Source organism: Onychostruthus taczanowskii, unplaced genomic scaffold, assembly GCF_017590055.1.
Source record: "Onychostruthus taczanowskii isolate IOZ18803 unplaced genomic scaffold, ASM1759005v1 scaffold35, whole genome shotgun sequence".
Classification (NCBI taxonomy): Eukaryota; Metazoa; Chordata; class Aves; order Passeriformes; family Passeridae; genus Onychostruthus; species Onychostruthus taczanowskii.
The window spans coordinates 6518020-6590108 of record NW_024500905.1 but is presented as its reverse complement, the minus strand read 5'-3'; the positions used below and the strand labels follow the sequence as shown (position 1 = coordinate 6590108).

Sequence of the window (72089 nt, the reverse complement as noted above, 5' to 3'; positions counted from 1 at the left end):
GTGTGATGAAACTTTAATTTCCAGTAGGATATCATTGTGTAAGTTGTTACAATTGGGACCTTTCCCATGAGAATTCATCAGTGAAGTATCAGCTGGTGTTGCTATTGCCTGAAAATACTAAATGCTAGTGATTTATGAAGTACATATCTTTCCTTATTTTCTGGTTTGGGATAAACTGAGAAGTGTCCTGAGTTTTTAACAACAATTTCAAAGGCTTAGACCCTTATTAACACATAGAACAGCAAGTTAACAGCAAAGAAAACTTTTTTTTCTTCTCAAATTATCTCCTGTGTTAAAGGCAAGTGGACATTTCTATTTCTAGTTACCAACTGGCCAATTCTGAATGAATGTGGAATCACTGGAAAGGTAATTGTGCTTGATTCAGGCATGGTGATTTTTGAAATATGAGCATCTAGTGCCATCAAGATGTAAACTATCTGACATGTTCATGTACAGCTGATGGTTATGACACAGGAGACACAAGTCCATATAATATAGCATCAAATGCTAGGCAGGAGAGCCCAGGACATTTCATATGATGCTAGGTGTCTGTATTGGCACCTGAATCAGGCCCAGAGGCTGGGATTTACATATATGTGGTGTCTGCATGTACATGTGACTAAGCTTCATACGGTTCTCCCTAGGCAACAGAAACATTTTCAGTATGTGGCTACAGGTGTCCTGTGACTCCTGTACTGGACTGTGTCACCCTTAAAGCAATGCCTAGGTTTAGTTTCCTGCTGCCCAGTGTAATTTTTCTAAGAGTATTTAGCCTGACCTCTAACTAGCTCTAGAGAAGAGAGGGTGTGCCTTTCTTCTCTAGAGATAGTTAGAGGTCAGGCTAAGTATTCTTAGACATAAGATTACTCCTATGAGATGTTTTGGACAGCTGACATGATTAGGATTGAACTCTGCATAAAATTAAGCATCTATATTAAAATTTTTTTCATTAGCAATGACCAGAAAATATATAAAACATAATCTAGCTATAAATGTTAAAATGGCTTTTGTTCTTAATCCCACACCCTTAATTAAATAAATAAAATTAAGAAAATTCCATTCAGGCTGTAGTTTTATTATTGTCACATATATTATGGAGGTTTCTCATCCTTTCCTGTGCTTAGATATTTAAAACAGTCATAACAACAGCTGTTCCCAGCTACAAAATGTGCCTGCAGTATTTAAAACCAAGCATATGTTTCTAATTGTATTGTCTCACCTGAGTCCAGTTTTCTTACAATTTATGATAATTTGAGTTTATATGCACATGTATTGCTGAAACAGCCTCTGAATTCTCTGCTGAATGTACTCCAACATGGTCATAAAGTCTCTGGAGCTCAAAGATTCTGCCTCCCTCCTTAATATCTGAGAGGCGCTCCCAGAAATGAGGAAGAAATTTACCTCCTTCCCTTCTGCCACTCTCATCCGTGCCAAATCACTCAAATCTGGGCAAGAATCATTTTGCACCATCCGGTTCTTTGCTATTATAAAGCATAATGGTTGAAGATTCTCCCTGACAACAGACTTGCAGACATTTTTGTATCTGACTATTCAATAGAGCCAATTTGTCTGATGCAATGAAGATGCCAATTATTTCTAGTGTTGCCAGTATAAAAAGGCTGCTGTACAGTGAAGCTAGCATCTGGCTAGCTTGTTTTTTGTTACATTCAGAAGAGATTTTTTAAAAAGAGAATAGCTCTTTTCAGAACTTTAAACACAAAATTATATTCAACAGTAAGCTCTTTATCTCTGCTTTATCCTCTTTTGTCTCTGTCTTTTCAGAGGTCTGCTGAAATGTTCTTGTTCCCCCACACTCTTAATACTGGGATGAGTGGACAGCTATTTCTTGAGTTTCTGTATGTTTCTGCAGCTTATAATTTCTCTAATCTAAAAGCAATAGAAGATGCTATATATTTTCAGTGGATCAATGCATTTTATGTATTCACATTTGTTACATTAACCACCACAGAGAGCAAACACAGAACACTTACCAACCTCACTGGCCTTCTGCCCCTCTGTGCACTCAGGTAACAATTAGGTGGGACAAGCCTCTACTTCAAATATTGTGATTACTTACACACATGTGATAGAAGCAAAGTATTTCCAGAAATATTTCATTTCAAAAGGAAAGAGCATTTTAGCTCCATAAACTTAATCAAAGTAGTCTTCTGTCTATAACGACCTTAAACTTCTAACCTAATGAAGGCATGAAGGTTGGGAAATCCAGGGAGCAACTGTTGAATGAAGAAGAGGTCTAGAGGACTTGCTCTTCTAGGTTAAGTATCTCATGTTTCAGAATTGAGATAGTGATGGTTTCAGGAGCTCTGTGCAGCCCTTGCCCTCATCAGAGAATGATAACAACAGCAGAGGCATCAGGTTATCTTCTGTAATGAGGGGCTAGGCTCCTTTTGGTCGGTAATTACTGAATTCTGTAGTAGGTCAGCAAAAGTGTTTTACCTAATAGGTAGGAAAACTTATTTAATGAAATCCCCTTTTGCTTTAATGTGAGAAGCAGCCTGTTTATTATCCCCTTTAATCTCAAATGTGCACAGAGAACTCAAACCAGAGAAGAAATATTTTACAGAAAATTAGCTTCCATTTATGGTATTTCCAGACATTTTTGTTCCAGACTGCAACAGTCATCCCTTAAGGGCCATAGTCCTGTGGGCGTTCCTCAGCTAAGCTGAAAGGGTTATCCTGGCACAGGCTCAGATCTTTCTGAGCTAGATAGTGTGTGGCTGGGAATGTTCCCCATTCTGTATCATAGTGTTACAGCCCTTGTGACAGGTCATGGCAGTCTTTTGAATAATTTCTTAAGTACAGTTATGCATAAACAAACACAGGACATTCATCTGTACTTCAAATGGAAAAATCCCTATTATTCCATCCAGCAAAAAATACGTAATTTTCTGTTTGTTGAAGGAACTGTTATAGAAAACATGTTGTCCCCCAATTGCCCTTTATTTTTCTCTTCTGGAGTCAAGGTCAGGTGAGATTGGTGACTTCTAGTAGGGAAAGAATATGGCAAAGTAGTCATTTCTCTTCTTTTTAAAGATCATTTAAGTAGCACTTGTTCTTTTTTTTTTTTTTTTTTTTTTTTTTTTTTTTAATAGTCTTTTATACATGTGAACTATATTTACACTCACATATATTTGTCTTGTCTGGAAGTGCCAGCAATTACAACTGTTGTAGAAGCTGCTCTCAAAAACAATGACTGATCTTTGTCAAGATAATTCTGAGAATATTTTATACCTTTTCTGATGGTAAAGTAGGATGTTTAATAACTTTTTTTCTCCTTTATTTATTTTTCTTTACTTTTTATCCATTATTTTTGTTCTATTTCTTTATTGAAAACTATTTTCAATAGTTTACGGCTCTGTAGAATTCACATTTTAAAAAAACACAGCCTGGGATTAATTCATCTAACATCAGTATGCAACTGGAGTATCTAAATTACCAGCACAAGTCTTTGAGGTTCTGCATATTAGTTTCAGCTAGGGAAAGACAGGTATTTCTGAGATTTCTGGGCCAACCCTTACATGGAGTGAATCATATGCGTACTTTCACTGCATTGATTCCACAATGAACCAAAGACAACTTTGTTCTTATTACAGACACCTCAGGTAGGTCCCTGAAGTTAAATGAGATAAATCTAGATTCAAGTCACTGCAAGAAATACCAGTGAAAATATAATTCTACATTCTTAAGAGAAAGTATCATTTTTGAAAGTCAGAACTGATGGCAGATGCACAGGGAAGATCCAAATCTTTCATCATATAGTACAGAAAAGCAGATGGCATTTATTAAAATGCTGTAATAAGTTTGAGAAGCCCCAGGCAAATTGACAAAGCAGCAAACAAGATGCAAAACTACAAGCAATAAACCAGTTCAGCTCAGAGGGAGAAAGGTGCTGCAGTGGAAAGACACTGATTAAAAAAAAAAAAAAAAAAAAAAAAAAAGAGGGTTAAGCTCTGTCAGTGGTGGGGAACAAATGAAAAAACCCAGTAGATTTAGGAATGAATGTAATGAGGAAAGTAAATTTATCACATCATGTTAGGACAGAATTGCAATCAAAGTCAGTGGATCTGCTGGTCAGGCATGCAAGGGAAATAAACGTGGGAGGTATGCAATGAATAAAGTAATGATTATACAAAAGGGCTTACCATCCTACCATTTAATTTCTCTGATGGAAATGTGATGAAATGCAAAACACTTAAGTAGGAAAACTATCCTGCCAGCTCATATACCTGAGGGACACCTGTTTCTGTTGTTTAGGGAAGAGATTTTGGAATCACTGTGGATTGTTCATCTTCTAATTGTTCAACAGAGTTTACAAGCACGTATCTGGTGCTGAAATGGTGATGAGAGATCTAGAAAATTAGACAAAAAATTACAATCAAATTTTGAGAAAGTCCACATCTTGAATGCTATGTGGATTATTTTGATCATGCCTGTGTCAAGGAAAGGTAGCAGAACCAAGAACAACACAGAGAAGGAAGAAAAAGATGACTGGAGGTATGAAACTGCTTCTGTACAATAACTGAATAGATTAGGACTTATGGGCTGGAGAACTGATAAAACAGGAGTGTTGTGAAAAAGATATAAAAGATCATTAATGTCTTTCCAACAGAGGAATAACTGAGAAATTCTCAGTATTAAATTCAGTATTATTAAATTCACAGGATATGGTGATGCCCAATTGTAAAAGGCTCTTTAAAAGTGAAATCCATTAAAAATTATTAGACTGCAATACTTACAGTAGTCCTGAAGATGACTGTAGCCCTTATCACCACTTAACATTCAAATTATCACTGAATGTGCAGGGACAAGTGCATTTTTCCTACTGTTGTTCTCATCCCAAGCACCCACTGCTGGATGCTCTCGTGTGATATCCAGGAGTGGAGAGAGCTGCTGTCTGACTAAAAAGGAGTGTGGAGAGAGAAAAAGAAGATTTACAGTCAGAAAGATACACATAGTATGTGATGTCATAATTCAAAGCCAGTAAGGAATGCAAGAGTTATGGGAACTCAACTTTGTAATTTCTGTGTACATCCAAATCATAGAAACAAAATTTAATCTTGTCCTTATTCTTGAGAAAGGCTTTCTAAAAGTCACTCAACAAATCTCTGTGATGTTAAAACTGGTGGCCTTTCCAAAGCATCCTCTTATGAGCAAAGTACTGCAAGGCAGAATCTAAAAAAAATAAGGCAAATATAAACTTGAATATAGATGCCAGTGAGCATGTAAGAGCAACCAACAGTACCCAAAGAGAAAAAACAGAAAACCTAATGAGATTTTTGTCTAATAGTAACACTGCACTGGTGTATGTCTACTTGGGAGCAAGGTAGTTGGCTGTAAAAAACTGGTCATGGTCCTGTCATTGTTTCCCTGAGAAATTTTATTTGTATTAGAAAAATATAAAGAGGGGGTTGTGGTAAGGCAGAGGTCAGTCTCTTCTGTGGTAAAGTGGAAGGATGAGAGGAAATGGCCTTAAGTTGCACCAGTGGATGTTCAGATTAGATAATTTTTTTTTTTTTTTTTTTTTTTTTTTTTCTGAGAGTTTAGGCAATGGAATAAATTACCCAGAGAGGTGGTGGAGTCACCATCTCTGGCAATGTTCAGGAGGCATCTGGGGGTGGATATGGTTTAGGGGTGATTGTGATTATGGTGGTGCTGGGTTGGTGATTGGACTAAGTGATTGAAGGTCACTTCCTGATGATTCTGTGATATGATGATGCTGTGAGTACAAAAACAAGAAAGGCAGGCAAATGCTATGAAGAGAAGATACATAAAATCTCATCAGAAGACACAAAAAAGTAAGATCCAGTCTTACAGCAGGTCACACACAGTCTGACCCATCCCTGTGCAGCCAAACTACCTTGATTTATTTACAAAATCTAGGCTTAACATATTATCATCTCTATCACACACCACACCTAGTTGCAGAAAACCTTGTTTGTCTTAAAGACAGCAATGAAATATGACTATTGTATTCTCAGTTCTGCTCTCTTTAATGATAAAACCGCTAAATATGGCAGTTTGTTTTTGCTCCCATAACAATAGAAACCTATTGGCATTTAAAGCACTATGATAAACACTGATTTATTTCAGACCTATGGTCTGGAGTTTCTTTCCAGCAAAATAATACCAAGCAAGTCAGGACACAATTTCTTGAAACTGTTTAAAGAATATGTTTCCTGTTTCTCTGTGCATATAGTACATTCTTATCTAGCAAACTATCTAAATTAAGAACAAAACAAAATGATGGCATCCTTCATTTAAAAATGCTAACAACAAAACCATTTAATAACAGAATATATTTCTTCCTTTAGGTAGTGACCTTTGGGCAAAGACTCAGACAAAGCTTTCAAAGGCATTGTTCTCTGAAACGAATCAAGTTAGTTGTGAAATATGATCCAATTGAAATTTACTTTTGCCCAAAGAAATACAACTAATAGATTATTTTTTTAAACCCTACATTTGATGGAGAGCATTATTTCAAATAGGGAGATAGGATCAAATCACTTCAGTAAAGGATGCACAGAACTATGAAGCATTTTAGCACACTCCTACCTCTGAGCAGTTTTTATTATCTTTCTCTTAAAACCTATGTTAAAATATATGATTCATCTTCTTTGTACAATTTACACAGGAAAACTAAATACAAATTTAAAAATACAAGTATTATATACAAATTCTAACAGTTCTGAATTAGAATTGTTCTGTCAAATCTAAAATTCTAAGCATCTTTTCCGTAAAAGAATTAAAACAATTCAACAATTCCAAATATTTCAGAGAGGAATCGTCATAATAAAAAGTAATTTTATGAAATGCTGCCATTCCAGTTAAAAAAATCAGCTTTCTGGATTTAGTCAAAGACCTCTTTTTTTACTTTTAGAGTAGCCACTTTTGCAATTCATCTCACTGCAGAGTCAACATCATTGCTGAAGCACAAATTTTTTCGGTTCTTATGTGATCAGTAAATTGTTTCTTAAGATACTGGTATTTCCATAAAGCAAGAGCAGATAGAGATGTTTAGTTATCCATATAGCAGCATAATGTGTTCTGAATTCATATCCACTCACAGAATCAAAGTTGCAGAGTGAACAACTAGAGCTAGGACACTTTAATTTATTTTAGCTTGCATATGCTGCGGGGGGAGTGGGGGAGCTTTGCCTGCAAATAAGTGAGGCTATTAAGTCAAAAGGTCTCCACATTTTGGACCTTTGTGGATTCCCATTCCCCTCTTTCAGGACACCCCAGAGAAGCTGATGCTAAGCAGAATACTAATTTTGTGTCATTCCTGCAGAAGACAAATTGTGGCAGGACTGTAATGCCAGCAGCTCTTCTGTTTGAAGGAAGGAGATAAGGGACACCTGGGTAGGTACAAGTGCTTTGTTTCTGTCTTGCCTTCAGGATTCAAATCACACATGGAGGAATAATCCTTGCTCCTCTAACAATTACTTCTCTGCAATCATACCAGTTTTAAAGCCCCAGAAATTGTCTGTCATGTGGACCATTTGAAATGCAGCTGTAAATTCTGCCTGTATGGTCTTCTCTGTGCAATATATGCAATCAGAAGAAAACTTCATTTTTGAATCCCAAATTAACTGTGAAGACAGGGAGTTCCAAAGAAACCTGCCCTATATTTACCATGTCTCCTGCATTCCCTGAAGGGCAATAAAAAAAAATCTTATTGATGATTCATTTATAGGTGCTTTTTAAAATTAAAAGTATGTTTTTAAAAGGGATTTTTAAAATTTATGCATTAAGAGTTTTTATTATTTTGAAAACACTCTTTCTCTACTGTTGGTTGGTCAAACTCATGTGGAGATATGGTTGCAAATAATTTGGTGTTACTTGAAATAATTTGTAAATATGAAATAAGGTTACCAAAGTAGTAATCAAGCAAGATTCCATTTCATGTAGAGACCTTGAAATAATCCATTTGATAGAAAAAAGTCCAAAAGTAGTGACGTAAATTATTCACTGCAAGTAATTCAGCCAGACCTAAAAAATACAGTAAAGAGGAGTTTGCATATTGCACAAAGGGATCATTTAAAATCCTTTATCACTTTGTTCACCTCTCCTGCCCTTCTTCATCTTCTTTGCAATTCCAATAAGGCTGCAACATCACTGCCACACAAAAAGCATTAGTGGTTCTATTTAAAAGGTGCCAACCCTGTTGATTGTCTGCTTACCCCATTGTCAGTATAGGAACATGCTTTGTTTATATTCTGAAAGGGATATGGGAATTATTTTGGCAATTGAGTGCTTTTCCCCAAGTCTCTGTACTTCTAAACAAGATCAAATTATTACTGAGGTCATACGGGTATCATAATAATTTTCATTTTTTGAATAAGCAGATTATTAATTTGAACTTCTATGAAGGTTTCCAATTTTGAATCATCATCACAACTTACTATGGAGCAGTAAAAAAAAATCAACCAACCAACCAACCAAATGACCAAAGCTAAATAACCCCTAAACTTGCTTGGTTTGAAGCATAGTATTTCATTCCTCCCTCTTAGGATGACACTGAGACACACGCATGTCTTTTACCTCCACTGCATTTCTTTGGTTCCATTTATACACAGACAACACCTCTGTGCCATGGCCATGCCTTACATCTGGTTCCAGTGCTAGAGCCCAATGCTTCCCTGCTCACATCCATTCTGTCAAGACAGGACTGGATGTCCTCAAGATTCCTGGGTAAAATTTGTCTTCTGAGAAGAGGGAGTACTTGGAATCGCAGCTGAGTCCCTGTTGCTAATCCTGCTCCAGCCTGTTCTGCTCACTTACAGTATGATCTCCATCACCAAATACCTTAATATTTTATGTATTATCTTGGGGGGAAGTGCCTTAATTTTTCAGAAAGTAAACAAAAATCCTTTTGGCTGATTATAATTTGTGAAAATAAGCAGGTGATAGATTAGCTGCATTCTCTTGTTTCTGTTTTACCACCTTGAGAAAAGCAGTTAAGTCTCTGTTTTGTCAACAGAAACACAATTTGTCAAGGGTTATATAACCCAGATCTCATAATTTCCAGTGCTGGGTGAATATCTGTTTCTTACCTTTCCAGATGATTAATGTCTTCAGTTTGCTGTACTTGGTCTCTTTAGCACATGAGAAGAAGAAACATTGTGCAAGAGTGGTTATTTGTGTGCTTTTTCACAGTCCAATAGATCCTGGAAGGTATTAAAAATCAGGTAGAATTACACAGAAGGATATCTGAACATTTTCTGAGATGTTCAAGTGGTTGAACCATATCATCAAGTTACAAAATGCTCTCACAAAGCATAGGTAGGTCACCTTCTCATGAAGAACTTGGTATAATCTTTATAAAAAAATGAAAGAAGAGAACACCAAAAGATTTCCAGCATGGACTGAATATGTGAAAATGTCTTGGAATATCTGTATCTGTGCTCATAACTCAACAAAGACCTTCTTGGGTCTGTCTTCCACTTATAGTGCATACTAAATGAGGATTTCAAAATCTAAATGAAAATTCCCCATGGTGACACATTCTTGCTCTTTTAGGAAACTTGGTTGTTATCTGAAAATGTAATGAGTCTTCTGTTACAGAGCAGGGCTGCTCGTGCCTGATGAGTCACCTCCTCACTTCTCTGCTGCAGAACACAGCAATCCAGTCAGACTTAGGGCATCATTGCACCTCTAACATTAACAGCTGCATGTTTGCACATTTGCTAATAGTACCTTTTTCTGTTGCCAGCATCCCCTTGATGACACTCTATTTTCTTTCCTTGACACTTGCTGTTGACTCTTGTGAGAGGGAAAGAGCTGAAAACCTTGGCATTTCAGTGTGTGCAACAAGGCAATAGCTGATGAAGTACAATTACTCATACTGTGAGAAATTGCCAGTTATTTTGGTGTGAGGAACACTTTCAGGAAATCTCACTCACAGTACTGTCTTAATGCTTCCTGAACTGAAGCTGGATCCTGAGAAAATATCCATGTATAACCATGCCATGAGTGCTTACGGGGCCTTACTGAAGAGCAAGCCTAAAAAAGCTACAGACTCACTAGCAAGTGATACAGACAACTATCACTGGTAATTAAAATAAATGACATTGTGCCTCAGATCAGAAGCTTTTGCTTTCAGTGCTACATGGAATTCTTGCCAGACATAAGGAAACAAAGTTGTTATACACTGCAATAATAAAAAAAAAATTCAGCAATGCAATAAAGACAGTTTATTTATTTTTAAAATTATAATTAAATCTGTTATACACACTATTTTGGAAGAAAAAGTTTTCATAATTATTTTCAAGCCAATCTCATATAAAGTCCACTTTCTCTCATTTTTTTTCTGCTAATTAAAAATATATTACTACAACTCTATGTTAGACTTCATACACTAGATGAAAGAGGATGAAGATAACATTCAAGAAGAAGCTGGACATCTAGGGATAAAATCCTGGCAAGGATTTTCCCATTTTCTTGGTCTTCTTGTGTCACAGCATACAGCTAGATACCATGCAGCTGCTCACTCATTGGGCTGGGGGAAAGAATCAGTAAAAAGATAAAACTTGGAGGTTGAGTCAGTCACAAAGCAGTGAGATGCCCATTTCACACCCCTCCACAACCACCACTCAACTCCACCCAGTTTTAATTTTCAGCATGATGTTTTATGGATATCCCTGTGGGCATTAGGGGTCAGCAGTGCCCCCTCCCTGGTTCTTGTGCTCCCTGGTCTACTCGCTGCCAGGGCAGCATGAGATGCTGAAAAGTCCCTCAATTTAGTGTAAAAACTGCTCAGTAGCAACTAAAGCATTGGAGTGTTATCAATAGTATTCCCACCCTAAATCCAAAACATGGCATCATAGCAGCTGCTGGGAAGAAACCTAACTATATCCCAGCTGAAACCAGGCCATCACGAACACAGAACATTTAATTTATCTTTGTCTTCACACCTATTGTAAAAACACATAGATTAAATGTCCAGCCTCGGCAAAGCCATAGCTTTTAAGTGAATCTGCAACATTATAGCCAAAGAAGGCTTCCATCAAACTCAAGGTCCACATGGCATCTTTTTGCCTAGGTGTCAGTCCCTCTACGACTATGTAATTCTGAGTTTGCTTCTTAACCAACATTTCTCTCTGGTTTTCTCTGGTGCACAAATGAAGGTAGGTAAAATTCAGGTAGGTAAAAAGTAAACGGCCAACAATACAAGTCTGCTGCACCAAATGTATATTTTAAAATCAGAATGCACAGAGTATTTTGATTTTTTTTGAGAAATAATGTTTCTTGTAATATTTTCTCACAAATAGTGGGAGTTTCTATTTTCTCTGTAGTCAAGCATACATTTATATCCCTGTACTCGCATTGAATGACATGTAATTTATTCAATGTCAACATGGAAATAACTATGTATATGTTAACTGCCACCTTGTTTAGCACCATTTTTCAGTTCTGTGCTAACAAGTAATCTGTATTTCCTATAACTGCAGAATATAGAACTCACAGCAAGACCTTGAGGTCAATCTAGTTCAACTTCTTGCCAACAGAAGGAGCAACTGTGTCCAAGCTACTCTTGAAAGAACCTTGCATAACTTTTAGAAAACAAGATGAGAAAACCTTCCACAGATATGTGCTACCCATGGATATTTACTATGCTCCTCCGCAAGCACCCCATTCCTTTTTGATTATTGTCATAGCATAGGCTGTTCTTTTTCCTAATATCCAACACAAATCTAACCCACAATGGCTTCTGATTATTAATTTTCTTCTTGAAACAACCTTTTGCATTCTGAAGATTTATTTCACCTCTTAGTGTTCTATGCCTTGAAGAAACATTGTGTATTTTGTTTTGCAAGAGACATGTGGTCACACACAATATGCAGAAGGCTGAATCTTGCAGAACTTCCAGAATCACCATTTTTTATTTTCTTTTCCTTGCAAGCATTTTGGAAATAGACTTATGTCTATTACTCAGTAGTAAAAGCATGGTAAAAAAAAAAAAATCTGTCACATTGCACTGTTGTTTAATGATGAAATGTTACTTTCATCTATTTCTGACTTTCAGATACTTTACTGAAAGGAACAGTATTACTGTATCTCAATATTCATCATTCCATGTGGAAATTCAGACACTAAAAAGAATATAAATTAGGTTAGATGTCTGATGCAGCATTTTTTATATTCTAAACTAGATTTTGATTTTATTTTTCATTGATTTTTCCTACTTCATGTACATCAATGCAAAATATATCAGTCACTACAAAAATCCTACTTCTTTGCACTTTTAAGTGAGCACCTGCTGGCTGATGAATCTTTACAATCAAAGAATAAATGGAAATAAATGCATAAGGGAACACTAGGTATTATGTTATAAGTGTCTCGTGGGAAAAAATATATCATGTTTTAAAAGTAACTCAGGAATCTTTTAAAATTAATTTATATTTTTAAAAATAATTTCCTTTTTCTCTATGTGTAGTCTTTCATCCCAGTTCTTTCATCTTACTTTCCTGCTGCTAGTAGATATCCTCCAGCCAGGCATGAGGAGTCTGGTTGCATTTAACCTACCAAGCAATGCATGATCTTATCCTAATGAAAAACTGCAACTACCCATCTTCAAAAAAGCAACTGCCTACATATGCAGAGGGTGTAGTGCATAGCTCCTTCTTCAGGGTTTGGGGTTTTTTTACTATTTGACATTTTACCATCTAAAAATTATGTATTTTTTCAACTCCTTCATCTAGGGTCTTTGGTCCACAGTGATGGTCAGATGCAACAGTGACTAAATCCCTCATACAAGCATTTAAGGTGAGTGGATTGAATCACTCTTTAGAAGAGTACTTCTGTCTTTATCAGATATAAAGATACCACCATATTTCTGCTCTTCAACATCTTTGTTCCTCTATTGCCTTTTTTTCCCAGCTCTGAGATTTGCTCTACTATATTCAAAAGATTGAATCCACTAATGATTGAAGCAGACTGGTATACTACTTAAATGTGTTTCAGTGGATAATTTTATTGTAATATAACTTCTATTATGATTTCTATTACTTCTTGATGTTTCACTTCTGTTCTTGTAACTTAGTATGTGACTCCAGAATCAGAAATTTCCACATCTTTTCCTAATGACCTTTGACTGATAGTTTCCTCTTACCTTTGCATTCTTTAGAGAGGTCTTGATTCTTACTGTCAGATTTCCAAGGAAATATTCTCCCTCTGTCCCTGCTATTTTTTGTGATTTGGGTCTGAAACTTTTGATTCAACAGACACATCTCACACCATGGTATTGTTGCCTTATTTCGATAATACAAAAATGAAAACTCCAGTTTCAAATTAATTACTTGTGCAATGAAAATTAATTATTCTGCTTAATGACGAAACACTGTAGATCCCCTTTATACTCTTGAAAGTCCTTAAATTCCTTAGACTGCACTCTGTAAAATGAAATACTCAATAAGGTAAATGAAAATTTTTTTGATGCTGGTTGATAATTTCTATGTCACTCATAATTCAATAATGTTCCTGTTCAGATTATAACACAAAATGAAAACATGTTGCAGAACATTCAGCTGCCAAGAAGGCAGAGGACATAAATAAGAAAGAAAACTAAGTACACAAGTAAACAAAAGACTTCTTTCTAGTGCACAAAAAACTTAAATAATTGTGCTGTTACTGTGAGATAAACCTTTGACTGAATCTGAATGTGAAGGTTAGTGTCTAAGGAAGCTTTAAGACCTACCACAGACCAAACCCTCAGTATTTTCCATTATGCACTTCTGAAGAAAAATGGTTGTTTCTGTCTGCAGGGACACAGCCTATGGATTTCCCTTGAGCAGCTCAAGGACTGTTTTTTAAATTTGCTGTTTGCCTTATTTGCTCCCGCCCCTTTTCCATCCTGAAAAAGTTGCAACTCCACCAAGAAATTTGAAGCAGACTATGTTCCTTAACTGTGTCTCAGATTCTTTACTACAATTTAAAGAACATAATTATAAATTCTATCAAACTGAGTGTGTTTTCTAAGTGTGCAGAAAAGATACTGGGTATGGACACAGCAGCTGAAGGTGAGTAGCTGGGGTTGATTGACTGAAGGATTTCAAATGCAGTGACTTTGCTATGTTGCAAGGGAAAGATCCAGACTTTCTGAGCTAGGACCTGCAAAGCTAAACCTGCTGCTTGACTTATCTCCCTCAGTCTTATCCAGCACTTGAAAAAGAGTAGACAGAAGTTCTTGCAGGCTAAGTGAGAAAATTAACTTCTTGCACTCACAAGTGAATTCAGTTGCACTACTGAAAATTAATATGTTCATGTTAAAATGTGCAGTTTTGAAACTTCTGGAGAGAAGCATCTCTTCTGAATTCTAACTGAACATAGGTAGGACTAGAAAGGGAGCCACCAAGCACTGAGAAATCCTGGACATGGCACAATCATTGCTCAGATATCAAGAAACTTTCAAACAGCGAGACATATTAGGTGGGATCTTTGACTTTAGCTCAGGTAGTTCTTGTCATTTTATCCCCCATAAAGCACCTCAGGTGTCAGCCAGCTGCTGCTCCAGAAGTCTTAAGGTGGATTATCTTTATTATATCTCTTTCTTTTGTGCACACACATCTTGGATATCACAAGTTATATAAGATGACATAATAAATGTCTTCTGACTCATGCCTAGCAAATATAGCTCGTCTTGCACTAAGGACAGCAGTTGATTTGGATAATAGTTTTGGTCATGGATGTTCACTGACAGACATGATATTCCATTAAGGCTTTACAAGGTGTAGCCTTGTTTCAAGGTGGCTTGTTTCTATCATGGTGTCAGCCTCAGTGATTCTACTCCTGAAATGAAAACACAAATTCTATAAAAATGAAACATTCACATACAACACAGCTCCCAGGACTAATCGCTTCCACTCTTTTCTAGGAGTTAGTTCTCCTCACAAAAGCATCACCTGTGGTAGTGACTTTCCATGATCTTTCTGAATGTCCCAGTAAGCCAGCTTGATGCTTTCTCAGCATTAAGCCGAAATTTTTGTTGGCTGCAGCTGAACATTTTCCAATTCTTTCCATAACTAAATAAAATTAACATTGCACTTAGGAAGAGCTCTGAAGTACCACAGTCATGGCAGCTGCCTAATAAAGCTAACTGGTAAGGTTTCAAGCAAGGGAATGATTATTCTGTTTTCAGAAGTTATGGCTGTTAATATGACTCTTGCTGACACTATTCTTTACTTTAAGTAAGGTACTTGATGACTGCTGACAAGCTGTATGGACCAGACTAAGAATGATTACTATTTTAAATAAACAAACTTGCAGAAGTAAACCTACAGAGACCATCTAAACAATATCTGTTGACTGGCAGAGAGACTCAGTCCTAAACTCACTTTTGTTTGCCAGCAATCACTTTGGCTTCTTTGGCAGTTTTCTCTGTGCAAGTGCAAACTGAACTTTGAAAAAATCAAAATGCTAGATAAAGCTAGGAAGATTGTCCAGGATTCCTTGAGTTTTGTGAAACAATTTTCATGCAGTAGTCTGAAACTTGGCTTCTGTCTGACAAGAGTTTTTAGTAATATCAAGAGGGACAACACAAATTTCTGCTCCTCATCCCAGCAAGCCCAGGGTGACTTTGTGACCGTAATTAAAATTTTAATCTCCAGATCTAGTGCTCAAAACCTACAGAAAAACTGTAACATATATATGTATGTAACCTAGAATAAAAGATTAGGAAATTAAAATGTAGTCAGGTGGAGTTGAAGGAATTGAAAAGGAGTCTTTGCTGTTGCACTCTTTCTTGGCAAATAATTGCATAAAATAATGATGAAAAATGCATGAGGTGCGTCAAGGAGTTTCTCACCACCCACTGCACTAGTTCATTTAAAATGCTTCCCCTCACTTGGGAAGAGCTGAAATTGCAGCCATGGTTATTAATAGCTCCAAAAGGGATCTGAAGTAATTTGTCACTGGCAGGTGTTTGAAGTCCATAGCAACTTTTTTCCTCCTTCTATGCTTTGAGTAAATGAGATGAAATGCACGTGACATCCTCCATTTCAAGAACTGAAGAACTGCCACTCATCTACCTCTAAGGGCAGAAGACATAGAAGATAATTAAGCACAATAAAGCAGTATGAAATGTAAAGATCACAGTTAAAACCTTCTAAAAGCACAGCAAAAGAAAAGGATAATGCCACTTTTGAAATTATCTGCTCAGTGAATCACAGAGCACCTGGGCTCTCAGTGGTGCAATATATTTTTGGTTTTATTTATTTTTAGTACAACCCTTCATATTATAGCATTGCCATAATATCCATATTAAGTAGCTTTGTGTCAAAAAAAGGCTAATTGGTAAATCATGAATACAGCAGAGACCATATTTAGCAGTTGGGTGTAAATCAGAACATATGAGGATAGATGGACAAGAATTATAATGGTAATTGATATGAAGAGACAAACCAAACATCAGAACTATGAAGTCTGTCATCTTCTGCTAGATTTTATGACCAGATTCCATGTATTTTCCTGCTGTGTTATCCATAAGCACTAACACTCATAGCCTTTATGTGCTATCAAAGCCACTCTTAGTATTAGAGTGAATGATTTTTTTCCTGTAACATTTTCCTATTAAAAATTAGCCATAAACTGCTACAAACCAAATGCAACACATTTCTGCAAAACATATGCCACCTTCCAAGTCGTGCAAAGATTTAGTCATGTAAGGCTGATTGCTGTGGACTGAATAGAATTAAATTTCCCAGGAATTTAGTTCATGAATATAAGAGAGATGACCCTCTATTTATTGCTTTAATACATTTTTTGTCTTGTGATGAGTGGCTTTTCACTATTCAGAATAATTTTACGAAATAGTGATGCTTTGTTTCATTGAAACATTTTTATTGCTCATTCAGAGCTATCAAATCAGCATCAACATAGTACATATTAATTGATACCCATGAAACAACTTGTATTGTATTTTATGTCTGCAATTTTATAAGGAAACATCCCAGATTCACTTCAATAAAATTAAATATAATTCTGGCTCAAGAATTCAGAATTTATGAAAGCTCTGCTTCAATCTACAGACATTTCATCTGTCTTTAAATCTTCCTGGGTCACAATATTGTTATTTATTTCTATTAATAAGCTTCTTACCCAACAGACACTACTTTAGAGGTATAATAGAACTCTGGTAGTGGGTTTGAGCCACTATAACAATTCTATACCCTAAAAGATTATGATTGCATGAATGTTATCTCTATTTTTTCTTGCTATTAGTGATGTTTTATTGCTTTACTTTGTATTGCTCTTGCAGACTAATCTTGTTTAAAATTTGCATTTCTTACTCTAAAGTACCAATTTACTTAATGAGTGCAAGAAATTGCAAAAAATAATAAGGAAGAAATTAGAAACGTACATTAGTTGCTAACACATCTTAGCAGTAACAAATCGCTTTTTTTTCAGTGAAGGCTTAGGTCAGTGAACTTGAGACGAAGAAACCCTGTGACCATACAATGCACGATTGACATGGCTGGAAATTTATAAAAAGGAAATCAGTTGAAAGCACTGGGTCTGTATATAAGCATGGATCCCTACCACAGAGATGCATCTATACACTTTCAAGATGAGAAGTCTAAGTTAATTAATTTAGTTAAGTTAAATGCAGTTGCATTTCTCTATTTTTCATTTGGTATTGGCAGACAAACCAAACCAAATAAATCTTCATACTGCATCATGACTTCTTGTCAAACATTCAGATAGTAAATGGTAATGTCAATGTTTCTATTTCCCTGATACATTCTTTCCTAAAAAGAAACAAGAAGGCAAAAAGTTCTGATACTTTCAAAACCTTCTATTTTCACATTTTAATTATAATTTTTTATTATTTTATTTTAAATTGATTTAAATATTTTATTTGTAAAATATTTATTTTTATTTTAAAATTATAAAAAATGCCTTTGTTTCACTGTTTCATTGGATCCAAAATATTTTAAAATATTTTTTACAATAATGTTTTAGATTTTAGATTTTCTGCACATACCACACACACACATACACATACACCCCATTAGATCTCATATAAAATGAGAGTGACTTGAAGCCCCAAAGTCTTTCGGAAATGCAACTTTTTATTCCTGGTATTGCCTATATACCAAATGACAGACGTGCCTAATATTTAATATATACCAGAATGGTTCTGTCACAAGATGGAATATTAGAGGCTCAAGCCTGCTCTGCTTGCAGCTAATAGGATTAGACTGTGCTCTAGTATAGTCATGACAAGGTTACGGTAAAAAAAGGCATATATTAATTTAAATTATTTTTCCTGATGTTATGTGATTGTGATGTGTAACTACTGTACTTTCAGTGAGGTTTTATTTGTAAGGGATCTCAGACAGGCTTCTCTGTCGAGAGCCTCTGCTTGAGCACACTTGAGTTTTACTAAGCAGGTGTTCATAATTCAGAATATATGTGCTGCTAGACAGGCCAGAGTGTCCCTTGCAATGAAAAGAAAGCCACAGCCCAAGCCCAGTCATGGGCTTTCCCACTTGCTGACAGGAAAGGAAACTCAACACTCCATGAATTTAATTCCTACTAAGATTTAAGGGAATTGTCACATTTTCCTTTGTGAGCATACTCAGTTCCCATTAGCCAAGTCATTGGAAATTGGCATTACTCATTTTTAAGGAGCTATTCATCATCTGCAGCCAGGATTATTTGGTTGGTTTCAAACCTTACAGTGTGTCTCTCCTTTCAGACTTCCCTTTGCTTGAGATCACTATGGTATGCACACTTCAGCTGTGCTGTTTCTAATGACTACCCAGTGACAAGGAAAGTTAAACCTCCTGGTGAAACTGAAGTGCTTTTAAGAACTTTACATTTTGGATTAAACAGTCCTAATTCTGCTATCAGAAGCTTTAATTCTGCTCTCTTCCCAGGTTCTTGCTGAATTGTGAGGTGATTTACATTTTTATTTCTCATGTTCATCCCTGTAAATGCATGAATATCTCTTTGTTTAATCTAGTCCTCTTTGCTTTACCATCACATCCATAATGATTGTGTCACGTGGAAAGGGAAGGCTCCCTCAGCCCTTTGTGTGGGGAGCTTTACTGGGCTCCTAGTGTTTAATATTTCTGTAAGCGTCCCAGGAAAGTCAAGACCCTTGTGCCCAACTAGACTGTCAGCATCCTGTTAGGGGGGTTCTCCACTAAGAAGTCCTGCTGGATAGGAGAGTGGTTCCACTGACTCAGGGAAACACACCACCAGTGTAAGGGAAACCCCTCAGCAGGTCTTCCTCTTCATTAGAGTGCTGCCTGCTGCTAGTGACTGCCAGTGTCTGCAAAGGACTCACACGAACAAGTTAAGGAATAAAACTCTTACTAATATAAAATTGTGACAGGTTAAGGTTCAAAGGTTGTCAGTGATAGTGTCTGACTGCAAAAATATACTTGAAAGAATACACAAACAAACAGTAATCCTCAGAAGAATATTCAGAGTGCATAGAGTAAGATTGTTACCCAATAGCTGGCCCTATGGAGAAGACAGGCTCAGCTCATCGACTGATCCCAGCGGTTACAATGGAGTCCTCCCTGACCTTTCACCATTCTTGGTTTATTTCATACTATATCTTTGTGCTTAGGTGGAGCTTGAGTGACTCTAGTCATGCATACCTTTGTTACTGATTGTGTGAAATTCTCTCACTTCACTTTTAAAGTCAAAATGAATGCAGAGCGCATGTCCAGTGAGGGGTGGTTGAACCTTGGAGGTGGGTAACTTTGGGATGGAGGTATGTGTTCATATTATTATTATTATTAGGTTTAATGAAGCAAGCTCATCTAAGAGGGATTTTGTTACAGTTGCTGGCTCAGCAGTCTGACATATTCCTTTTTCTTCCTGGTATGTGTACCAGGCAGAAAGTACCAAGTTCCCTTCCCTGCAAGGATTTCCACAGATCCTGGCTGCAGTGTCTCCCCACTGCTCCACCCTCCATTCCATCCCCCTTGGCAGGTGTGTGTGTGTGTATGTTTGTGGAGCACCCACTGGATTTACCCAATAATTTCTGTACTATCATAACTCCTGTTAAAATGTTAATAGAACTCTTCAGTCTTTTCTAATTGTATCCCAAATTACCTGTCCATTGGGTCCCCAGACATTTTGCCACAGACTGAGATAAGGACTCTGACTCTCCTCTAGTTCCATGGGCAGGTACACCTTCCACTAGTCCAGGTTGCTCAAAATTCCACCCAATGTGGCCTTCAACCCTTCCAGGGAGGGGGCATCCACAACATTTCTGGGCAAACTGTATCACCTGTCAGCCCCCTTTAGGCATTGGAATGTGTTGCAAGGTCTCCTTGAGATGTCCTCTTCTCCAGGCTGAACTCCAGCTCTCTCATCCTGTCTTCATTGAGAGGTTCTCCAGCCCTCTGGTCATCTTTGTGGCTCTACTCTGGACTCATTCCCATTAGTCCATGTCCTTCCTATGATGGGGAATGTGTCTTCTCTCTCTTTTAAGTCAGGTATGTAGCAGCCAATCTGGATTTCCTGCAGCATGACCATCACTGTCTTATCTTCTGAAATTAAGCAGATAAGAAAAAAAAAAAGGAGGCTTTACAGACTTTTTACCTCAGATCCGTCTGCTAAGTACACAGAGAAAAAAAAAAAAAAAGGAGGCTTTACAGACTTTTTACCTCAGATCCGTCTGCTAAGTACACAGAGATAAATAAAAAATAGAAAAGAATTTTCATTTCTAAACCAGTTATTTTATGAAAATATAATGCATAAAGGGAAGAGGGGACTCAAGATGAATACAAATAAGATATCTGGGAGAAAAAGTCTCTAAAAAGAGTGTTTGCCCACTGTTCTTGCCCACTGACCTACCCTTCATAGTGTCTTTGTTCCTCCCTGAGTAGGTAGTTAAGTGCCTTCAGAATCAGGATGAATGTGAGAAGTTATTCTATAAGAGTTTATAGGCTCCCAGTTCAAAACATCTTAAGTATATTTAGCAGTCTGAAAATATTTATTTTATATCTGTGAATATCTTAAGAAAACATGAAGCTTTACACATAATTTCTTAAATTGAAATTTACCACTTAAGCAGTACTCTATTATGTTTATCAATAGAAAGTATTATTTGAAAAATTCTACAAATTAGTAGTAAATTAATTTAATTCATTATTCTTAGTTCAAACCCTTCCTTCAGTGAGATATTTAGGCTGCAAATCAAGCTAAAAATTCAGACAGTAGAAACAATAGTACAGCAACTATAGAAAGAGTTAATCTAATCTAATCTAATCTAATCTAATTCAATCCAAATTCTAGGAAAATTACCCAATGAATATGGATTTTAAATGGATTTTTTTATTTTTAAATGTGACGCTTATAAACTCAGAAAAATTCTTATTTTTTTAGTTCATATCATATGTTTCCAGCAGTGCAGTTACTACATAACTTGTTGTTGCTCAGCATCTTTTTACTTTAGGAGAACATATGCTTTTTTTAAAGCTTAGATCAAATGAAAAGATTGAAAATGTGACCAGATTATAATGACTCAAATATTTTATTATTGGACAGAGGATATACAGGTGTTCTTGGAGTCCTTTGAGATGTTCTAAAAGATGCAAAAGAGTATTAATATGCCAGGAGGAGATTTCAGAAGTTTGGATTAGTGTATTGATGCTTGCAACACCTTTTGGCACCTTCCTTTTAATAAAGAAATTCTTGCACCATATGGCGGAATTTTTGAAAAGTGCCTAAGGAACTATTTCTGCTTCCCAGATTGATCTTGCTGATTATGATGGGACATCGTTGTCCATTTAGATGTAACAAGGGAGAAAAAAAAAAAAAAGCCTGTGGAGGAGGTTTTTCCATTTCTGTCCACAAATACGTTTGCCTATTAACCAAAATTTCAATAAAAATGAAATGTGATAAATAAATGCATGAAGACTAACCTCTTTTATCTGCTTTCCCTCTACCTCTTTTAACAACTGTGTTGTCACTATTATTTTGGTTAACACTGTGAAATTGCAGTTCCCCCAATATAGGAAATTAGAAGATTTTAGAAGGCTGTTCCTGGATTGAAACATTTGCTGCTTCATCTGCTTACTCATCCTCTTCCATTGTAAATTATCTCCTTCCACACACACACACACACTCTCACCACCCCCTGTCTAAGTTTGATAATGTTATCATTAGCAGGGAGGGGAACAAGATGGGGAAAACTGAGTAATTACCATCCTTTATTAAATTATGCTGCATTAATTAGTTGACTGGGTAGTTCAGGGATTGCGTCTTCTCATATCAGAATGGTGATTTTCAGTTCAAAATAACATCTGTTCCACAGCTTTGGAGCAGCAACAAAAATTAATAGTGTATGGATTATGTCACAAAAAGAGAGGTGCTGCATTCATCTGTCTCCCTGCCACTTGCATGTCAGACATAAGGAGCAGACATCACCTGCCACAATTTCTGCAGGACCACAGATGCTAAAATAAATTTTTCAATTGAGTTTGGTAGCAACTGTAATATTACTCATACATTTTAAGGGCAGGGGAGATTAATTTGGTTTCTAAAGATGGTTTGTTTCACTTTTTTGTGATGTCCAAGCTTATTTTGCTTGTTCTAATAGAGAAAAAGATGGCTTTGACTGACCCTAGTATCAATTTGCAATCCATCAAAACACAGACCACTTTTATTTCTGCTGGAAATAAATTGAAGTATAGGCCTTCTTGTTCTAAAAACATAGAATTCTTGTATATAAAAAATACCACCATGGATTTCCTCTTGGTCTTGTAGTTTCTAAGTCTGAATCTACAATTGGACATAATTGGTTCAAACGTGGCAAAGACCTGGAAGTGAATCAGTTTGCTTTGGTTTCACAATTTCAATAATTACCCAATAAAGCAGTAGGTGTTTAAAGTAGGTGAGAAAGCTCCTGATGCATTGAAAACAGAAGGATTTTTTTCTTCTAAAATACCAACATGGGAAAATGCCTTTCAGTCTCAAAGGGATTCTTAAAAACAGATTTTATTTTATTTAAATAAAAAAGGAAGTACTTTCAGCAATATTGTATCACTGTTTTAGGTAAAAAGCCAGAATCTCATTGACTATTACGACATGATTTTCTGTTCCCAAAAAACTGTAATGTATTCAGTATAACTATGCATATATATGGTGCATATATATATATATATATATATATATATATGCATTTAAAAGACAGGCTAAATAGTAGAAGATACTAATCTATGTTTATTGCAGAATAATATAATGGAAATTAATAAGAAAGAGGGACAAGAAACAGGAAGCAGAATGTACATCTTCCCCACAGATGACCTAAAGAACATGGTACCTCCCTCTCAGCCACCAGATTTTCCAGGAATGGCTCCTGCCCTCCAGGCACCAGAGGTGAACAAGACTATCTGGTTACTTAAGGAAAACATATGTAGGTTTTCCTGATTCATTCTGACTCCTTTAAAACTTTTAAACTCATTTAAGTTTTCCTGATTTATTCTGACTCCTACCTATAAAGGTAGTCTATGACCTTGTAGCTGCTCAAAATCAGTTTCTAAGAGGATTTTATTAAAAAAAAATGCAAATGACTCTCACTTCAGGTCCTGGTTTTCTAATGTTGGCAGCAGGATGCACAGTGGACAAAATGCTGAATGCAGTTTCCCCTCTAAACAGCTGGGCAAGGAAATGGCTTTAGCAACTTTGAAAGTAAAACATGTTTTGCTGTGCTTTGAAAGGTTTGTTCTTGTAAACAATTGAAAATTAACTCATAACTTCCTTTCTTACTATAGATTTTGAATATTTTAGATCAACAAGCTGCTTTGATGTTTTCTCAGCCTCCTCCTTGCCCATTCTCTGCCTCTAAAGAGAAATTTTAAATATTGGATACAGCTTATACGTCGTGTTAGTCCGGCTTGAGCTTGTTTCTTTCAGTTTATTTCACAGAAACAAAACCTCTGAGGAAACCTTCCAGCACTGCAGCTTCAAGGCACACACAAGTCCTCATTATTGTTGGAGGTCCCATCACCCCTCACACAACCCCTGTTAAGGAATATGAATGCTGCCTCTGGCTCTTCCTTTTACATGCTAGTCAGCTTTCCATTTAGCCAGGAAAAATAAAAAGAGTGAGAAATATGCAGAAATTCTGTAAGTTGTTTGCATTCCCCTGGAATATTTCTTTAGCTGAAGGGGATCAAATCAATGAAATATAATGAAACCATATGCTCATTATTTCAAAATAGAGCAGCTGCTTCAGGGAGTATTGAGAAGATTTATTAATTCTACTGGCACTGCTCATTAAATCTAGGTATCTACATACCTGTCTTCCTCAACAAAACTCCTCAATAGAAAAATCACCCCTGTGGAGTTCAAACTGATGTTCACCTTGGCATTCTTCCCTGTATCCTTCCAGGGCAGAGAAGACAATATGCTGAGCTGATGCTGCTGGAGAAGTGGAAAAATCATCTGTGTGGAAAAAGCTATCTAGCATGGATACAGCTTGGAAGTCCTGTAAGAGGAATGTGTGTTGGCAAAGACTGATTTTACCTGCTATGGACCATATGTGCATTTAATTGAGTTTGCAAGTTTCCGGGCAGAGTGCCAAACAGACAGTCTACCATCTGATTACTGTGATGAAGTTTTCCCCCTCTTGTTCTGTCACTGGCTTTGGGTTCATACAGACTTCAAAAAGTAAAAAAAATCTGCCCTTCTCTGAGACTGATACTGAGTTATGTGTAAGTCATTAAAAAAACAATACAGAAATACAAAATATTGGATTAATTTAGAGGTCTAAACTTTAACTGTAATACTGAATCTTGATTTTAAAAAATGAATTTACATGTGTGCCCCTCCAGAAGTATTATCTTAGTCAAAACTGCCCCCATGGTTTTCTCTTCTAAGGACAGGGAAGTAATTGAAGTGACTCATTCCCAGTTATAACATCCAGGAGCTGGAATGGGCTCAAGGAAAGAGAATTTACTGAGAGCCACTACAAAACCAAAGCAGTCTGAAGGGCTGTATTTGAACAGATGCTGCCAGCTGATTCCCAAACCTTAATATGGCCTGGGAAAACCTCTTTCCAGGCACTACATCAGTCTGCACTGTTGAACACCGAGGTCAGCAGCCCATGGCAGAGCTGGATTTTCTCTGTTAGCAGTTTCTCTGTTAGCCAAGCCTCGATGCTTGGCTCCTCATGGAGGTCTCCAGAGCCTGTCAGTTTGAATTATTCTTGTGGCATTTCCCCTTCTGGTCAGTGCAGACCTGCTGAACCTCATGGCAAGATCTGGACAAACTAATCAATCTTGTGAAGGCTACTCAAAATCCTTCATGACTAAAACAATAAGTTCCCCATAAGTGAAGTGGCATGGTATCTTCCAGGGGACAACCATACAATTCTGCAACAAACTTGACTTGAGGGTTTAATTATTCATAATAAAGCTAATATAAGGACTGATATTCTTTGTACAGTGATAGTCACATTCTCAAAATTTAGGTGGGTGTTCATAAAAGTTTTCCAGGAGGTCCTTAGAGTAGGGTAACTCAAGAATTCTCAAATGAAGTGCAAGGTGATCACCATGCTAGTCATTTTCAGTGTTGCATTCAGTCTCCAAGGAGTGCTCTCTTTTATTCAAAAGGTGTAAATTTGGCTATTTGGATGGCTACAAAGTCTGAAGTTTGCTGAAAATATGATTCCTCATTGATGGATAGAATTTCAACCATAATCAAAATTTCCTGACAATGCTAGAAATGAAATAGTAGTAAGAGATGTTAGGCTCAGACTATGAAGTAGTCTGAAGAAACTAGTGAGCAGCAAACCATGAACAATGACCAGAGCTCAGATTTTACAAAAGACATATTTTGCATCTCAGAAAACAGAGAAAATAGAGAGCCAGTGCACCATACCAAGTGTCAAAGGTAACCACAAAGCTGCATTATCCTGTAGTTAAGTTGCTACGGTCCTGAAGTTAAGTTGTGCATCCCTGCAAACCTCTTCCCAGCAAAAGAATTGTACAAGAGAATTTTGAAGCTGAGAATTTCTCCTTGACTGCTTTCATACTACCCCCAGTGCTATGTGAAACAGTCACTCAAAGCATCTTTGCTGTCTGTTATAACAATAATAAGAACCATTGCAATAAATAGCCTTGCTACTTGCAGCTACAAGGACAATTTCAGGAACACAAAAAATCTAAAATAGTCTAAAATTTTTTGCCTTCTTGTTTTTTTTAATTAGGTTATCATTAGGTATTTTTTTCTGCGATCACAAGGGAGTCATGACTTTAAAAAATGGGACAGCCCTGTGTTTGTAGTGAACATGAGTAAATTTAATGTGGTTATGAAAAGAAAAATGCAGTTTTGAAGAGAAACGGTAGTGTGGCTACATTTCATTAAGCTCTCTCACCAGGCATTAATTATTCTCTGGCAGCTATATGGGGAGGGCACAAATGCAGTCACACTTTCTTGCTTCTTAAATAAAATAAGTATATTCACAACAAATTGGATTTTTTTTTCACAGACATTTCTACTAGGTGTGGTTTCTATAGCACTATTTGAGATGGTTGAAAAGCTTATGAACCTTTATACAGCCATGATTAAATGTAATTTTAACTATAAGTGATGTTCAAATAGATTTCTGCTCTAAAAGAAAAAAAAATATAATTTTTTTTCTCCTCTAATTTTTATGACAGAAATAATCTGCAGTACAATTGCAATTCAGGTTAGTCTTTGACATAGACTTGTCATAGTTTTTCCTATTAATTAGCACAGTAACTGAGGAATTTTTCCAGTTTGCTGTAATTTATGTTGGAAGTATTGAATAATTCTTAAAACACCTTCCCCCACCCCTCCCTCCTTCCCAGGCTGTATCTCTTCCTCCCAGAGGCACAGAGAGAAGGGGATGGGGGTTGTCTCAGCCAGCTTAGTATGAAAGGCTTTTCCTTCGAACACCATATCTCATATAACATGGGTTACTTTGAGAAAAATATACATAGAAAATAAACAGAATCTCAGAAAATACAGATGATGTAAGCTGGAATGTGTTCTGAACAACTCTTTCACTATATATATATATATATATATATATATATATATATATATATATATATAAAACCATATTATCTTTCAATGCTTTAGGTGCTTTGGACATTGAATTTATGAAATAAACATGTCAGTGGCATGGAACAATGTACCAGGGAATGGATCAATAAAGAAGAAAAATAAGAAAACTTCAGTTTTTATCAAACCTCTTTTAGGTTTTAGTAGTTGTTGCCTTTGAAGAACTGATTAAGTTTTAAGCTATTTATTTTATGAAATATTATATAATCCTAGTGCATAATAGTGTCAAAATGGAGAAAATAAGTGGTGCATATGTGAAGGAAAGTAGATTTCTCTTTTCTTCACTTCTGCTCTTTCACTGCTCTTTCTCTATTGCAATGAAAATGTTAGACAGTTTTAACAGTGTTTTCATGGTCTATTCATAACTTAGCAACGACATTTGTTTAGGAGTCTATAGATATTTTTAATATGCATACTTTGAATTTTATACTAGGAGTTGAATAACAAGGCAACATATGGTCAGGAGTTTTATGAGTCTTTAGGCTGCTAACTCTTAAAATTGCATACAGAATTAAATTGTACACAGAAAATCTTACTAAACAGTTGAAATGTGCAGGCAATGAGTATCTGTAATGTCCTTTGATATAGAACAGAATGGCAAAAGAGAAACTATAAACTAGCCTTTAAGTTGTTTATAGATTTTTAGAGGCAGATTTATTTGTAATCTTCATTCAAACGGAATTGAAAAATCAATTAGCTACTAGCGGTCCTACCCCACTGCATAATCTTTAGGATTTTTTGGTATTGTTTCAATTTTTTTTTTTCTTTTTTCTTTTTTGACTTGGAAATACTCAGAGCAGTGTATTACATCAGGATCCAAGAATTCTGGGTACTGCTGCAGACTGTGTGGTCTGGGCCGAATAGTTTAAATTTTTTTCCCTATAAAACAAGACAACAGTACTTTTTTACTGGAGTGATGCTGTGAGCTGATTTTACTCTACAGTAATGAGGGATAACATTGATTCTTTAGTGGTGAAAAATGTTTCCTTGGAGTATCTTAATTCTGTAAGACACACGTTTCTTCATAAGCAGATATTAAATACTTCAAGAATGTTAAGTATAAAATATTTATAGATTTTTTTTCTTGTAGAGGCTGCATTTGCCACAATGTTATTGCCATTTTTATTCTGATTATTAATTCTGTCAACTCAGTTTCTACTATGAACATTTATCAATTTTAAGAGAAAATCATCCCATTAATTGACTGCACAATTTGTACCCAATACTTCTGTTTAAAAGGTGTTTTGACCTTTCATCTGTCTGCAGTAAATGCATTGTTTGTTTCTGTGCTGTGGTTTGTTGCTGAAGAAAATTGTTAATAGCAACTATAATTTAAAATGCTTAGTTGAATGAAAACCAAACTAATTTTCATCCTAAAGGCTAGACTAGTTATAGTCTTTGGTTTCTTTTCAAGCCTTTTTAGATCAAGAAGGAAAATGGAGAGGGCTGAGTTTTGCTAATGAATATTTACACAGCTAGGAAAATGGTCTCCATTGAAGGGAGCCAGAAGCTGTAAAACAACAATACTGTTGCTCTGTAGTAACAAGTGCTGCTAACTTAGAACAGCTGCAGCCACTTTGAAACAGTAAAACTACTTATAAACAGGGCATCTTGGCCTTCAAATCCACATTTCATTTCAGCTCATAACTGTTTCTTAGACCACTTATTTCCTTTTGTGCAGCTGACACAAGCAGTGCCATAATCTAATTCCTTCCCTTGATTGTTTTTATTTTTTTCCATGATCTGTTCTTCCTTCCATGTCTTTGTATCATCATCACTCACATCAGCTAGCTGCTTCCCTGGCACAACTCCTGGAACACATCCTTTAGATGTCAGCATCTCTCATCAGCTTTATGAAAAAATAAACTGGCTGGGTACTTTTTCACTTTTTTTGTAATTTCACTATAGTATGCAGTAGAGCAAAAAGATAAAAAAACCACTTATATACACACTTTTCAGATACAGAATTTTAAGGATCATCTTTTGCATTGAGAAAAATCTTATTAAGGCAAAAAAAATGGTGTGTATTTTATTAGAAAACAGTTTCCAAACAAGTTTTCGAGGCAGATCACAGCAGAGGACTTATTAAGGATTACCTTTTACTGTTTAATTGAATGTTACAGTTTGCATAAAACAACTGTGACACAACACACAATCATTACCCTCTTATAGAAGGGAATCATGTGAGATATGAAGTTGTACTAACCAAAATTTTTTAAGTGCAATAGTAGATTTTCCCAATATATTAACTTTTAAAGTATCACTAAATATAGCTGACTAAGAACTATTCCACTTAATTCATTGAACTGACAAACTTTTCTTGCATGGATTGAGAGTGAGTGAATCAAACACTGCATGAATTGAACAATCGGGCAGTATACCACAGGATGATCACAGAATAAAAGACAAAATAATTCCTTGCTTTAAAAAATACTAACTTGAGAGAAAAGTTCAAGAACATTTCTATTTCCATATTGTTCAAACTCAAGAATTATCTGAGTACAATAACTTGATCAGCGAAATTTTTATTAGGCCACAAAAGGCACGGATGTCGTAACTATTTTCATGCCTATTTTCACATGGGTTCTACACCACAGGAAAGCCACAGTGTGTGTACAGTATGGAGAGCAGGCAGCGAGCAGGAGCAATGCTGTATTGAATGCATCAGGTCAATGAAAGATGGTGGCAACTCTTGCACAGACAGTGGTGCCTCACAGTGTGTTGCCTTGTCCTGGTCTTCTGATCACTTCAGTCAGGGAATATTTCGGCAGGCACAGAAACTGTCTTCCAGCCCATCTATCTGGAATTCCTTCCCAAGCAGAGAGTGAGGAAGAAAGGCAAGAGTGCGGAGCATGTGAATGTCACGTTCACTCCTGGAGTCACAGTTTAGGTACATTCCTGTATCTGACTGTAAGATATTGCTAGATCTAAAATTAAGGTGGAAGATTCTAAAGAATTTTATGGAAAGAGGAAAAAAAAAAAACATTCTGAGAAAGGAAAGTCAAACTACTTAGTTTCACTTTCTGTCATGAATCATTTGTATGAATTCATGCAGAAAATATACTTTTGATTTTATAAACCCAGCACCATTTCCTGTGATTCAGTTAGCTTTGTATCATGATAGAGCAGAGGGAAAAAGGACTAACCCTTGTTGCATTTTATCTGTTATGCATATAGGAAGAACTACACAAATGCCAGAGCTATCTGCAATTGCAAAAGTCACATGGGAGCTGGAGCTGTTGAGGGAGAGCCAAAGGATGGTACAGTGAAAAACCAAAAGAATTGAAGAGGAGAATGAAATAGGATACTTAGCACAGTCCTTTCTTCTGTCTTTTTCAGGAAGAAAATTGTCAACATAAATCACACTATTGGGCTTCTTATTTATTTCCTTGAGTTGTTTACATTATTCAAATATATTATGCAAGAAAAAAAGGAAAAACAGAAAATTACAATGTGAGAATATATTCTAGCTTAATTTTCTCCAGGAAAAAAAAAAAAAAAAAAAAAAAAAAAAAGTCGAGGTTTTTCTAACTAAAACCAGCTTGGAAATTGTCCTGGTTTAGGACCCCACGACAGAAATTAAAGCAACACATGGTAAATAGATAAATACAGAATTTGGAGATTAATTTGAAAGGTGCACTGGTATTCTGAAACAAAATTTTACTGGAGATCCAACAATGGACTCCTACAATCACCTTTCCAAAAACAAGTGCCACATGCTCTATGTTGTGCTAACAATTAAAGCTTAGTCATAAAAAAAAAAATTAAAATTATCATTTTTTAGGGTAAGGCAACAAGATGAGCTCTAAACTGATTAGGAATATTACATTTCAAAATTCTGAAGACTGGAAAAGGCCTAGAAAAAGGAAATTAGGATTTTAAAACAATGATCATGACTAATAAATAAAATGGATCTTTGTGTCCTCTTTGAAACCCTTCAAAAACTGTGGCAATTTTTAAAAATTATTTCCTGTGCAGTAAATTATGAACTCTAGTATAAATTTTCTGCATTAAGGAGAATTCATCAAAGTGTTTACACTGACTATTTATATGGCTTACCCTAAAACTTCTAAAGGTCTTCTGTGAGCTTTAGCCCTGAACCCGTGGAATAGATTCATTCACAGAACTAGATATACAGACTGTATTTCATCTATTCTGCAACTGATAAGGAGGTGAAACACACTTGGTACTTTCTGGGCTGGCAACGGGAAGCAGGAACGGGACAGAGTCTGATCATAATCAGCCACTGTGCCAGCAAAGTATGAGCATTGCAGAAGTAGCATCTGCTTCTGTTTTATTATGCTGAACCTTATTGTCTCACCATTAGGCTTGATAAATTCTTGTTGGTTACCTTAGCTATGAGGTGGATTTATCCAGAAATCAGGGGAAAACAAATGGCCAATAGTTCAAATAAGGTATCCAGAAAAACAAATTATAATTGCATCAAGGGAACATATTTCCATGTATCTGGAGTGGAGCCCAGTTGAAAGCAAACAGAAGCAGAGTAATTCTGCAGTGAATGACTCATTGGCACAGAAGGGACCTACCAAACATTTGTCAAACTGATGCTGAGAAGAGGAAATTAAAAGAGAAAGGCAAGCAGAAGAGATACACTGGTAGAGACACTGAAATAATTTGTGGGACTATTCTACCTTAATACAAGAGACAGTGAAAGCTATATCTGATGAGTTAAATGACCTGTACTTTTCTTTCTGGGTTGCTGCTTTTAGGCACCAGTTTGTTAGGGCCTTATGCATGGATGGGCTTCTCTGGTGGATAGGGCCCACAGTAGCACAAAGTGTGACTTGTTTTCAAGGGCAAGAATTTGTGCCATATTTCCAGGTGGGAGCCAAGAGCCAAGTCAGGTGATGAAAAACACAGCAGGTGTGCCTTTCTGTATTCATTGTTGCACAGCTGCTAAAGCTTGATGGAAAACCTGCTCAGTAGTATTTGCCATTTTAAAACTGACCAGATGAAGACAGCAGGAAAGCCTACAACGTTTGCTTCACCACCCATACAGTGCCAGCCACATTTACCACTTTCTTTCTCTATGAGAAAGGCTGTTAAAAACTCATTTGAAGGATGATGATGCCTTTGTAAAAGTAAAATTTATATTTCTCAGATTCTATTAAATAGAATTAGTTGGTTTCATTGTATTAATTTTGTAAGGAGAATTTGAAAACATGTGGATTACATTTTTACATTGATTGGGATTACATCAAAGATCATACAAGGCGATTAAGAAAAGCTGCAGTCAAAGGAAGGGTCTCTGTCAGTATGGAGAATATTCCTGTCAGACCCTAGCTATCAAAAATTAATAAAGGAACACAGGCTTTGATGGATGTAAAAAGTGTGAGTGGATATAATTCTGTAACTATGCTGTGAAATAGCTCTCTGTGGACACAATGATACAATTAAAAAATTCTGTTCCCTTTTCAGACTAAATAAGATGGTTTTCTCTCTTTGTTTTCTCTATTTTGCCAACTGGTTACAATTGTCTTCACCATCCTCTCTTTGTGTGCTTGTTTGAAAGCCAATTAAGGCTTTTATTCTGAAGTATTTACATAACCAATATCCTTGAATATGATTATACAGTCATCTTTCATAGTTTATTTTTTTTTAGTGCATGAAATACTTAGAATAACTTAACTATTGTTTAGGATGCCTATAATGGTGACAAATGAGCTAACCAAATTATCCTTCCTACTACACCTTGCAAATTAAGTATAATATGTAGAATTACACTGTAATAGAAACAAGATCTGTATTCACATGCAAAAGCAAAAATGGCTTTATGCTCCTGTGAATGTACTCACTATAGACATTCTAATAATAAAGAACTTAATTTGAATAGTTGGAATAATTGAGAGTATGAACATCCCACACTGGAATGTGAAAAATATATTTGTAACAAAGTATTAATTTCCAGTGAAATAAACTATATGAAATTCACCTGAGTTAAGATCCAAGTCTGAGCAGTTTCAATTGTTGGAGCTCGCTTCAAATTATAAAGTCTTACACAGAAGACACTCAGCTAGCAAGTCAATACAGTTTTCAAGTGGAGAGAAATAAAAAGTAGAATGTCAGAAATCAACATTCTGCGACTTGACATATGTATACATATGTCAATTACGTATATTACACAGAGAACCACATTTACAAGGCTAAAATTGTCATTATCCAAAATTAGAAAACAAGACCCATATTCTAAGTCTGAATTTTTAATGCTTTTTAAAGACTCAAAATTAAGTATGATAAGTAAATAATCTTTTATTTGGACACTAATCAATTTTATATATATTTTTAGCTGTCTTAAAGATTCAGGATTAAGTACAATATTTGTAATTTTTTTCCCTTTGGACATGAAATTATTTTATATTATTCTTTAGCTGTCTGAAAGAAGTCATACACTGAAAAACAACACCCAAAAATATTTTTGTGTAGACAAACAGATAAAACCTAGACCACGTTTATTATTTTGCTTTATTGTAATTTTAACAAGCCACACACATTGTTTCTATTAGTTAAAAAAAAAAAAAAGAGAAAAGGAAAATCAGGGCATTGTGTCAGTTTCTAAACATTCCTTATGAGAAAAATACGCAAAGGAAAAATGCCAGGTTGAAGATGTGATTTGGAGTCCCACATTAGGCATTTATTCTCCCCAGCAGACCCCAAAGGGACTCCTGGTGCCTGAGGAAAAAGTTTAAAACAGACATACAGTGCAGGGGACCCAGCAGCATGCAATATTCAGCAGCTGCCACTGAGCACTGCTCTACAAGAAAGTCAAAGACAAGTCATTGACCCTCATTGTCTTCCTCAAATACATGGAAAATTTCTTGTTATCCAGGGGGTAAAAGCACAGCCTTTCATCAAGGGCAGTGGGCGTCTCACATTTTCAGCCTGGTTTTTAGAGAGTTAGACTTCTGCCTGCTGTGGCTTTTACACCAACGCTCGTTGTCTGGTGGTTGTTTTGTGGTGTTCATTCCCTCCTCCACCTGCTGCCAGGGTGTGCTGCCTTGGAAAAACAGACACATAGGGAAAAGAGCAGAAGGAGGAAGATCATGATTTTTAGCCTCATGCTTCCTCTTCTGGGGTAGGGTGATATTTTTCAGTATTTTGCTTTCAATTAAAAAAAAAAAAAACAAAAAAAAAAAAAAAAAAAGTAGTTTCCTGTGAAACAGGGCAATTCACAATGAGGACAAAAAAGGAATGTGAATTCAGATAGTCTGGCCAAATGCATATCCCTCCATCTGTGCAGTGTCCTCTCATGCCATTTTAAAAAGGCAGATTGCGATAGGAAAAAAAGAAATAATTTTAAGCTAAAAGAGGAGAGATTTGGATTAAATATTAGGAAAAAAATCTTTACTATAAGGGTGGTGAGGAAATGGAAGAGATTAAACACAGAAGCTGAGGATGATATTTAAGGTCCTTTCCAACTCAGTTGATTCTATTATTCTATTTTGAAGTGCATAAGACATGTCCTGGGAAGAGCTACTAGATTAAAGCCCACTAGGTAAGACTGTGGAAAACCCTAAATGGTTGGATAACTTGCTGATAATTCCCTAATACTTCAAAGTCCTGCATGTGAAAAGAAAATCTTTCATGGACCTGTGACACCTCCAAGGTTAAGCAGAAGTTGACCACAATTTTTCATTTCTGTGGTTTTTATTTTAGGGACCTGGTCTTAGTTAAATCTGCTTTAGCTACTAAATCCTATCAAAAAGTTTATTACAAGCTACAAGGACTGTCAGAAAACAAGGACAAAATCGAGAGTATTGGTCCAATGACAGACATATTTACAGTTTGGACTGACCTCATATGTATGTAGGTTTAAAAATATTCAAGTTATTATAGCAGAGTATAAAGCTGTACTAAAACAGGCTGACCTCACTGTAGTTCTCAAGGTGAAACAAAAAATGAAATTGCCAACAAACATATTAGAGTTAGTGATTAAGTGGCTCTTTATACACACTTGGGAACACTGGGAGAGACAGTTCTGATGGAAAAGACATGATTACTTCCTATTACTCTGCACTGTCCCATTACAGAAGTCTGATACCAGATTTCCGTGGAAAAATAATCACCATAAATATGTGAAGTGTATATTATGCAACCGTCATAAGTATCAAAGTTGCAATGAAACTGAATTACATATAAAAAAATTATACATGGAATGTCCCTTTGAAACTTCCTTCATTTATGTTGTAGATGTAAGAGTCTTCAGAGCTCAGGAATTCAAAAGGAAGATCTACTGAAAGGGGGAAAGATATCCTTGTGTGAGGCTTTTAAAAATTAAATTAATTGCATTTTATCATGTTTTAGGATAACAAAACAGGCTGCACACTCTTTATCACAGGGGGTTAAAAATTTTGACATCAGGACAGGTATGGAGAAGGTCTCTTTTCTTACTATCTTTACTGTTGGGATTGTGAAAAGATGGGCTTCAAATTATACGTGAAACAGGGGAACCCTACAGGGGAACCTGTTACATTTCTGTACTCACTGCCTGCATGAGTTGAAAATACATGGGTATGTAGATGCAGTCAGTTCATAGAGTCAGGGAGTAATATTTTGTAAATCACTATGATATGTTGGGACATTAAAGGGATCATTAGGAGAAATAAATATTTGAGGACTGAAAAGTATGTCCAGAGTTCTGGCACTCATAAGACAAATAAGGAAAGGAAAGAATGTGCGACCATGAATTTTACAACTACAGTCTGTGCGACTATCATTTAGCAAACATTCATTACCATTATTAATAACGTGACATAAATGGGAAGCAGCAGACTTAATCCGTATCTTTGACAGATATCTGAAACAGCAGATGGCACTTTAAGTGGGTTGGGGGGAATACCCAGCAGACACCAACACTGCCTGGCCATAGATCTGGCATTTATATAAATAAGTGAGACAAAATCTGGACCTAGTAAAGGCCTCACATGTATACACTTGTGTACAATTATTTTTGTGTCTGCTAGGCAGATCGTAATTCTGGCTATGACATTCTTTTCCTCTCATCTGGGAAATGTTCCAGCCATGTTCAAACTGGGTCTGTGGCAACATAGCCACATAAAATCCTGCTTGGGAACAGATTACTGTAGGAGATTGTCATGAGTCCTGCCTAAATGCGTGCTCCCTGGGACACCAAGGGACGATGTAGTCCTTGCTTGTGTCTTGAAGTAAACAATATATACCTGCAATATATCACATTAAACCAATATGACTTCTTGTGTGGTATGTGTTGTATTGTCCTTAAACAAGCATTTTTTCACAGCACTTGGATGGATGCAGGTGTACTCTCCAGTTGTCTGTAAGCTGTCATCCATACAATGCAAACCATATAACTCTAAATTTTTTCTACCTCACATAAGACCTTATTTTACTCTGTGTCTTTTAAGAGAAAGAAAATTAAGAAAATTGTGTGATCCTTTCTACTGGTTGTATGATCTCATATATTGCTGAAGACCAGAAGACATGAAAATAAGCCATTCTTTTTTCTTAGTCAGGCACATTCAGATGAACATACCTAAGTTATTTGTATGAATGATGTTCCACTTTGGAGAAAAGGTTATACTAATAATAACTTTGCAAAATACAGACAGTTCTGAATCCCCAGGACCTCATTTTCATCTCTTGGGAAAGAACTATTTCGTGACTTACTTGGATTGTATGTGCTAAAAAACCTTCTACAATATGAAAATTTCATAGATACATAACATAAATAGATACAGTTATATCATAACATATAATTTTGATGACATGCTGCTTGTCATAGAAAAAAAATATGTCAAAGCATGCTTGAAGCAATTCTCCTATATAATTGAATTTCACGTAATTTTGCGTGCATGCAGCTGTCAAATTTCTAACTGATTTTATAAACACATTTAAAAACCAAACTTCAGAACTAATGCTAACTTTGTGCAAGGCAGTGATGCCTATTCCAGGGTAGTAAGAACTAGAGCTTATTTAAAAATGACTTTGTGATATTCTTATCTTGGAAAACAATTGTTTCTTTCCTTTTTTCCCCCACTGTAATCCAGGATCATGCAAATATACAACCAACTGTTCTTTGGGTTTTTTTAAGGCTAAAGATATCAGCATTATAGAAATTAGATTAATGATATCTATATTTGAATTCATAGTATTCTCCTGACATTCAGTTCCAGGTCTACAAATTCTTAAATTTTTGTAGCCTGGTCATGGTTAACTTTCCTCTTTGTGGCCACAAGAACAAAGATAACTTTGAAAACTTATGTAGCATTTTGAAAACAAATTTTCTTTGGGGTCCTGCTATTAGACGCACAGTATGAAGTTACTTCACGCTAAGATAAATTTGGGTAGCAAGTTGTGATGTAGGATTTTCCCTTGCTACTAAGAAGACAGTGAAAAAAAATCCATAGGCATTATTCTTCAATAGAACAAGAACTTATTTTCTTCAAGAAACCATTTTATAAGCTAACCTTCTGGACAACAGCATAACTTTTGGTGATAGAAAAGCACTAATTTCTATCTTTCACTTTTCTGAAGAATGTTCTTCTCTGTTAATTCTTCTTCACCATTACAGTGTTTTAGGAGGGTCAGCAAGTGGCCAAATATATTTGTATTTTAAATCCCTCTACAAATAGCATAACTCATTGCCTCTACTTTTCTGAATGTGATTCATTATAAGTAGAAGCACAGTAAAAGCAGCTGAATTCAGTGATAGCTACAGATCCTTTCTTGGCACACAAGTCATGATGTGTGTAAACACTGCCAAATGACCAGTGTTCAGAAGGAAGAGAAGATAAACCTGAATAATGGCCCCAGTTATTTAATCTTTGTAGGCGAGAATTAGTCATGTACAGTTCTGATCTTTCTCCAGTACTGTGAGGCTTTGGGAAGAATTTCTGTAAGAGCAATGCATGATACTTAACATTTTCATGGGTTAGTGTGAAATAATATTACAAAGAAAAGAGAAGCTGAAGGACAATGAGAAGAGCTTAAGCTTGGAAATTATACAACTGATTCACAAACTTTCTCAATGGAAAACTTGAAGTAGTACAGTATTTAATATTCAGGTTAATTTATCACATAAAATTATTTTAGTGTTGTATATGAAACAGGTTCTATTTTTTTTCCTGATTTGTTTAATGCTACACAAGAAAAAGGTACTTCTCCACCCACTTCTGCTGGCAGCTTTTAGGGCATGTAGTGGTGAGGAGATAAAATACTCTTAGGATAGAAATCAATTTCCAACCCTTACTCATTGGAAGAGTACACTGAATGCTGAATGTTTCAGAAAGAGACTTCTAGGAAAAGAGAACAAGCTAAAATATTAGTTGCTGAACAGTCACAAAATGTACTAGACTGAAAAAGAAAAAAACATTCAGAAGAGATATGAGTCTTAATAACTATCCCTAAGAACTGGATCTCCCTTGCAGGGCTCTGAATTGTAAGTCGTCTTCAGGGACTACACCCATCGTTCTCTGGATGGGAAGGAAAGTCTTATTCCAGTACCTCAGAGGTCAGAGCTACCATGCAGCACAGAAGAGATGCATTGACAAATCTCAAAGTTACCACAAAACTCAGGAAGGATCAAGAAGGGCAAGAGTCTAAGACTGATGCAGCCCCCAAGTCAGAGACCAGAATGGGTAAAAGCCTCAGGGGAGATTTGCCAGGGTACTGTCAGTACCTTGGTGCACTCAGGACCCTGACACAGAAATTTCTGATACCTAATATAGAGAGCAAATAACTGTCAGTTAGGCTAAGATCCTTCAATAATCTCAAATGTTTTGGAAAGATACTGTATATTGTAAGATATTCAAATTTATTTTAAAATAATCAGCCTTGTAAAAAGATATATCTTAAATGACCCAATCATTACATAGAATTAAAACAACAGTTAGTGGCATTGAAGACATGTACAGTGTGTCAGGTTTCAATTAATGAACAGAAAAGGAAGATGACCAAGTTTTGGCATTAGAACACACACCTCTATCATGGGGAGTTATAATGTATTGGACAGCAGGCTTGGGAAGAGCTGAATTAGTCTGATTAGTAGATCCTTCATGGAAGAAGTGCTGTATTGAAAGGACTGTGACAGATAAACCACAAATTCTGTATTACTGTCTAATATCCATGACAAAAGTTCATGTGTGCGTGTGCATCACAAGAATCATTATTTACTTTGGGAATTTGAGAAAGATATTTAACTAAGTAGTCAGGAAAGATCTGTCAATTATGAAGCTATATTCCTCAAAATGTATGCAACAGTAGTGTGCAATAGGCAAGATACAGAACAAGCCAACATTTTATTTTTTAAACTTATTTAAGATTCAGCCACAAAACTGCAAAATGTCCTGATGTTAAACCTAACATAGTGTAAGTGACTTCTGACAAATATTTCCTCAAATACACCAATACGACCAAGTACACCTAGAATTATTAAGAGCACAAAGATACACCTAAGGTCTTGTAAACGTTTTCATTATCTTCCTCAATTATTAGCACTGAGAATCAACTTGAGAAGCTGCTTCTTCTTCAAATTCCTCCTTAACTGCACTTTTACAAGGAGTCCAGTATAGCATAACACCTACTGCAAGAAAGTGCGTATTTTCATTTTGAATGTCACAAAAAAACCCCCAAGTCCTAAACTGGAATCAGAAAAGTAAGGGCAACACTTTATCACTTTTTTCCATCCGACTCTTTCAAATTACAGATTATCTGCCACTGCTTGAAGTTCTTATAAAAAAATAAAACCTTTTTTTTTTTCTTTCCCACATTTCTGAGATTAAAGTAAAAATACATATTAAGAGCAACCCCACATAGGAATTAATGATTTTCACTATTAAGTTTACACAGAGGTGGCCAAACAGGCAGAAAATATTATCATAAATTGAAATTGTTGATGTATTTTAAGGTGTTCTGGAATTTACCAAGTATCAATAATGTATTACTATCTAGTGTCTGGAGGTGTTTGGATACAGGAAAACAAGCAGGTTATTCCTTAAATCATTTGGAGAAAATAAACTGACATTTACCATCTTACCTAGTTCCCAAAAACTAGACTAGTGAAAATAGCAATATTTCAATGTACCTAGCTCAGAAGACATAGACCTATTATTTTTTTTAATGCCTGATTTGGTTTCACAGTGAAAAAACCCTGAAATCTCATCCTTTATTTTATGTTGGTATATGAGATACTGTCTCTCCCTAGAATTTTTGTCAGCCCTAAAATCCAATGGATTTAAATATCTTGGTCAGTGAGTTTAAGTCCAAGATTATGCCACTTCTGAAATGAAAAAGGGTCAAAAGAAGTATTGGAGACAATAATGTCCTTCTTGAAATGTCTGTCTTGTCATTCTGTGTAGGGTTTTTGTTTGCATAAATTCAGCAAAAGACTGCAATTACCTAGACTGCTCTTATATGTACCACAGACTATATAATATAATGTCTCTTATAGAAATGAGTGTTCCAGCTTTTTATATGAAAAATGGTTATGCATGTTATATGCCTGCCCAAGTGAAGGTCACAACATTCCCACTTTCTGCAGTGGATTCATGATCTCATCTATAATGGAAGAAACATTTTATCTGTTTCAAACAGTACTGGAAGGGACAGAGCATTATCAGAAAACGTGTTTCTGGGTAATAAAAATTATTAATGTCATTGTTACATTTTACTCATTATTTAAAAATTATTTAATTTTTACTCATTATTTAAAATTTTGAATTTAAACATTCAAAATTTAAAATTTAATCATTATTTACAATCATTTTTGTATATAAAATAAGTAAACTTCTTACAAAAAAGTCTTGGAAAGAGAAAAATTTATATTTGATCATTTCAATAGAATTCCTTGATGGGGTATTTTGATATTGCAAATTAATCAGAAATAAAAAGATAAAAAACCTGGACAACTGAAAACAGTGCAACAAATACAACAAATATACATAAGTCATCTTTTTCTAATGCAAAGTTGGAGACTGGTATAACTGTGTCTTTCACATCTGTGTACAAGGCCAGGCACACTTCAACACTAATCACACTTACCTCTGAAAAGCATCTCATGAGTATGTGAAACAGTTCTGTAGAACACCATGTGTAATGGGTGTGGACAAGTTAAGCTTTTAAACCTTTTAAAAAAATTTTTTAGGGACTGCAGAGAACTGAGACAAGAAATATTTAATATTGACTTAACCTAATGTTTAGCCTCTAAGTTAAAAAGGTCCCATCCTCCTTAAGACATACATCTGGAAGAATCCTCTTGACTTCACCATCGCTGATCATTAAAGGCTTGTTTGTTTAACCTTAGCATATTAATTATGTGCAGTTTGTACATAAATTATATAATTTGGAAAAAGGCTATGAAAAGATGATGTATTACTGCCCTGTGTTTATTTTGATTATCATTGTAGCTAATATCCATTACGCAATTATGGTAATCAAGTGCCTTTTCAGCCTCAAACAATGCATAATGAAATGACAAATGACTTTTATTTCTAAAATTTTGACTTGGTTGAATAAATAATTACAAAGCATATGTGTAAATATAAAATAAATCTTCCTTTATTTTACAAGACATCGCAAAATTTGAAAAGAGTCAAGCTGTATTTCACTAATTATCACAGCTTTCACAGTGAAAGCTCCATCACTGGCTCCAGGATAAAAGACTGATTCCCAAACACGTCATTGTGGATCTATTTAGGTAGAGGAATTAGTCTACCAGGCATTGAATTGTCAACTAAAAAAGAACAGTAGTTATCTTTTTTGCTATAATTATATTAAGAAAAGATATAGATATTTTATTTTCAATTATTTGACAAAAATGTGAATATGTAGCAGTTTGTGCATTTCTTTCACCTTTACAATGAAATAAGGTTCTGATTTACACTATTAGAAGGGGTTTTGTTCAATTTAAAATATTAAAAATATTAGTGATTTTAATGGAAATAATAACTAATATCAGAAAAATATAGAACTGTGAAATGTTTACTCCCAAAATATGTGATTAAACAAGGTGGGCACATGCATTTCTGCTATACTCACTGCATTCAAATAACCTTGAAGTGACTGTAGAGAAGGTGAGGGAAAGGCACCCCATCTCACCTGACCTCAACTGATAGGCAAACACAAACGCAGACAGGCAGACAGGAACTTCCAGGAGTCAGTTCACTCAAACTCTGGCTGAACTGCTCTCGACATGAGCACAGAATGGCAAGAACTGTTGAGAAGTTTAGATGGGATATTTGACTTTAAGGCAGCTAAAATGTAGTTATTTAGTTGGTCTTATGCAATGATACTGCTACTTGTCTTGAAGCTATTTGCTCTGGGTTTCTCTGCATTAACGACAGGACAATGTTAGAGTGTTATATGGAAAACACTGAAAAACTTTGAAAATATGATGCATGTATTCAGGTAGAAACCATATTTGTGCTTAATATGTAATCATTTCTTTTCCTTTCATTGACTTTTCATGTTCTTTTCCTTTCATTGACTTTTCATGTTCTTTTCCTTTCATTGACTTTTCATGTCCTTTTCAGCTGCTAAATCAATATATCAAGATATATTTCAAAAAAAGACCCAAGAAGAGCATATTTCCATCAACAAATTCTCACTGCTTGTGAGAATTTTAATGGATAATCTGTGTCATATAAATTAATAAAATAAATATATCATTATAATTATATCTGTCCAGAATCAGGCCTAAAAGAAAATCAGATCCCATAAGAACATCATCACAGTGGAAATGATGCTGGAAGTTAATTGACTAAACCAGCTGCCAGTCTAAGTTGCTCTAAGGGTTTAGGGATTTTTGTCTTTTTACTTGAGAACAGTAATTATTGTTAATCTTTCACAGAAAAACACACTACTATTTAAATAACCAAAAAATCTTACCTTAAAGACTCATGACCACATCAAAAGGTACATTATCCTAGTGACACTGTGAGGTACAAACACTAAGCAATCTGATGCTTCATCAATAACAGGAACTCTAGTCATCCTGTTGGTACTCAGAGGATGACTGAGAAGGCTTTTTAGACAAGAATTAAAGGCACTGTACCATTCTCAGAATGAATCATCAGATTGGATCCACTTAGCCTGGAATCTTGTGTATTTTGAAATTCTACAGCATAAATCCGTACACAAAAATAGAAGTGACACAGCTGTGGAACATAAAAATCAAGCTGTCCAGAAACACTTATGCATTTGAATTTTTTCCTAACATAATTTTAAAATTGTAGTAAACATTTTTTAGATACCATGAAACTTTGTTATTAGCTGTTTTATGAAAGATAACTAAGATTCTTCTTTTTCTCATCTCTTTTCAGGATGCACTTAATGAACCAACAACATCACATTAAGGGTATCCAGGGAACATAATTCTGGACTACAATGTCTTAAGCAAAATAAAAAAAAATATTATTTGATTTGTCAATAAAGAGTTTGCTTTCAGCTGGCTTAAAACAGAAATAATGTTTTAACATTTTCACCTAAACCCTACAATCTAGATACTTTTAAAAATAAAATTTAAAAAAAACCCTAAACTAATCCTCTCAAGATAAATCCAGTTCAATCTTTATGCGCTTTCCAATTTCTGGAGACTTGGAATTCCAACTCACCTCTTATAAAACATTCAGGAATAAATGCAAAAAATAGTTTTCTCTAATTAATAAACAGTGATAGGCTGCCCATGGCAAGGGGCTTGTAACTGGATAATCTTTAAAGTCCTTTCCAACCCAGACCATTCAGTGATTCTGTGATTCTATAACATTGTTGTGGATACAGAACAAGTGTCAGGCTGTGACTGAGAATTATAGTTTTTGTAAAGGAGCTGCAACTGGGACCTAAAACACATGAAATCATAGGATTCATACAAGGTTATTCCATAAATATGAATCTTCAACAATATAAACCCACACTTTTTTTTTTCCCTCATGACATTTCACTGCAGTTGAGCCTAATTTTTGTAGCAGTAATCTTTGTGAATAACTGCAGGGAGAACAAAGAATTAACAGTTTGGTGTATATAAAAGAGTCATACCCAATTTTTATTATTTATATCCAAGCAGCACACTGGTTGTTTGAGAGATCTTTAACAAAGAGTGAACTGTACCTAAATACTTTGCAGTGAGACAAAACCCAGAACCACTTTGTTTAGACAGTCTTGGTGACAGCAAATTAGTGCTGAAGTTATACTGCTACTGTGCTCTCAAGGGACTGACTCTACTAAATATTCTTTGTAGAAATTTTAAATCAACACAGTTGGGACATATGTCTTTGACATGAACTTAGTTAACAACATATGGAGATAATTTATTATGAACTCCATAATATTTGAGCGAGTATCATGACCCAAGAAACCCTGTTAAAATAAAGGTTTTTTTAGACTGACGATTTAATTGTGCAGTGTATTGTCATCAGTTGAGATTAATCATCGTAATGACATGCTTTTCACTCAGAAAATTACCAAAAATTATTTGAATATGGGACAGAGGGAGTTATTTTCTAATTCAAATGATACAAACATTCAAAAATTATAAAGAACCTACCTGAAAGGTAAGTCTTACATGATTTCTATTAATTTGGAAAAGGGAAGTACCAAAGTGAGGATGATGCCATAGGTTACTCTCAAAAAAAATTTATTTACAGATATATATGTGCTTGAAAAATTAATATGAAAAATTGTACTGTTTTAGAAATTAGAGACTGATTAAGTTAAATAAATTAATCTATTAATAATCAAAACATTAATCAAAAAAAGCTACATAAGTCGAGTGGCTTTTTTTCTGTTAAAAATAGCATTCCAAGTCCACATTTGGTTTTATCCAGAGGACTAGTTAGTATGTAAATTTTGTTTGGATATAACAGCACCAAAATCTTGTGACTCATGTAAAGCTTCTAACACCAGAACTATTGCAAATGAGATTCCATACTTATTTTTCTAGTCCTCACATTTGGCAAGATTAGATCTTTTCACATGATTTTGCCCCTAGACAGGAAACAATCTTCTCCAGCTAAGGGTCATTCCTGGTTCAGCCTATATATAGTATCAGGTTTGGAAGTGGGAATTAGATTACCGGTGTAGTAAGCTGAGATTCAGAGTAGCACTAAGTCAGACATTTTCTTCTGTCATTAAATAATTATTGCACTTTTCTATTCTTCCCTCACCAATGGATATAGTTCAGCACTGGAGTTCATGGTATTTTCACCATAATAGCCTGAAAAAACCAGCTGCTCCCATTCTGGGTTTTTCTGCTTTGGCTGAGGATTTGTTGTCATTCGTTAAAACCTAATTTATTTCAAATCCTATGGGACAGATTATTTTTACTTTTTTCAAATGTGTTTCTGGCCTTGAGTCATTTTGTTGACTCAGCCTCTGTTATGGCTTCTGAGTCTGTGGCCAAAAGTTCATAGCCTTCAGGCTGCTTAGCTGCATTTCAGTGCCAAAAAAGGGCAGTCTGATTCAGAGAGGGCATAAGGGGAAAGGAGAAGCAAAAATTAATGCCAGGAGTAGAAAAGACCTGAAAGGACAGATTAAATCAGTGCCAAAATATTGACAGTGTTAGTGCACTGTGAGGACAGGAATGGTGGATACTGCCCATGGGCCAGACAGGGCGAACCTCAACAGCCAGGGCCAGTTCCATGATCTGTGCAACCTCGGCCAAAAGGTCCTGCCCTGCCTGCCCCCCGCTGGGGACATTATCCCAAGATTATTTTTGTAACATAGACCTGACAATTTGTGTTTTGTTGGTTTTTTTTTTTTTTCTAAAAACTTGAGAAAATTGGAAATGCTCACAAAGGACCTGTTCAAAGTTTAAAGGTTTGACAGAAAGGGTAAGATTAATTTCAGAATGTCAGTCTGCTAGAAAGTTTTAGTGTTAAATTTAACGTCACCTGCATTCCCTGTATAGGCCCTGATATGGGACAGGCACCTTGTAAAATTACTTTACTGTTTGGGTTCATTGTCCTATAACAAGGATTTCTCCCAGCCTGGAGATGTTGTCTACAGAAGGAGCTTAAAGTCTCACCTTAAGTAGACTGCAAACTCGAAGGTATTTGGATGAATTCCTTCTCCCGGGACAGAACTGGCTGTTGTCAGTTTGCAGTGGTTGCACTCTCTGGCCATAGGTGCAGCTCTGCTCTTTTCTCAAGCAGCTGATCTTAAATATCTAGTTTATCAAAGAGATAAGCTGACTCTCTTTAAAAAAGTGTCAGCAAATATGAACAAAGAGCTGTTTGGGATACTAAGTCTGCACTGGGATACACAGGGCACTATGATCAAGACCAATTTTCAAAGCAGTTCACTTCTTTGAAATTATGAGCCATAATTTCATCCCTTTACCGTGACATAATTTATCCAAGAGGCAAACAAAACCCCTCAGAATACTGAGGAAAAAAGTATAAAGCATACTTAAAGGTGGAATTCCTAGAACTAAGAAATAATTACAGTCTTCAATTATCATTTTTCAAAGAAATATCAAGCTTCATAGCTAGGTATACAAAACTAAGCCTACCTTGTATTAACAGAGCCTCTGGATAGTTAACATGAAATCCTAAACTCAACTCATTAGGAGAATTAAGAAACATACACATTTTAAAAATTATTAAATACATTATCCTCAGTCATGCAATATGGCAAACTTTGCTCTAGGAAACAATGATAAGATCACTTTTAACCATGTGTGTAATTCCAGTTGAATAGGGTTCCTCATGTTCCTGATGAAATTATGAATGTGGCAAGTTAAGGACATGCCTAAATGCTGAGAGATGCCACAGAATTCAGTATATTCCTGAAACGGAATCTGAGATGCAGAGAAGAGTATCTTTGGCTTGAAGTTTTACAGACAAGTTAATTGTGGCTATATTGATTAGATGATATGTCCAGACAAATCAAACTCCAATTTCAGGCTAAAATGCAAGTTTTAGTCTATTCCTGGCCTCTTCTTATGTCTCCCACCACCATACTTATTCTCTAAATGCTTTAGAAGTTTGATACCACCATAACATGTCTGAAGAATCCCACAAGATTTGCTGTTTTCTAAAAAGAAAAAAAAAAAAAGTGGCAAGTCTAAATTCTTTGAGATTAAATAATGTTTTCAAATATGATCATAGATTCTGATGCTAGTTTTACCTTCAGTACAAATTAGAAATATTGTTATAAGTAGCCCTACTTCATTTTGTCTACAATTATGAAGCTGATGCTCATTTGAAAAAAATTATCAGCCAATAGGTGGCACTGAAAGTATTTAACATTTATCTACATCTTCTATTTTCTTTTAGGAAAATTCAAGTTTCCCTCAAGTAAATGGTATGCTCACAAATTAAAAGCTGAGTCACATATTGAATTTTCTTATTAAAGATATTAAGTACTTTTAAATAGTTAGAGGCCTGTTGAGAATTAAACAGTTCCCAGGAAATATGAACAAGTGCATCATATAATGTGTATCTTTGGCAAAACCCAATCTAAAGCAGGAGCTGCTTTTGAGATTGTGGGACCACTGACATTCCAGGGAGTATCTTACAATGAAGTTTAAACTGTAAATATCTGGGAAAATGTAGTGTTCCAGAATCTGGTTTATATTGCAATTTTTTGCATGCTGCGTGTCAATATATTTTCTTTTCACGGCTGCTTTCATTTTTGCAAACCTGTGAGGAGAGAAGGAGGTTTTTGTGGTGAATAGAATTTAATTTTTCATCACTAGCATTCACTTAAATTAGGATAAATTTTACAAGAAACCTCCTCATTCTCTGTGGTAAACAAGTTCATAAACTATTTTACGAATACAGATAATGAGATATTTAGATCAGATTTCTGAGTGCCATAAACAAATAACCTTGCCATGTTAAGTTTTTGCTCATTTTATTTTTTTTTTTTTTGAGCAAATGTGATTCAGAAGATGTTAAGTATCAGTGTTTTGGTTTATACTGAGTGTAATTGATCCCATGCATTATTTCATACCTGCACATTACAGTTCCTCCAAGGTTTTTACTGAAAGTTATGCCAAGATGGTGAAGTAGGAGTGACTTGTTCTGAAAAATATAATATTGTGTGTGATACAATACAAGACCTTACTATTCCATTTTCAGAATACCTCTCTACTACCTTTGTATAGAAATCTATCTTAAGAACAAATGTAGGCCACATAGGTTTCAGCCATACCAAATAAAAACGTGCAAGGATTCATTGTACTGTCATCAACCACAGTGTTACAGGGGACAAGTGAATAGCAGTGTAATAGAAATACGTCCAAAACCAGATAATGTATAGAGGGAAAGAGATTTGCTCAGCAGTACCAATACATCTTAATTACAAGGAACTAAAATATTTGAGTTCATTCCTGCCTACATCATTTCCTGCCAGCAGGAAAATTAAAGTGTCTTCAGATTGCAAAGGAGCAGAAAACAATAATTTAATGCTATAGCACCAGACCTCAGCAAGGTATAAGACTCCCTAACTTCACCTGAATTGGTTCTGAAGACTTATGATGCTGCAGCTGATGATGAGAATTAATGTATCATATCAGAAAGTAATTCAAATTAAAACTCAAACCATTAATTTAAAGTTAGGTATTCTTTTCTCTGTTCAGGAAGCAAAGCAAGTAACTACATAAATCAAAGAAGACCGACCGAACAAAGACGTAGCCTTTATTAGCAATACAACTGAAAATGTCAACCTTCTCAGGTTACTGGGAATATGAGTGGGTATGACAAAAAGAAAGACCAATATTCTGGCTAGATATAGATATTTGTAGATAGATAGATATCTTGGCCAGTTAATTCCTTTTAAACAATTTCTATGACCTAATAGTAAACAGAGGACCACTATTGTGTAAACAAAAGGAGAAGTAGAAATGAATTAATTCTTAAATATTCTGGGAAAGAAAAACATTGAATTTTATTGCAATACATTTTTATGAATATCTGCATAACCATAGCCTGGTCACAAAAAAAAAAAAAAAAAAAAAATTAAGTTTAAAAATTGAATGTCTTTAAAATACTATAATTTTTTAAAAAAAACAATTGGTCACTAATTTCTAGACGCACATGCAAAAAATCTACAAAATAAATTAAAAATTTTGGACAGCCTTCAGATAAATGGTCTGCTACTGGTTTTTTTATTCTTTGCAAAAAGTTTATGGATTGAATATTATGAGAAGCTTATGTATTTCCAGTTACTTTAGCATCTAGCTATTTGCAAATAGATATTTGAGTAGAATTTGAATAGAACATTAAAAAGTTAGAAAAAGCTAATGCCACACAGTCATTGTCAAAACTATGAAAAAAGTGGGATACAGTATTTCACAGGAGTATGTTCACAGGAGTATCCAAACTCCTGATCCCTCCATGAAAACCCATAAATGAAACAGCAAGTCCTGTATTTGAAAGAGTTGAAGGGGGATTTTGTATGTTTGGAGGCGGGATTTTTTTGTTTTGTTTTGTTTTTTGGTGTTGGTTTTCTGTTTTTTTTTGGGGGGGGGTGTTGCTTTTTTGTTTGTTTGGGGGTTTTTAGAAATTCTTCTTTATTTTTTTTCTTCGAGTAAGCAGTCTAACCAATTTTACTTGAGCTTGAATGCCAGTTTTGAAAGTCTGAAGTTATTGCCAGTACTTGCATATTTGAAAGAAGGAAATCAGGTCTTGCTATAATGAGAGAACCAGCAAGATGCTGCCTAATGGTGAGATTTGTTCAGACTCTCTTTGAAATGTCACCTGCTGCTGGGTGAACAGGCTTGGCAGGCATGAATAAGAGGCAGTAGCTATTGTAACCTGCCAGGGCTCTTCATAATGGGATGATCATGCTTATATAGTGAACAACTAGAGAGAACTATTGCAAGTGCCCAAATAACTGCCAAAGATGAGATTTCACCTTATGCTTCACTGCATACACTTTCTAACTAGTAATGGAAAAATTCAAGGCAAGTTGAGAATCAGTTGAAATGCAGATAAATAACAAGCAACAAAACAGCTGTTTACACAAAGGGAGACAAGGTCAGCAGGTAGGAAGGCCAGTGCACCTTAAGATAAGTCTTTATTTTTACAGAATCAATACTCTTTAGTGAAATGGGCGGACTGCCCAAGACTGCAGTTCTTCACTGCCTGTCACTGTTCCATTGGTTTCCAGGCACACTGAGAAGGCCCCAGTCTGTGGCAGACACCAGTTGCCTCATCTTCCTGTCTCCACTATTTACACCTTCTCACTGGCCTTCTGTTGGCATTCTTCTGCAATGGCATTGTTTAACATAGCAGAGCAGAAGCTGTGACCTCTCAACTGGAAAATGAATACTACAACTGTTGGGTAGTTGAAAGTTTTTGGAAAGAGAAAGGATCAGAACGACCAACTGTGAATGGCACCAAACAAATGAAAAAAGCAGTTCCTACATGGTGTCCAGACTTAAATGACAAAACAAGTAAAGGGTGAAAAAAAGAAGGCAATAATGATCTTATTTTTGAAAAAAAAATCCCAACAAACCTGCAAAAACAACCTAGGAAAATAGTGTTGTTCTATAAAATGTATTACATTCTATTAAAAAATTCTATTACAAAATTATTCACTTGAGTATATTTTACCTTTGGGTTATAAAGCTCCACACTACTTCTGAGTTTCACAATGCTCATGAAATTCAAGAGTTGTAAAATTAAGGCCTGGCGAGTTGGGAAATGTCAGAGTCAGTCTCCTACTGGAAGCACATTCCAATACACTTATCCACGTAATGATCCTGCTCAAGACAAGACACCTCTGAGGGATTCCATTTTTCAGTCTATTGTTTCCTACTCTTGGCTCAAAGTGGACAAGCAACTAGGCAAACAGCTAATGAGTAAGTCAAGACTTAAGGTCATTGTTTGCAGTTTTGATTGTGAAATTTTCCAGAAGTCAGAAGGGTGCTTTGAAGAGCTCATGGATCTCTGTGAGCCTCAGTGCAAGCCCAGACTTGTTCTTGATTAAGTCTAGATACTTGCAGGGATCACAACTGAAAAAACATGGTTTCATTGACTTGCTTAAAATCACACTATAGTTCCAAGGCAATCACCGTGAAATACTTTTCCTGTGCCCTGTCTTGCCACTACGTATCTTCTTAGTCGTGATTCTGTGTGTTAGGGTTCTGAATCATCCTGATGATTCACCAGGCTTACCAGGAAAGCTGAATGAAAGAAATATCCCACAAAAACAAAATACTGTAAGCACACAAAACAAAATAGACTCCTAATATATATGTATTTTGTTAAGGCTGTAAGTAAACATAAACCCTATTATTTCCTAACTTTTCTGTGCTTGACTTTGCTATCTTCATGATGGATGTCTCTTCTGATTTAAAAAATTAAACCAAACAAAAATCAAAAAATCATTAGACATACTCCTGATGTTCAAGAGCATTGAAGAAATGATTGGCAACTCATCCATGACACAGCCTCTGCTCTTGGACACAATACACACTTCATAGAACATATCTCTGACTTTTTATCCAGCATATTGATCTGCCCTACAGATTCAATTTTTTAGTAGGTTTCACAGATACTTGCTGGTAAATGGCACACTCAAAATGCAGCTCTGCTCTGGTGCCAAATGTCAAGTCACTTTTTCCATATTGAGTTACTAAAGCTTGACAGCAACACCACTGTAATTCTTTGACTTGTTTTTAACTTGAAAGGAAAATGCATTTTTCTTCAGCCTTGTACTAGAAATTGCCATGTGCTGTTTACTGATGATTTCCAGTAAAATTTAGGTTAAAACAAGGCTCACAGATGAAAAGTTTCATTCCAAATGCTTAGAAGCTGACAAAGTTGTGAGAAATTGAAGCCAAACTATTGAAATGTTGTGTTTGTATGTTGTTTGAAACTTAACTTCATAAAATATTTCAAGACTATTTTGTGTTCTAATTAAAAATTGTATGCACAATAATAAATTAGAACCAGAATTTGCATTTCATTCATTTATCAGCAGCTTTTTTTACAATGGGAAAGTGTGTTCTTCAGGCACGTAAGTAGCAAGATCCAGAATTCCCACACTACTGTTGGTCCATAGAAATGAGTAAACCTCCTTCTAGCCAGTCCATAAAGAAACTGACACATAGCAACATCCATTATAAATAATGAATAGACCAATTTCAAAGTGTAATATTACATCAATATTCACACTTTTTGAATATTGATGTAAATTGGTTTAAATTGACCAGATGCTCTGAAGATGGCATAGACAGGTGCAAATTATTTTTCTCCTGTTAGCAAATCCCATTAGCCTTTAGGAGTGATGCATTATAAGGGAAAGCAGCTGTTTGTTCCCCTTAGAGACTGCAGAGAAGGCACCTCTAAAGCCCCCATGGAATTTCACAGGAATGCTAAAAATGCATAATAAGCTTGGAATCAGATATTTAATCAACACTTTACTATAAATGACTACACTTTTTACTATCCATTTCTCAGTATAACAATGCTGTCATGGGATTATCCATGCTCTGTTCCCTTCTGAGGCTTGTGATTACATCTACAAAAGAAACTAAAAGAGCATGGGGCAAATTTCTAACCCTGGTCACATGTGCCACTATGTTCTAGTTCATATTCATCTGCTTATACTCTCTCCTTTCAAAAGGAGAGAGAAGCAAAGCTACCAAATTTCTGAAATATTTCTATTTCATTCAAAATCTTGCCGGTTAGCCATCGTGCTAACGAAGAAAATACACATGCAGCCACACACTAGTGCTTGATTCCACAAGATAATTCTGTTTTATTTAGCAGTGTGAGCAAAGCCTTTAAGCACAGTGAAGACTTCCTCTTGAAGTCTTGACTACTCACCTTTTCTGATTTGCATCTGCATGTCCCTTGGAAGGGTTTATCCCATTTCTTTGTGGATCAGTGAGTAACTTTCCAAGACATGCTTCTCCTTTCCTTTTTCCTTGATTCTACAGATGACCCTTCTTGGAAAGCAATATTTTTACTAGGTGCACTTTAGTCTCGACTATAAACCCAGAGCAAAAATGTAGTTGTAGTGTGAGTAGTGATGCAATTTTACAATATTCTCACAACAAAGTAAGGATTGCACCATATGTAGTGTATGTGGACAGCTGGAGTTTTAAACAGTTACAAGTAAGACATTACATGGGCCAGGGAAAAGAATAACAGTATGGGGTCTGCTAGAGCAAGAAACAAGATCAGGATCAATCGAGCAAAGCAATCTCTGGGTTTTTATACAGCTCCTTCCATTGCCTGGTCACCTGGTCAGGCCACAGGTTCCTTTTTTATGCAGAGACTCAGGTGTTCATGGCCTCTTGTCCAGGACCCCAAGCCCAACCTGCAGCTCACAATGCAGCTGCACCCCGAGACACCTGCACCAACAGCATCACTCACCAGTAGAGAGCACAAGGTCTGCTCTGAGCCTTCTCCAGAATAAAGAACTCCAGTTCCCTCAGCAACATAAAATGTATTTTGAACACTAATTTCTAGGCCATTGTGCTCGTTTTAGCTGTGATAGAACATTTATTTTTTTTCACAGTAGCTGGGTATGGGGCTGTCTTGGGAAAAGACAGCTTGCTGGAAAATGTGGATAACACAGATGCCTTTGTATTGCTGAGCAGTGCTTACGCAGAGTCAAGGCCTTTCCAGCTTCTCACTCCACTCCACCACAGGGTGGGCTGGGAGTCCACAAGAAGCTGGGACACAGACAGGAGAGCTGATGCAAACTGACCACAGGGATATCCCACAAAATATGGTTTCATGCTCAGCAAATGAAGCTGGGGAAAGAAGGAAGAAGGGGGCAATGTTCAGAGTGACAGCCTTTGTTTTTTCCAGCTAACTGTTACACATGATGGACCCCTGCTTTCCTGATGAACACTTGCCTGCTCATGGGAAGTGGTGAAAAAATTCCTTGTTTTGCTCTGCTTGTGTTCATGTCTTTTGCTTTACCTATTAAATTGTCTTTATCTCAACCCACGAGTTTTCTCACTTTTACTGCTCTAATTCTCTCCCCCTTCTGAGCAGCTGTTGGTGCATAGTTGCTGGCTGGGGTTAAATCACAAGAGTCAGTTTGAATCCTACTTTGTATTCAGAGTTTGTTAGATATGTTCTTTTGATTCTTTTCTGAAAATCCATGAATACATCATACAGTAAATGATCATTTAGTCTTTTCTTCTTTTTACCTCCACTCCTGCCTGTTTGTGGCAAAATTATTTCTTTACTTTCCCTTTGGAAACAAGGCTATCCTTAGTCATTAGTAAATACATGCAACTTCTTTTTACTCCTAGGGATCTGTACATTGTCTGAAGGCATGCATGCAACATGCACACATGGAAACCAGCTTCCAACAATAATCTTACCATTTGCATCAGATTGCTGAGGCTTTCGAAGCTTTCCAATTTGCATGACTTAGTAGAAATAGGACATAAATCAGTTCTTTGAGTTTGTGTTGCTGCTCCAGAGTGTTATGGGAACAGCAGCTTCTCTTCTTCATCCCAATATGAATATGACAGTATTTGCAAACCATTACAAATACACAGGGTAAATTCACCCTCCCACCTTTCTCAGTATGACTCTGATATTCAGTGAAAATCAAATATGAACAGCTACTGCCACAGTAGACATTCAGGTTCGTAAATGCTCTATTTATGTGGCAAAGAAATGGGCTTTACAGGAGTTTTACAGAGAAACAGAAATTGTCAGAACTGGCAGTGTAAATTGAAATAGCAGGAGGTAATGCTATGAGAATAAATATTGGAAAAACAACTAGGAAACTGGATGCAGGCAACAGATTTTAAATCCTTTCTCTTCTGCAAATATAAAAACCTGGAGTCACCCATCTCTAGTGTACATAGGTTAAACCTTCCCAGTTACTTGATATAGGTACTGTTGAAAATGCACTGTGAAAAACCAAGTGATTCAAAAAGTAAATGTGAGAAATGATGAAAAATATTTTGAGATAGACACATATTTAACAGGTCAAATGTCAATGTTAGTACCTGGCTTTATCCCAGTGATCTAGTGAAGTTTGAAGCTCCCAATCTCTATAAAAGCTACCATATCTGCTGAGGTTCTTTGAGGCATAACTACCACATAATTTCCTAGGATGTGTGATCTGTTGCAGTGGGCTGAATGGAATTAACCGGGAAAGAAGATGAATAACATGTTTTACACCATGCTACCTGCCATACTAAAGATGCTGTAATAAGCCACAGTGATGAAAGCACATTTTAGTTTCATACCCAACACATTGCAAAGATTCCTGTAACTATCATTGTGTTCAGATATTAAAAAATTAGGTTCTCTGAATTTATGGATAGCAAGAATGTCGAGTAGGACTCTACTCACATGGGAAGAATCCTTTGTGAATTGGTGGAATTTCTAATTGTAATGGCTTAATGGCTCTTCTGTCATTCCTGTAAGTAAAACTGATTGTAAATAAAATAAAATGCAAAATAAAACAAAGACATTCAACAATCTCTGTAGCTCCCCCTCCCCAAATTGATAAGCCTTCTACTGCCCTGGAATCCAGTGTAATCATTCATAAACAGTCATTACAAACATGTATCTTATTGTCTGAAAGTACTTCATAGACATTTGCTAATACCACTCCCTCCTAATATATATTAGGTATGTTTTATACTGGGTGAGAACTCCACTGGTGAAATCTTTCACCTGAGATCATTCCAATTGAGATGCAATCCCACATTAGAAAGTGAAAGTCAGGCATAAATAATGAATGTTCAAACCAACTTTAATTATAAAGAGAAAAAAAATGTGAAAAGAGAAGTTTTGCTTCAACAGGTGATGCTATTTCTGCTTGAAAGCTTGAGGGAAAAATGCAAGGCAAAGGAAAAGAATAAACAGTTTTTAAGTAAAAGTCTTATTCACTAGATGACAACTAAATGTTGCACACTACCATTCTTGTGTTCAAGGAGAAAAAGATCCCAGTTTTGTAAACTAGTCCAATCATACGGTCAGACATGCAGTAGAATCATATGATTGGAAAGATTAGATGATACAAATAGCAAATGAGGTAAACTATAGCAGAAATGGAAGAAAAAATCCAAAATATCTCTCCTTTGAATATTCATCATTTATAAGTAATGAACTCATAGCCTCTAACCCATAAAAAGCAGGCAAAACAATTATGAAGGAAGAGAGGAAGATGGCAAGAATAAGAAACAGTAAGAAATGTGCTGAATGAAAGTTTTGCAAGTGGAAGGAAGAAAAGTGTCTTTAGGTATGACATAACCCAGTCCCTCAGATAATCCATAGTTACCCAGTATAAAAGCTTTTGTACAAAACTATAGCATACGCGTTCCTAGACAAAGAGAGGTGCCTATACCAGTATGCCAGAAGTGCTGCTAGACACAGCATGAATGGGAGCACTTCAGCAATGACGCTCAGGGAGTGCATTTATGAGCTGGGAAAAGCTACAGCTGAAGGCAAATTACAATTTGAAGGCATGCCCATTGCTCCCTTGGCTCCAGCTCCATGATCCAAGCTGTGAGGGAGGATTGAAATTAAATAAAAGGCCCACAAGCCAAAGGTACAAATGCTTCATTAGTTTTTCAGGCAAACCCAAGTCTCATACTAGTCTCAAACATTTTCTGCAAGAGAAAGGATCTTGAACTGGCTAGGGAATTAAGAATTACAATGATGTGGGGGTTTTTTGAAGCCTGTACTTATTACCCACAAAAAGGGGACATAATCAAGGTCAGTAAAGTAAAGTGCAGGGCTGAAAGAGTCAGTGCCCTGCAGGAAGTAGTACAACATTAAAGAGAAATCTGCCATGAAGACAAACACCTGCAAGAGATATCTAGCACACAGAGGAGCTGCATAAGCAGCCAGCTTTTCAAACGGATGGAATTTTCTTTTTCCCACCTACAGCGCCTTCCGTAAATAACTTCCTCATGATGTTAAAGCTGCCGTGGAGCTGCAAACTGGAAGCCCTGCAGGAAGAAAAGATAACTAGAGGTGATTCTGTGCAATTTTAATATCATTGCTCTGTTTTAACACTGGCATTTAATATGTGTCTTTTCCTTTTGGCCTCCAGACTAGCCAAATGGGTGTCAGGGCTCAGCAAGGGATGGCTGCTCCCTCAGGGCTGAGAAGTCTCGAGTGGCGTCGCGCCCAGTGATTGCTCTGCTCTGTGTTAGGGTTGCTAATAGAGCCTCCAGACAGACACGTGCAAAGCAAGTGATGAGCTAGGAAGCTCAAGGGCTGGAGTCTGTACAGGGGATCCAGCCAGGACACAAGGCCAGGAGAAGATGGTAGCACAGGCACAGCTATGCCATACCTTAAATCAGGATTGCCAGCCTGAGCGGGAATGGGAGTGCTAGGCAGGGTGTAGGAGAAAGGCCCTAGCTAACATGGGTAGGGCATCTTAGTGCTCTCAGGGGCCTGGCAGAACCTATAGAATACAGTGGGGTAAATAATAACTTTCCAGAGGAAACAAAGATTCCTAGCACATTTGAATTTATCCCACCTTCAGACCAGCCAGTGAAGGTACCAGATCTGTGGGGCAGCTTACTGTGCTCAGTCTTCTCATACCTTCAGAGTACTTCTAGACCATATGTTCTTTCACAGCTTCTGCAGTGAGTCATGGGCTCAGCATAGGCTCATATAACCTAAATGTAAACTAAAGTGATTTAATCACTAAATGAAAAGTCAGATTTTCCATTTAGCAATTTTCACCATCAGGAAAGTAGGAGTGGGATTGCACAGATGCTAGAACTAGAAAAAATAAAATGGAATCTATCTCTTCAGAGGCTGTGGTACACCCTGTTTCTCCAAGCCTGCAAGAAATATGGAGGAGGACATCTAAGCATTGACCTAAAAGAGGAGACAAGATCCAAATCCTAGGCTCATCGAGGAAAAATGGGAACAAATAAATGGATAATAGAGCAGATTGTGGTACAGATCTTTTAGTGACTGAAAAATATCCCAAGTGAAATAAAGAAAACAAGGAGAAATGACTGGCAATTAGCAGGCCTTCAGGGAATGGAGCTGCTGAGCAGAGAAGAGTACATTTAGTAATGAAACAGAAGAAATAATACAGGTACTGTCAGATTAGGCTCATTAGAACTGGACAAAAAATTAAGGATTAGACTAAACAGTGAGAAATTGGGCAGCCTCCAGGGGAAAGTAATGTTGTTAGGTGTTAATGTCTCTAACTCTGTTAAATGTCTCTGACTAAGCACTGGCCCTGAAGGGATGGTGTGCCCCATTGCTCACTCCAAGTTCTCATTTTCCCCAGTACCAGTACATTTCCTCAGTACATATCCAAGACAAGACCTTGTCACACACCAGACACATCTTGGTTCTCCTGACAGAAACGCCAGGCACCTCAGAAGGGCAGGAGCTGCATTGGACACAACAGCTTCCAGTGGCCTTCACAGATACAGGAACCAGCCCTGAACATGCAGCTTTTCGGTAAGTAGAAAAATTTCTGGACTAATTTCTAAGGCAAATCCCTTTTATTTATCAAGAAAGCTACAAATATTTTTCTAAGATCTGAGAAGGAAGAGGAAAGGTCTGCAGCTGTCCTTGTATCCAAATAGGCTCTCCTTGCGTACAGACGCCAAACCAGTTTTACAAGAATGTTCCAGAGGTGTTGCCTTGCAACACTAAGTTACACATTACTTGCCCTTCAACAACACTTTACAAAGAGACAAGGCACACTACTACATATTTGCTCTGTGTCTTGTATCTCGGCACCTCCTTTGATCCTTTTTATTCTCTAGCTTTTTCTTTTTTAGAAGACAGGCATACAGGGTCCACCACTCTCCTGTCTTCTCTTGATGAAGGCTCTGAAAATATTTTACATTCTTTATATAGTTGCTTTTGCTTATCTACCACCTACCCAGAATAAGGCAAAATTCCTCAAAGCTTCCTATTTTTTTTATCCCTATTCTTATGTTTTATTTGAATTTCAACAACATGCACAGAAAGCTGGTTCTATGGTGTTAACAGAATTTATATATTGGGCCTGTCTCTGTCTATCTTTATCTCCCTTCCCTACACATGCTTATATGTCTACACAGCATTCCCCACCCAATCTTCTATAGTATTTACAACACCGTACAGTAGTGCTACTTTTGGCTAAAGAGTTTAAAGGTCTGATTTCTGATTTGACTTGAACACTGGAACAGGTGAAAGGATCAGACTGAAGGATACTACTCTGTAATTCAACCACAAACTTAGTCGGCCCAAGTCTGTGTTTAACATTTGTGTTTCTGGTGCTTCCATATGTAGAAAATTGCAACAAGAAACCAACACAGAACAGAGTCTGTTGTTCTTATACACATTATAATCTGTGTCAGAAATATAAGGGCGATGACATAAATAGGGCAGGAGATCTTTCTCCTTTTTAATGCCTTTATTAAAGAGATTCAGCTCAGGTGGGGAGAAATCGCCGGGTCGCGCCCACGCCGCCGCTGTCCCCAAGAGTGGCAAGGAGGAGGAGGGTGATGCAGCTCTGTCCGCTGGTCTGCAGGCAGAGCTGGGGACTGCGTCCTCACGGGAGATTCGCAGATTCCTGTTTTTTTCAGTCCAACGCTCCGGATCCCCTCCTTGTGAGTTGTGGTCCTTCATCTGGATGGGGAAGTGTCTTCTGTATTCATGAGGACCAACATTCTTCCGGATATAGGATTCTCGCTTGCCACATACAACACAGAGGTTTTCTTTGACTGTCAGATAATAATCAACCTGAGACTCGGGACGTCCTGAAGGCTCAAAACGCAGCTTCACAACAAAAGGGTCTGTGCTAACTAGCTCTCCAATCCCCTTGTCCAAATACCACTGAGCCTTCTTGCGATCACAAGTGCACAGGGGCTGTCCATCTGGTGCATGCAGGAAGCAGTTGTCATACAGTGGAGATTTTCTTGCAGAATATCCCACACCCAGAGGCTTTCGCTTCTGCCTCCGTGGATCTCTCATCTGCTGATTGCCAGAGGGCTGGCCATTCACCCAAGATTTCCGATTCTTTGTTTTCTGAGGGGAACGCCCCTCTCCACTCTTCTCCTCTCCTATGCTGCCACTCTTTCTTCCTCTAAATGGGATATCCACCAAGCCCTGGCATTTACCCCGTGCTTTCTCCCAAGCAGTGACAGAGTTTTCACCTTCAGATGTAGCAGGGAGGCTGGTAAATCCCAGCAAATGGAAGAACAGAGCCACTGAGACCTGGGCATCCCTAGCAGCATAGAGAACCTGATCTTGTGTCAGTTCTTCTGCTTCCCAGTTGCTGCAACGCACATGAGGAGATTTGTCAAGCGGGAAGTTCAGGACTTTTTCAGCTAAAGACTTAAGGCTAAGGCAGTTGTGAAGTAGATCCTTCCGCTGTCTCATGGCTAAATACCGAAGATCCATGCTCCCTTTGACTGGAAGACCATAATCATGAAGCAATTTGCCCTTTCAGGTCAGGGCGCGAAGCAAAAAGGATCCAAGCAGGCACTGGACTTCACGCCCATCCCTAGACATCACCCAGGGTCCCCCAGTTCTATATTGTTTCTTTGTTTTTAGGGGTTTTCCTAGAAAACGGGAAAATTTTGGAGCGGTGCATTTCTCATCTGCATACGTGGTCTCAGGCCACTCCCATTCTCCTGGGCTGCCGTGTCCAGGTGTAGCTCCGGGGCAAGCACCAGGGAGGACAATGGCTAAATCACCAACCATTAACGGGCAATTAAAGAACTCTTTAACAATTAAGCTAATTTAACAGCAACTGGTCCTACCGGTTTTTAGCTCTGTAACCTTAAATAAAAAATAGATAACTTTTTATTCATAACAGGCGATATATTAAAAATCATCACTATCTTTGGCACAGTGGCTTCTGTTGTGGCTTCTGCAGTGACAGACCATATCCTCTGAGAAAGGACTTGTCACACCTTTTTTCTGAACAGGCTCACCCAGCTCCAGTGTCACATCTTCATGTCTTCCTACCTCATTTCTATCCCATGCTTAAAACAAACTTCCTGTTCCCACAAAGTCTTTTCCTCTTCCAACTCTGTTTGTAAATCGTACCACTGAAACAGAAGGTTTCTAAAATCCAAAAGCCTTTTTTAACTTCTTTGCAATCATCTTTCAAAACCCATGAACCTTTTCTATTAAAACTGGTCTCCCTCAGGAATAAGAAGAAACATACATCATTCCTTGCAGGCAGTAAAGTTAGAGGTCCTTTTACTGTTTTTGCTCAGTCAGTCTCTGGTCTGGAAATGTGCTCAAGTCTCAAGTGATCATTCTGCTTTTGTGCAAGTTGCCCTGAGGCCTCGCTTACAAGCATCAGGTGACAGCTTTGTCTGGTTCTTACTGTGCCTGAATGTCATGACAGCTGTCTTCTGCTGGAATTGTGTAAGAACAGCAAGCTTCTTGTTTTGATGAAATCTCTTCCCTGTTCTGAACTTTTACTTATTAAGAAAGGCCCTTAATAAAGCAACTGAATAGGTAAAAACTTTTCCCAAACATATCTTTCCACAAATTTTTGGACATAATGTTCTTTCTATAGAAGGAATCAATTCTACTCTATTGACATATCCCCCCAGATATGGTGGGATTCTTCCTAATTATATGCTTTATTTAGTTTTTGTTGTTGTGTTTTAAATCTGCTACATTAACTAATTTCAGAATTTACCAGAGTGTTTAGTTATGTTCCCATATTGTTTCATCTTATACTATCTTCTGTGTTACACCGTAACAATCTGAACAGCTTCAACTATATTGTTTGGGACTGTACTTTAGCTAAGTCCTAATGTAAGCCAGCAAAACCACAGTTCTCCAAGCAAAACAAACTTCTTTTCAAAGAAAAAAAAATCTTCAATCAATACAGAATATTGCACATATATTTTTTTGTCACAAAATCTCTTCTTCAGTGCCTAGGGGGTGATATTTGTTTTACCATAGCTGGACAAATTCTTTGTAACCATCTCCTCCCAGTGAAATTTAGCTACTGCACTTCCTAGAATACTAAGTGTCACAGATCTACCTAAATTATCATTGAGAGATTTCTTTTGAGCATGGCACTATTTTTATCGCATGTATTCCAGGAAAATTATGTTCTCTCCTCTGTTTCATAACCTGCTGATACATTACCTCTTCTATTAATGGTGTCTTGAAAAGATATTTTTGTCTCTCTAAGGATTTTTGTCCTATAGTATAGCAGCTTTTTAAAAGAAACACAAAATCCAAACCAAAACACCCCCCCAAAATCACCCACAACCACTACCAAAACACATGTGCCTGATCTGTTTGCGTCACTATTTCATGTTCCCAAACAATTATGAAAACTATCTTGTCAATATCTGATTTATCTTCACATCTGGCTAAAATCACCCAAAGCAGGAACTATTCTCCATGTTCCCAGTCTGAATCTTTTTATGTTGATCAAGACCAGGGTTACTCTTCACATTTCTTACTGTGTCCACAGACAGAGCAACAGGTCGCTTTCCAGTATCTATTTGTGCTAGATGCAATGTTCAATTTTGGAAATGTATTTTTCTTGAATAGTCTCTGCCTGTAAAATTGTTGTTTTCTCCTGCTGCTCCTCCTTTCATGCAGAAGAGGAGCATTTCACTACCTTGTAGATAAGTGGTGGGTTCCACTAAACTCTTGGGGATGGTGCTGTGCAGAGCCAGGAGGTGGACTCGATAATCCTTGTTGGTCCCTTCCAACTCAGTTTATTCTGTGATTCTGTGAGAACTTAAGTACATCTCAGCTGGCACTGCAGTAGCTTATCATACTTAATAGGCAGAATTAGAATCATGTCACTCTCAGCTGAGTATCCAAATAAACCACTACAATGTGACTTTCTCTTCTATTTTCTCTTTTATGTGCTCAGGAATTATGAGAATGGCTCAATTTTAAGAAAAGTGTTGAAGAGCCTATTGACCCAGGAAATCTTAGAATCTGTTATGAAGGTCGTGAATTCTGTGTTTCATTTCATATGAGCATCAATAGTTATTTCCTTAGATGGACTAAATAGCAAGAGATCGAAACATTGGACACTTCCTATTATTTCCTACTATTATTTCCTACACTTGTTTCCTATTTTTCTTTAACTCCTGAAAACAAGATGTAGATACCTAGTTTAAGACTGGACTCTTCTCTGGGAAGGCTAAATGTTCTGTGTTTGAGAGAGAAAAAAACCAAAACAAGAAAATTCACAATGTGTCTGAAGGAAAACTGATTTCATAGCTTCCAGCATGTAACTCCCAGCACTGCTGCATGTCTTCTGCCAACTCTGCGGTTTTTGAGGCCCTATTTAAGGACAGAAAACAGCAGGAAAAAAGTAATCTAACCCATATAAATGTAAAAATCTTTCTCACACATTAATTCCATGAACAGCTGGGGTTAAAAACCAATCAATAAAACAAACAAAAAAGCCAATAAGCCAGCATCATGATGCAGATGGACATACAGTCTAAGATCAGGAAACAGGAATTAGATAAGCTTATCTACAATATCAGACCACACCCTAAGTAAACTAGACCTTTTCTGTAGATCTGTTTCTCCCACCCTTTACTTAATATGGAATTTAAATTATTGCTTTATCACTATTTATCACTTTATCACTATTATTGCTTTATCAGTATCTACTGGAGTCTTTGCACAGCATGTTGTTTTCATTGGGAAGGAAGAAAACTGGATAGTAATTTCATCATAAACACTATCTCAAAATCCACATATAATCTAAATAAGGTTAAACAGATAAACAGACATGACATTCATCAAATTTTTTAGTGGCCAGTTTTACAATCTTTAAAACATTCTCCAGTAATTTTCAGTCTGTAATAAATGAGTAGACATGCCTGGAATCTTTCAAGGAATTTTGAAAAAAAAAAAGTTATTTAAAACACTAAAAGATAAATAAAATTATTGTGGGCTGTCTTAGATGTTTAAGATTTCTGTTACTTATTTGATTTAGTTAAAATACAAGTTACCTTAAAGAGCACTGCAGAGAAAAGAAGCACAGTAAGCTGCCCTGAGTGGACAGAGATATTGAATCTAAAAGATTTACATGTTAATTTTGGAAAAAACCTATTTATCTAATTATTTTTATTTTCATGACATTGGTTTTTGTTCCGCTACCTTCTTCTCTTGCATCTCCACTTCTGGCATTCCGCGTTTGCTTCAGCAGACCCCTGGAGATTAATTTATATTGTAGTCATGAACACCCCTCTCAAGGAGGATTAGGCACTGCTAATGCATTGAACACTGCTAATCTTCTCTCTGCTGATCAGGATAGGACCCAAGGGAATGGCTTGAGGCTGCACTGGGTAGAGGGGTGGGGATGGGAGAGGCAGTTAGATCAGACATTAGAAAAATGCTCTTTGCCCAGAGGGTGGCTGGGCACTCAAACAGGCTCCCCAGGGAAGAGGTCACAGCATTAAGGCTGACAGAGTTCAAGAAACATATGGACAACACTCTCAGGCACATGGTGCGAATCTTAGGGCTGTCCTGTGCAGGGCCAGGAGTTCAAATTTAATGATACTTGTGGGTATTTCATGGATATTCCATGACTCTATTAATGACTTACCCATAGCACCCCTCACCAGGCTAGAATGGCTGGAAACAGCTAGAAAATTTGTCTAAATTACTATGTATGCACAAACTGCTATGTAGATAAAGAATTAGAATCTGGAACGTGTTGGGTTTTTTTTCTTTCGGGGCACAAAAAGCAGTGTGCAAGAAAAGTCACTAGGGCCCATGCTTCTCTCTTACAACGGCTTGCCCAAAGGAGAAATAGTTCCTGTCATATATGAGAAAAGAGTGGGTAAGAGTGGGGCATTCTGAGATATATTAGATTTTAAAACCTATGTATTGCTTTGAAAAGGGGTGTGGTCAGTTCATATTCATTTTAGTTAATCTTCCGAAAATGAGCAATTACTGACAAGATGATATTTCCAAAAGGCTTTTGTCTTTTATACATCTGTTGCTTGAACAGGCTGAGTTCCTCAGTGTGAAGAGGCTGACTGAACTACAGTCTACAGAGTATGCAAGCTCAGTTTCATAATGGTGTAGCACATCTTGATTAAGAGTTTGCTCTAATGTAGATAAGTGCTAAAACATAGATCCCTGACTTTGTCAAGTCCTTCATTTCCTGAAAGGGCTTTTCAGAAGAAAGCCTTCATTGTTCAAAACAGATAAATAAAGGTTCACCACATAGGCTGGGATTTCTATTCCCCTCTTTAATGCACTGCTGGTTCCATTTTATTTTGGTTATTTGATTCTGATCACACATGATGTACAACCAGACCAAAAGGATCACCTAATCTTTGATAACCTCTAGATATAACTCCCACACTACACACGGAAAAGCCAATTTGAAGGAGTAACTTGCACATTCTCTTGGCATTATAGTACTGTTGATTATTTACAAATCCCTATACAACCATAATTCATTTTATTTTAGCAGCTGTTATCACCCTATTGTCCATGAAGATACAGTCAGTTCTGAAGACTGCTAGTCTGTGGGTAATTGTGAAAAGTAATCTAAGGTCAGTAGGTGCCTGGGCTTTAGTTTCTGCTTTTTCTTCCATGATTTAAGGCCTTTAGGATTCTTTCTTTTGCATGAATAATAAATAGTACTTGTCATGGTTAAAAGATTTTTAAATTCCAACCAATAAATGTTTAATTGTGCAGAGTTCTCTTTCAGTTTTCGTTTTGTTTTAAGTAATAAAATGTAATTTCAGAGTTTAAGAATACTCCCTAATTTTAATATTATGTTCTTATTTCTTAGGTACTATTGTAATACAAATACAGTATAAACAAAGATCTTAATGGGAAAAAAGTGCATATTTTTAAGCAGCTGTTTACATAATTTAGAACCCATGATAGACATTTTTCATAAAATGCATGATGCCAAAACCCACCTCCTTCTGCTCATACTTGCTAATGCTTAGGAATGTTATTTGTTAATGACTTTATAGTAAGTCATATCTGTTGTATATTTTAATGAAGCTTAAGCACTGGCTAAACTTTCTAAATGGAACAATAACTAAGGATAATATAAGCAATATGAATTCAATTATTATATATTCTTATAGGAAAATTTGAACATGTCCCCGTTATCTAAAAATAAATAGAACAGATTTTTCTTTATTGTCAACACTGAAAAATTCCATTAAGGAGTTATCTCAGATTTAAAGTAAAGAACAAATAAAACTTCAAGCTCGACATGCAACACAAAGTATAAGCACAAAGTATCCATTCACATTAGCAATGGATACTGTAAAGTCAAGAGTTTTTAGAGGGTGCATAGTCTTCTGGGTGTGTTTTTGCTTAATTCAGAATTTAAATGAGAGATCAGGTTACAATGAAGAAAAATAATTTTTTTTCTTTATATTTTGGATAAAGTACATTTGATGAGTAGCCATTATTTAAGACAAAAAAGATCCCAAGATTAATCTGATGTCCTTTTTTTTGTGAGTGAGGAAGGTTTCATTTGAATACTCATGATAATGGCCTACTAAAAATGAACTATAGTATGGGAAGGATAGTTTACATGAGAAAGGATAAACACATAGACTATGTCATGAAAACTTTATTTCAAAGACATAAGTTGTTGAGAATGCAAACTTCACGAGTTCATCTGAGACAGGGTCCTCATGCTGTGGTACTTGGCATTATCCACATCAGAAAAAAATCCTCAGTACCCCCAGTCACCAGAAGTTGGTAATAGCTTTTCTGTGTAGCACCACTGTTCCAATCACACAGTTAAACACCCACAACACCAATCTAGCTCGACAGTCAGCTGCCTAACCACAGATGTAGAAATATTGTATTCGCATGCGTGTCTGTGTTACAGTAACAAAGCCAGTATTAAAACATCTGATATTGGTAGATTTTATTACTTTTTTCAGATTCACACTATTATCTACCATGCACTGCTGAAACTCTGTTGAGGCAAAATGTTATTTAGGGGGTTATTGGGTGAGATCTAGAACTCTGAAGATTTTGCCTGAAGTCAAATTAAAATTTAAACATCTGTGGGTTTTGTTTTCTCTTTTTATTTTCCCTTTCTTCTCTCATTCTTACAGCCAAAAGTTTTATCAGCTAGAACCATTCTCAACTATTTATCTTTATAATTTATTACTTATTGTTAATTATAGTTGTGTAATTTTAGTAGCTGTCTCTGTAGATAAAAACTGGAGATTTATTTATAATTATCCTGCAGCATGAAAATACCTACCTTGTATCTTATGATCCAAACTATGTGGCAATCTGCTATTTCATTTTCATAATATTATAAAGTTTGAAAACTTAAGCACATTCATAGTTGGATTTTTTTAAAAGAACAGATTTGTTTTGATTTTTTGGGGTTTTTTTTTACTACGGAATCTCTTTCCAAGGTAAAAATTAGAGCATTTTGTTAAGAGAAAGGAACAAGGAACGGATTTGATTTCATGCTTAGAAATTTTTTCCTAAAGGAAACCTTGCATAACAATTTGAACAGTGAAATGTTTCTAAAGATACTCCTTTCTGATGAATCATGTGTTTGTGACTTTCCTTGGATATATTTATTCATGGCTTCCTACTGCCTTTTATCACCTCATCAGTAATCATCTCTTGTACAATGTCATTGCATGAGTGTAGCTGTTCCAGAGATGAATGATGCATTTTCTCTAGCATTTATTCTGGTTTTACTTCCATGAGCCCTACTGGATCCTTGATGAGTTATCATAGTCTGTTTTCATATTTTGCTGGGTGACTGGTGGTTTGGCAGTATTTTTCTCTCCTAAGTCCCAGATTTCTAGGACAAACAGAGAACAAAGCTGTTCATTTTTCCTATACAAAACAATGCCACAGACATCCCTCAGTTCAAAAGAAATCCATTAAACTATATTTTACTTTTGGGCTAAACTGTCCGCTGAAATTCTTGCAGATTCTGTTCTTGATCCTGTTCCCTCTGGTATTCACAATGTCTCTGTTTCCTACTGCTTAGTCCCAGGACACCTATAATCATTGCCAGAAGCAAGCACTACAGAGAAACCCTTTTTGTCTGTTATCTACTTCAGATCCCAACTCCAGGGCTTTAAATCAAGAAAATATCTTCTGGCCTTACCTTATTTCTCTTACTGAATCCTGTGCATTCTTTTTACTTTGCTGTATTCCACAAACTTTTTTCATGACCTCAAGAATTTACAGCAGCTCCTAACAGCTACATAATCCCCCCTCCCTATTTTTCCACACTCTCTATAAAACATTTCTTGGCAACTTACCTTGGCATGCAGTAAAATCGTGTTTGTTTGGATCTGAAGCGTGTGGTACATAACAAATGTCTGAAAAAATGTCTTTTACCAGGATCTAAAATATCAGCACAGTCGTGTTCCTGCCCAGAATGTTTAATCCAGTGACTTTCAGATATCTGAAAGCCAGGAAACAAGGAGCTGATGCATATGTAACTTAAATTTGTGAATATATGGAAACAGAATGCTAAAATATGAGAGTGAAATATTGACTGTATTCTTCCTCCCTTGTTGGCAAAAATCCACATGAATTTCAACTGGATTCGCTGTGCTAAGTGAAGGGATATTGAATAGTGAAGGGATTAGTTGGAGAAGCTTGGCAGTGTAAGGAGATCTGGGTCTCAGCCTGTACTGCCTTTATTCAAGGAAAGTATGTGTGTCTCAATCCAGTATCAGTGCAAAAAAAAATCAAGCCATGTCTTGACATAGATCTTTCAGAGCTGTGAGAATAAAAAATGCAGCAGAAAAATCAACTTGATTTATGGAAATATATAAAGGGATTGTAAAGCATTGCCTATTTGGGGTTACTTCCTAGTTGTAGCCCACTGTTACAGCTGTTGGGGATAGCTTCAACCCACTGTGGTTCATTTAGCCACAATTTTACCTCCGAAAAGTTAAAAAAAATATTATTAGATATCATTCTGTTTGTTCTCAAATCAATCTTGCTGGCCAAGAGTAGGTGTGAGTCTATATAACTGCAGACTTCTTCAAAGGTGGCAGATTAACAACTTAATGTCCTACGATTCGGAATTTTCTGATTTTAAAATATTACATTTTACAGACTCTAATTCTTAGGTAGAGCACAAATACATGGGCAACCTTAACTCAAATTTAATGAAAAACTTTATTTTGTCAGGGAATATCTGCATTGAATTGAGTGTCCTTTTAAAAGACAAACATGGCACCTGTTTAATAAAAATTAAGTTGCACCTGCCTGTAAATCCACATTTCTGCAACAGAAATGTGTTTACCGATGAGCAGAACTGTGAGTAGATTTCAGCCATTACCCAATACTGTTACTGATAAATTTCAAAATGATTTATGCTTATCTTACTGTTGCATCTGCATGCTTTAAAGATCCAGATGTACAGTAATGGGAAACTTGGATAGTACCAGAAGGGATGTGTGACAGAAATCAACTGTATTGATGTGTCGTAGATTATATAGACATTAATTAACAGTTTTGCGGAAAATATGGACAAGGATTACCTTAGAATACATAAACTCTATCCAAATTCCCAGACAGTAGTAACCTATCTTTTGTACTAAGAATGTACAGATGGAAAAGCCATGGCATTTCACAGTTTTTCCAAAAGAGAAGGTCCCATTTGTGGAATGTCCTTTTTTCTTGAAGTCAAGGGGTCTCTGATACAGACATTAGAGCAGAACCCTTGGAAGTATTTTACAGTCTTGTCTAGATCATCTGCCTCACAATCAGCTCTTATCAGTTTGTTTCAAGGGTCAGCTTTTAATTTTTAAGGTCTTGCAAGCACACTTTTTGCATAAGCTGAAACCTGCAAAGATAGTCAGAAAAATACTACCTGAGTCCCTTGTAAAAGAGTATTTTCCTAAATTGTGGACTTTAGTGATGAAATGCCCCACCTGAATTTTTTGGGTCAAAGTAAAACTGAATATAACCTGTGAAACCTTGTACTTTGACGTGCAAAGCAGGAGAAAGTCCAAGGGTCTAAATAACAAGATATGATAGTATGGGTTAAACAATGCTCAGATAAGGAAGTAACCAAACTGGGTCTCTCAAAACACATTTGATTATTCCTGCATGACATTGCATCATACACATAAATATCTTCAGGGGAGAAAGCCTCTTTATGGATACTCTGTGGCACATTTCCAGTGGTCCAGAAAATGGGTTGTCAGTCATTTTATGATGTCAAATTACATCACATTTAAATGTAAGCACAGAAAAAAAAATTAAAAAAGAGTGAAGTATTATACTAAGTTTCTCAAAAAAATATCAGAAGTGTTATGCCTCTAGTCAATAAACTGTGCAATGAATCCAGGGAAAAATATAAAAATAAGCTTGGCAAATATCCTTGTTTTATTCATAATGCTTCTATTTATCCATCATGTTTTTTGGATTTTTTTTCAGAGGGATGTATGAAAAGTACTGATGTACAGGAAATGCAAGTGATTAAGAAATTGCAGGTAGCTCAGGACTGAAGGGATAAGTAACCTTCATGCTGCCAAAGGTTCCGACCTGACAAAACCTTGAAACTTCTATTACTCTTGTCACTCAAATCCACATGCAACCCTTGGCCAGTCTCTCTTTCATTCCTATCTTGTCAGCTTAGCCTCTTGTACTATGTTGAGGATGCTTTTAATCTTTTAAAGAACAACTGTGTTATCAAGTAAAAAAGAGATTAGTTTTCAAAACCTTGGACCAAAATTTATCCAACATTCATAATGATGGAATTCAACCTGGAACAAACCACAGCTTGTAAATTATGCAAATTCTGCTCACACAAACTGACCATTGCAACAACTTTCACACTGTTTCTGGAAATTAATCACACTTTTAACACCTGTTAACACCAAAATTTAACCCTGTTTAACACCAAAATCTCTATATGGAAGCCCCAAGAAAAATGATGTAATGTTTTTAGATGCATTTCAAAAGCTTGCAGGTTTAGCTTTTTTATTCCCCAGATTTTTTAAAGCAGAATATTCAACTGTGAATTAGAAACTGTCAAGTCATAAACTTTAGTGACACTTCCCTTCAATTTATAAAGCTGGATTATAATGTCAGAGATGCCATCAATATTTGACTACTATAATCCAAGTTCTACCCAGGATCAAAGAACATATTTCCTTGAAATATGAAACAGTTGAAAGTATGATGTTCAAAAAATCAAAACCATTGGTCATGAACTTCAATTACTATGATACCCACATTTTGGACAGCCTTGTTTTCTGATTTGCTCCCTTGCCACAGGTTAGGCTGTTGATTGTAAATGTTGATTCAGGAATGACTTACTGCAATACTCTGAGTTTCTTGAAAGAATTCTTCAATTCGAAAAACCCAGCAAACCACATTTCTCTTTGCACCCTGTTATCCTGCTAATCCTGACTGCCTTGATCATTGTGTAACTCAAACCTTTCCCTGTTGAGCCATTCCTCTAGATACCATCTATAAAGGTGCCTGTTTTTCTACAGATACTGCATCTAATTAAGTCCCCGTAGTCTCCTGTACTGTCAGCAGGAGACCAACAGTTCACCTCACAGACAGCCTTGAAATTCTCAGTCGAAACACAGAGAAATTTGTTATTCTGAATCTGGTTACCCAAACTGGAATTTAAATAAGTTTATATATCAAAATATGTTACACTATGATATCTACTTAGGAAAGTTTGTGGCACTCTAACATCTTTCTTATAAGAGGATACTTTAAAATATCTTTAAAAGGATACTGCAATAATCCAATGGGAAACTCAGTGTTGAACTGTATTATTTACTTTTGCCTGAGGACAGAAGTTAAGAACAAAAAAAGCAATTAAAAATTTATTCTAGGTCAAACTCTTGACATAATTCTTAATTTTAAATTAATGCATGGAATGCGAGTTGGCCTAGAATACTTTGCTACTTAAAAGATGGCCTAGTCTTCACTTATGAGAGACAATAATAAAAACAGTAACAATATTTTGATAAAAATTATTTCAACAACAAAATCCCCAATGCATTTGGCTTTCATATCTCCTATGGAATCCAGTGATATTGCCAAGAGACGAGGCTGCTTTTATTGAAAGGGGAATTTTAGGGGAACCTGCTAAACACTGGCTGTGACTGCTAACTAGGTTAATTTCATACTGGTCCCCTAGGAAAC

General features: G+C 36.3%; 1 protein-coding gene across 1 annotated transcript; it reads right to left on the bottom strand.

Annotated features, from left to right (window-relative positions):
• Window positions 1-20388: 20388 nt before the first annotated feature.
• LOC121339448 (exonuclease 3'-5' domain-containing protein 2-like) lies at window positions 20389-64118 on the bottom strand. The gene is made up of 3 exons (XM_041411220.1): window positions 64089-64118; window positions 59567-60419; window positions 20389-20531 (listed from the first exon to the last, which is right to left on the bottom strand). Exons 1-3 carry the CDS (start codon window positions 64116-64118, stop codon window positions 20389-20391), a joined length of 1026 nt encoding a protein of 341 aa, XP_041267154.1.
• Between the last annotated feature and the right edge of the window lie 7971 nt (window positions 64119-72089).

Coding starts and splice junctions, on each gene's coding strand:
- LOC121339448 (XM_041411220.1), bottom strand. CDS start 64,118: ATGCCAGAAGTGGAGATGCAAGAGAAGAAG. Junction 60,420..64,088: donor TGGAGATGCAAGAGAAGAAG/GTAGCGGAACAA, acceptor CTGACCTGAAAG/GGCAAATTGCTTCATGATTA. Junction 20,532..59,566: donor ACAAGGAGGGGATCCGGAGC/GTTGGACTGAAA, acceptor GCTTAATTTCAG/AAGATAAGACAGTGATGGTC.